The 72,089-nt window shown below is 38.2% G+C and overlaps 1 pseudogene; it reads left to right on the forward strand.

Annotated features, from left to right (window-relative positions):
- On the forward strand, nt 25,670-28,607 carry Gm5609 (predicted gene 5609; annotated as a pseudogene).

Genomic DNA, 72,089 nt, shown 5'->3' on the forward strand with positions numbered 1-72,089 from the left:
GTTGACTCCATGGGAGTAACATATGAGGAACATTAGATGGTAGGTTAGAAGAGGTATGTGTGTGTGTGCATGTGTGTGTGTGTGTGTGTGTGTGTGTGTGTGTGTGTGTGTGTGTGTGTGTATGTGCATGCATGCATGCATGCATATACACACATGCACAGGCACTCACACATGCACATGGGTGCTCATATTGTTTGTGTAGTTCTTAGTGCCAGATTTAGCTTTGTTTGCTAATCACAAAACCTTGACTTTTTGCCTATTAGCCCCATGGAACTTGGATATTCTAAATAGAGCCCAACACTTAGATGATAATAAACACAGAGATGGAGGCTATTATTTCTCAGATGAGTTGAACTCAGAATCTTTGTGAGATGGTCCTCCTGAATGAAACTGCATGATCAACATGAAAGCAGAGCTTTTTGTGAGTGCCAGTGAAGACTAGGGCTGTCTGTTACTCTCTGCATTCCTGTTGGTGTCACAGGTCTTCACAAACATGACCAGTTTCTCATTCTGAGACAGTGGTTCTTGTCCTAGTCAATGGTAATTTTCTTATAACTCTGTATTTTCTGATGTCTGTTCTTTCCAACTCATTAGGATATAGTAATGTACTGTTGAATAGCATCCATTTCTAAGCCCCACAGAGCCAAAGAAAACAAAAATATGTCTCACTGTCCCTCCTTTGAAAATGCATCAACATAAACTTTAAGGCTCATAAAATCCACTCAGTTTATCTCATTTTATCTGTTTTTAGTTTGCGTTGTTTTTATGTAGAGGATTTTTCTGGCATCCCATTTTATGAACTTATTTTAACAGGTTTTTTTTTTTTTTTTTTTTTTTTTTTTTTTTTTTTTTTAGGCTGGCATGGCCTCATTGTTGTTTGAAAATCTCCGTGTGATCCCACAATCTCCACCCTTATGACTTTAAACCGCATTTGCATTTCCGATGGTGGTGTCTTACATTTGGTCAGCATTGCTCTTATGGTCCTATATTGCTGTGTCTTGGATTCAATGAAGGTTTCCAACATGGGGATTTAATTATGTGGTGATAAAATATTGCACGGTATAGCTTGGGATTATTTTTGTCACTTTAATTTGATACGTTGATATCAGTTTTAAAAGTAGAAACGTTGCAATAATGCATGAAACTTTATTTGTACATTTGTAATTTGCCCTGCCAGCTTTGTGTTTCTCACTCTGGCATCTATTCATCTACCAATCACCTGTCATCAGTTATCTATCATCTATCTATCTATCTATCTATCTATCTATCTATCTATCTATCTATCTATCTATCTATCATTTATCATCTATCTCTCATCTATATACATATCTATTTTCATCTATATATCAACTATCTAATCTATCATCTATATAATCTATCATCTATTTACCTATAATCTATCTACTATCTATTTTTCTATTTATCTATCATCTATCTTTCTATCATCTATCACCTGTCATCTATGTATTATCTATCATTTATCACATATCAATCTATCAACCTATCATATATCAATCTAATCCATCATCCATCTATCTATCTATAATATAACTTTTAATGTATCATCTAGTTTTCTATTATCTACCAATCCCTAACCTTCTTCTGAGATGAGAAGGATCAATCAGAGATGTTGAATGTTGTGCTCTTTTACGGTGAAATGATTCTTCCTCTCTGTGCCTCTCTAAATGTCACTGTATATCCTAGGACAGTCTTGCTTTCAGAATCCTCTTGTCTCAGCCTGCAGAAATGCTGAGATTACAGGCACAAAAAGATTTGTGTATTTCTTAATGAAAAAGAATTTCTCTAACTACAATGTACTTTTCAAAACAAGAAAATGGAGCAATATATTCTATTTTATGGACTGTAATCAAACAGCTATCCATCGTCTCGTCCTCGTCTTTCATAGCAATTTTCTCCCACAAAGAATCCAATTTAATATCCAGTATTACATACACTTGCTGTATTGCTTTAATTTTCTTTAGTTCTAAGCCTTTATTTTTCTTGACCTTGACATTTTTGAAGAGCACAGGCTGATTTCTTTATAGAATGTTCCTCAATTTTGTCGGTTCCTTCTCCTGTGATGAGATTCGTTTTGAGCAGAAATTTGACAGGGTTATGTGCCCTTCCCAGTGCACCAATTCATACAAATATTTGAGGTTGTTCCAACTATGATTTTCAATGCTTTCTTCCTATTTGTGCATTGAATGGTAAATGAATAACCCTCACTATGTGTCATGATGACTACATCCAAATGTCTTCAGTTAGGTTTGAGTTTGGTGTTAATTTCTAGGTTACATGAATACATTTTATTCCTAATTTTTGCCTATGCTACAGCACTTCGCTCCCTTTTCCACGCCTGTCACTAAACCTCCTCATGCTTCATTCTATTCTGAGACTCTCCCCGTTTTTGTTGGCTTTTCCTGCATTCTCTTCAGTTGCTTATTGGCCCTCTTGAGCCACTATCTGATCTGTTCCATAAACACCTACACACAATCCTTATTAGGATCTTGAGTTCTTACTTTTCTCCTGAATCCTGGATTTATATTTTCACTTACCTCCTGGAAATTCTCCTTTTGACATCTTACAAATCCATCCCTGAATTCTTGTCCTGGTTTTGCTTTCTGCCATCTCTATGCTGGTCAGTGGCATCCGAAAATTTACTAATAAATTTTCAATGCAGATTTCTATATTTTTTCATCTGTTCAACACTCCCAGGTTTCACAGACCTTGGTAACAGTTCTCAGTTGAGCTCTGTCCCAGGAATTTCCATATGCACTTGCTTTCAAGGATATATCCATTTCTTTTTTAAAAGATTTATTTATTATTATATGTAAGTAGCTGTCTTCAGACACTCCAGAAGAGGGCGTCAGATCTCATTATGGGTGGTTGTGAGCCACCATGTGGTTGCTGGGATTTGAACTCAGGACCTTCAGAAGAGCAGTCAGTGCTCTTAACCGCTGAGCCATCTCATCAACCCAATATATCCATTCCATAGAAGCAGCTTAAATTTATGGATTGGTTGTGCAAGCTCATGTTGCTTCTATTCAGATCATTGACAAGAACACTCCTTATGGGTGGGCTTCTACTGCGTTACAAGGTAGTCAGCTTCTCTCCGTACTGAATCCCAGAGTCCTCAATACTCACGGTATTTCTAAGAGCAGTTGCCAAACAACCCCAGAAATGGAAATCTCTCAAAATCTTTTTCCAAGGTAATATGAAAGAAGAGAATATGAGAGAAAGTGAATCTATTTGACCGTGGAAAACAGACTTAAGGACTTGGCAGAATATGAAAGATGCTAGTGTCTCAGAGGTGAGATGATGAGAAACTGCTGAGTAGCATCCCCCATCTAACACTAAAGAGAGTAACTGCCTTCTATACTACCCTGCCCCATCTTACCGAAGCAAGAAGAAACCTCAATGATCCCTAAATAAAGACGTACAAAACAGCTCTTCTGTGACCTGCCCCACGACTGCCAAGCTTACTGCTTCCCTGTGACCGCACTGTGTCACTAGGTGCAGCGGTGCATCCTACATATGCAAGATTAATTTTGAAAACTACACAAACAAAAACATGTATTTGGAAGCACAGCAGTAATCACTTATATAAAAACATTACTGTATTATCTCTTTTTCTAAGCAAGTCCATAAAGCTTATGATATATAGGCATAAGTTGCTTCAAGAAATGAAGTGATTATTAATTACTTTATATATTCTGAAAAGAATTAAACAAACAAACAAACCCAGAGTCAAGAAAATAAATGGCCCAATTAACACGTGATCTATGGATCCAAAAGAGAGTTCTTATAAGAAGATATTAAAAATGGGTAAGAAAGCTTCCCCCCCCCCGGTCCTAGCAATTAGGAAAATGTGAATCAAAACAACTTGGTGTGATTTTATTTTAGTCCAGTATGAATGTCTAAGATAATTAAAACAACTGACAACATATTCTGGAAAGGATGTGGGGGAAGGGGAAATCTCATTCATTGTTGTGTAATTGCAAGTTGGTACAGTGACTATGAAAATCAGTGTGAGGAATTCTCACAATGGTAAAATGCATCTAACATGTGACTCAGTAATACTACCCATCAACAAACGCCTGGAAGACTTAGCATCCTACTCTGGAGACACTTGCTCGTCCATGTTCTTTGCTGCTCTATTTGCAATGCTTAGGAAATGGAAGCCACCTAAATGTGCTTCAGCTGACAAATGGATGACGAAAACACCATGCACACACACAATAGAATGTCATTGTAAAGAAAGTGAATCATGGCAACTGCAGCTAAGTGGATGCAAAGAGCAAATACTATATTGAGTGAGGTAACCCAGACCCAGGAAGACAAGCACAACATGGTTTTGTTTATGTGAGCTTCCTGGCTCCAAATCACCAAATGTGAGTCTTTGATCTAGAGTAATCATGGAAATTAGAAAAGTAAAAAATGGCCAGGCAGTGGTGGTACACACCTTTAATCCCAGCACTTGGTAGGCAGAGGCAGGTGGATTTCTGAGTTTGAGGCCAGTCTGGTCTACAAAGTGAGTTCCAGGACAGCCAGGGCTACACAGAGAAACTCTGTCTCGAAACAACCAAAACCAAAACCAAAACCAAAACCAAAACCAAAACCAAAACCAAAACCAAAACCAAAACCAAAACCAAAACCAAAACCAAAACCAAAACCAAAACCAAAACCAAAACCAAAACCAAAACCAAAACCAAAACCAAAACCAAAACCAAAACCAAAACCAAAAAACAAAAAAGACAAGTAAAAAATGGTCTTACTACTGCCTAGAAACCATGAATTCTGAGACAGGTAGAGATATTTAAGGACAGCAACCTGCCCACAAAACTTTCAACCCAAAATTTGTCCTGTCTACAAGAAATGGAGCAGAGACTGAGGAAATGGCCAACTGATAACTGGCCCAACTTGAAACCCATCCCATGATAATAATGATAATAATAATAATAATAATAATAATAATAATAATAATAATAATATTATTAATAACAATATAATAATGTAATAATAATCCCTGGCATTATTATTATGCTATGGTGGGCTTGCAGACAGGAGTCTAGCATAACTGTCCTCTGAGAGGCTCCACTCAGCAGCTGACTGAAACAGATGCAAATACCCACAGCTAAACATTGGAGAGAGGTCTTGGAGTTTTATGGAATTGCTGGGGAAGGATTGAAGTCTCTGAAGGGGACAGGAACTCCACAGGAAGACCAATGGAATCTACTAACCTGGAACCTTGGTAGTTCTCAGAGACTGAACCACTAATCAAAAAGCAAGCATGGGCTGGACCTAGCTACCACTCCCACTCTCCACACACATATGTAGCAGATGTGCAGCTCAGTCTTCCTGAGGGACCACCAACAACGGAAGCAGTGGCTGTCTCTAAAGCTGTTTCCCATATGTGGACCTTCTGACTCTTACTGGGCTGCCTTGTCTGCCCTCAGAAGGAGAGGATGCACCTAGCCCTGCAGAGAGTTGATGTGTCACCTTGGGGAGATACCCAGGGGTGACCTCCAACCTCTCACTGGAGAAGGGGAAGAGGGTGGGGGCAGGAGCTCTGTGTCTCAGGAGACCTGGGGTGGGGTGAGCATCGATTGGGATGTAAAGTGAGTCAATAAATAAATTAATTAATGGGAAAAAGATATTAAAACAAGCAAACAAATAAGTAAATAAATAAAATAAAAGTGTGTGTGTGTGGGGGGGGAACTTGCGGGATGGCTAAGTGGTTTAAAGAACTGATTGCACTTGGCTCTCAACTATCTGTAACTCTAGTCTCAGGTGATCCAGTGCCCTCTTTCGGCCTCTGTGGGCACTGCATGCAAACAGTGCACAGACATACATTTTCATCAAAAATTCATATACACATTAAAAGCATAAACATATCAAATGACTCCAAAGTTAAGGAAATGATAGTTAAATATGTTAAACACTAACTGTCTTAAGATATATTTCTTTTTTGTCTTTTTCCAATTTTTTATTAAGTATTTTCTTCATTTACATTTCAAATGCTATCCCAAAAGTCCCCTAAAACATTCCCCCCTCCTGCTCCCATACCCACCCATTCCCACTTCTTGGCCCTGGTGTTCCCATGCACTGGGGCATATAAAGTTTGCAAGACTAAGGGGCTTCTCTTCCCAATGATGGCCGACTAGGTCATCTTCTGCTACATATGCAGCTAGAGACATGAGCTCTAGGGGTACTGGTTAGTCCATATTGTTGTTCTACCTATAGGGTTGCAGACTCCTTCAGCTGCTTGGGTACTTTCTCTAGCTCCTCCATTGGGGGCCCTGTGTTCCATCCAATAGCTAACTGTGAGCATCCACTTCTTTGTTTGCCAGGCACTGGCATAGCCTCACAAGAGACAGCTATATCAGGGTCATTTCAGCAAAATCTTGCTGGCTTATGCAATAGTGTCTGCATTTAGTGGCTGATTATGGGATGAATCTCTGGGTGCAGCAGTCTCTGGATAGTCCATCCTTTCATCTCAGCTCCAAACTTTGTCTCTGTAACTCCTTCCATGGGTGTTTTGTTCCCAGTTTTAAGAATGGGCAAAGTGTCCACACTTTGGTCTCCTTCTTGAGTTTCATGTGTTTTGCAAATTGTATCTTGGGTGTTCTAAGTTTCTGGGCTAATATCCATTTATCAGTGAGTACATATGATATGAGTTCTTTTATGATTGGGTTACGACACTCAGGATGATATCCTCCAGATCCATCCATTTGCCTAGGAATTTCGTAAATTCATTGTTTTTTAAAAATATTTTTATTAAGTATTTTCTTCATTTACATTTAAATGCTATCCTGAAAGTCCCCTATACCCGCCCCACTCCCCTTCCCACCGACTCCCACATCTTGGCCCTGGTGTTCCCCTGTACTGAGGCATATAAACTTTACAAGACCAAGGGGCCTCTCTTAAATTCATTGTTTTTTATAGTTGAGTAGTACTCCATTGTGTAAATGTACCACATTTTCTGTATCCATTCCTCTGTTGAGGGGCATCTGGCTTCTTTCCAGCTTCTGGCTATTATAAATAGGGCTGCTATGAACATAGTGAGCACGTGTCCTTATTACCAGTTGGAACTTCTTCTGGGTATATGCCCAGGAGAGGTATTTCTGGATCTTCCAGTAGTACTATGTCTAATTTTCTGAGGAACTGACAGACCGATTTTCAGAGTGGTTGACAACCTTGCAATCCCACCAACAATGGAGGAGTGTTCCTCTTTCTCCACATCCTCACCAGCATCTGCTGTCACCTGAAGTTTTGATCTTAGCCATTCTGACTGGTGTGAGGTAGAATCTCAGGGATGTTTTGATTTGCATTTCCCTGATGATTAAGGATGTTGAACATTTTTTCAGGTGCTTCTCAGCCATTCAAAATGCTTCAGTTGAGAATTTGTTGTTTAGCTCTGTGCCACAATTTTTAATGGGATTATTTAATTTTTTTCTGGAGTCCACCTTCTTGAGTTTTTTATATATATTGGATATTAGTCCCCTTTCTGATTTAGGATTGATAAAGATCCTTTCCCAATTTGTTGGTGGCCTTTTTGTCATATTGAGAGTGTCTTTTGCCTTACAGAAGCTTTGCAATTTTATGAGGACCCATTGGTCAATTCTCAATCTTTTTTTATTAGGTATTTTCTTCATTTACATTTCCAATGCTATCCCAAAAGTCCCCCATATACTACCCCCCCAAATCCCCTACCCACCCACTCCCACTTCTTGGCCCTGGTGTTCCCCTGTACTGAGACATATAAAGTTTGCAAGACCAATGGGCCTTTCTTTCCATTGATAGCAGACTAGGCCATCTTCTGATACATATGCAGCTAGAGACACGAGCTCTTGGGGGCTCTGGTTAGTTCATATTGTTGTTCCACCTATAGGTTTGCAGACCAACAGAAGCCACTGCTGATCTGTTTAGGAATTTTTCCCCAGTGCCCATATCTTCATGGCTTTTGCCCACTTTCTCCTTTATAAGTTTCAGTGTCTCTGGTTTTATGTGGAGTTCTTTGATCCACTTAGACTTGACCGTAATCAAGGAGATAAGAATGGATCAAATCACATTCTTCTACGTAATAAATAACAGTTGTGCCAGCAACATTTGTTGAAAATGCTGTCTTTTTTCCACTGGATGGTTTTAGGTCCCTTGTCAAAGATCAAGTGACCATAGGTGTGTGGATTCATCTCTGGGTCTTCAATTCTATTCCTTTGGTCTACCTGTCAGTCACTATACCAGTACCATGCAGTGTTTATCACAATTGCTCTATAGTACAGCTTTAGGTCAAGCATCGTGATTCCACCAGAGGTTCTTTTATCCTTGAGAAGAGTTTTTGCTATCCTAGGATTTTTGTTATTCCAGAAGAAATTGCAATTTGCCCTTTCTAATTCGTTGAAGAATTGAGTTGGAAATTTGATGGGGATTGCATTGAATCTGTAGATTGCTTTCAGCAAGATAGCCATTTTTACTATATTGATCCTGCCAATCCATGAGCATGGGAGATCTCTCCATCTTCTGAGATCCTTGATTTCTTTCTTCAGAGACTTGAAGTTCTTATCATACAGATCTTTCACTTCCTTAGTTAGAGTCACACCAAGGTATTTTGTATTATTTGTATTGTGAAGGGTGTTGTTTCCCTAATTTATTTCTCAGACTGTTTATCCTTTGTGTAGAGAAAGGCCATGAATTTGTTTGAGTTAATTTTATATCCATCCACTGTGCTGAATCTGTTTATCAGGTTTAGGTGTTCTCTAGTGGAATTTTTAGGGTCATTTATATATACTATCATATCATTTGCAAATAGTGATATTTTGTCTTCTTCCTTTCCAATTTTTATCCCCTTGATCTCCTTTTGTTGTCTAATTGCTCTGGCTAGGACTTCAAGTACAATGTTGAATAGGTAGTGAGTAAGTGGGCAGCCTTGTCTAGTCCCTGATTTTAGTGGGATTACTTCCAGCTTTTCTCTATTTATTTTGATGTTGGCTACTGGTTTGCTATAGATTGCTTTTATTATGTTTAGGAGTGGGCCTTAAATTCCTGATCTTTCCAAAACTGTTTTCATGAATGGGTGTTGGATCTTGTCAAATGCTTTCTCAGCATCTAACAAGATGATCATGTGGTTTTTGTCTTTTAGTTTGTTTATATAGTAGATTATGTTGATGGATTTCCATATTTTAAATCATCCCTGCATCCCTGGAATGAAGACTACTTGGTCATGATGGATGATAGTTTTGATGTATTCTTGAATTAGGTTTGCGAGAATTCAACCCAGCTCCTGTTATCCTTGGATCCTGTTGTCCTAAGATCCTGGGCATATTACAGTGCCTGGAAGTTGTGTCTCCTTTGAGGACCACGGAGCTGTCTAGTCAGTGATCCTAAGATCATGTGGAGAGTCCTCTGCAGACTGTAGGGGTGTCCACTGATTCAGCACCCAAGGTGACCCGGTGCTGGTGCAGACAGGAAGGGCGATATATTTCATTCATATATATATAAATATATATAAATCAATCAATGTAATCAATGTAAGCTATCAAACTTATATATATATATATATACACACATATATATATATATATACACACATATACATATATATTACATTAATATAATTTTGAAGAAATTACACATGGAACAAAAATATTGGATTTATTTTCAATGCTAAATTATACACACCATTCTATTCTACTTAAGCATCATTAATTGTGAGAAAATTGTTTCTTCAGTCTGAATATAGGTATTAGCACTTAAACTGTTCTCTTGAAGGAAATCTCTCATTTTTATTGATAGTACATATAGTTTATAGCAATTGTCTTGGTGAGGTATGCTTTCTTATCATCTCAGTGTCAAGGATAAATATTTTCAACTTTCTTTTTTTCATAAAACTTGTCGTTTATATTAATGCATCTAAAACAGAAAATTTATTTTGTGTATAATACATGTGTCAGATTATATACCAAGGAAAACAATGGAAGTAAAACTACGAGTCTGAAGATGTGACCTATTCATTGGTACAAAGTCACCTTTCTGAATAAAATTGATTTTACTAGAACTCCCAAAATGTTTAAAAGTGAATCTATTTAATAAGGATGGTTCAGGTTTCTTAACATTAGGAACTATTTGTGGCACTATTATAAGTTTTCACTCAACAAACTCCCAAAATTTGTCAAGCCTAGAATAACATCTATTTTTCCCTTTGCTTGAAAAATACATAATTTATGTTTTTATAACGTTTGAGTGTGGGGAGAGTTTATATCAATTTTCCTGAATTTCTTAACTACTAGCATGCATTTCTGTTAAATCAATTTTCCAACAAAGTGTTTCCTTTTTCTTTTTCTTTTTTTCATTTAAAACAAACTTAGAGTGGTGCTAATGCCTTGATATTGTGAGTTTATAGAAGTTTCTACACTTCCTATTTGAGATATTATTAACATCACTTTCCCAAAAATAGAACAGTATCTCAATACCGCAATAAAATGGAGCACAGGAAAGAGCCTGAATTACGTGCTAATCTTTGCTGAATACTCTGCAATCAATGTAAGCTATCAAACAATAAGAATGGAGGGCTTTGCTTAGAACTACTAGCATATAGAACCTCATTAAATAACTCAACCGATCAATTAGAGTGACTGCAAGGAGCATGATAAGACATTGGGGTTATAGCCAGTTTTTCTCATTAACTACTAACAAGCTAGTTCGCATGCTTTCTGAAACCATTACCCTCCCTGCCTCCCCACCCTGCCTATTAACTATAATCCTAACAACCGCACATCTGCTTATCACGGCCCTTCTTTAATTTGTCTAGTGAATCAATTTTGACCATATTTTCCTGATAGTTCCAGATTTTCCTCTTTTGGCAAAAGTATAAGTCCCAAATAATCTTATTTTTTCCTTATTAGCCTTTTCAATCTCATAAACAATATTCAGCAATAAAATGCGTGGCTAAAAATTTTGAGTATAAAATGAGCTGTGTAGGGAAGTGTCATGGCAATCAGGTGCGTTAATGTCAGGATCTGCCCCATGTAGGAGACTGTCTTAATTAGACAGAAAGTCTCCTTTGTCTTGACAGAGGACATTCTGTTTACAGGGAGGGCTGTAATGAAGTCAGTGGTAATGCTAAATGAACCTTCTCTTGGGTCTTAACAAGAGGATGCAAGAATTCCCTTCCAGAGATTATTTTCAGCACTGAGATAGAAATCTACCTCAGCTAATTGGAGCTTATTATTTAGAATGTTTTACCTTAAATGCAGCTGTTTAGGAGTTATGTTTAATAGATAGGTTCTTAATATTCAAGAGTACATCTCACCATGTTAGACCATGGGCTTTTTGTAACATAAATCTGAGTCTTTTCTTCCGTCTCTGTTTCTAGGACAAACCTCTTTCTCTCCACTTAAGGATTTGTGGTAATGGTTTGGAATCAGGAATATTATGGGATGAGAGTGCCCTAATACAAAGTCAAAGCTCCCTGTATAGTTATCGCAGAATCATAGAAAATTGCCTAGCCTCCTTGGTGAACACGAAGTTCAACCTAAAATGAAGTCAGTTTTGTTTGCTTTTATTCTTCTCATTTTAAAAATTTATACAACCTTTCTATTTTAAAGATTCTTTAAATTTAAGATTATAATACAATCATATCGTTCCCTCTTCCCTTTCCTCCCACCAAAGCTTCTCAGAGTCCTTTCTTGCTATCTTTCAAATTCATGTTCTCTTTTTCATTGATCTAACATCCATATGTGCATATATATTCATTATATTGTAACATATAACCTGATAAGTTCATATAATGTTACTTGTATGCATGTTTTAGGCCTTACAGTTTGGTACTGGAAAAATCAACTGGTGTGCTCTTCCCTGGGGAGGCCATTAATTACCCTTGTTCTCGGCACTCTCCAATTGCCTGAGGTTCTTTATGTAGTGTTGGCTTCTTATGGCCTTTTTTTCCATCAGTGGTGCCCTGCCCACTGGTGTTCTTGATCATCTCAGGTTTGAGTAAATTATTCCCATGAAATGATTATAAAAGTAAATATTAGTTGGTTTTCTATATAATATACTTTATCATATGCATATCCATTGGATGGTTATTGGTGAAAGTGGAGTTGTTTTCCTATTGGTTTTGGAGGATACATTAAACTACTCAGACTACTAGCTCAGACAGGCTGAGAGTTTATAACACTGGGAAAGCAGTTACTGGGTTTGAATTATTTAAATAGTGTCCATCACTCTTGAATTTTCTTTGCTAAAGACATCTTCTCTCCATAAACCTGGTAAGTAATGGCTATTCAAACTGAATAATACATGGCTAGTGTCTAGAAAGTAATGTCCCAGGGAGTGCTCTGTGTGTACTTTAAATAACTGGGATAATATCACTTAGCAAAATTTATTATTTATTATGTTTGCAAAGTACATTTGTCACATCCTGTCTTTAGTCAAGCTTTACATTGTGAGAAACAAAACCTCAATCCTATTCAGAATGTAAAACCCTTTACAGTGCAGATTCAAAGTATTTAATGGCAGCAATCTGTAGTAATTAACAAAATTATTTAAATTAACAGTTTAATAGTATAATAATATGAAATGCATCAGTGAATGCATTATAGATTAATAAATTGAGGTCTCCTAAAATGTGGAAGTTGATAATATATAGTACAATTTGAAGCTTCTCATATAAAAAGCTATAAACGTAACAGACTGGACTATAGGAAAACATGACATACTAATAAAAGTAGCATTTGTAAGAATGAGAAATACATGAGTTGTATTTTATTTTTAAGTTAAATTGCTTTATAAATGGGAAGTTGAAAGGCATAAGGAAGTTCTTGTTTTTTATATTGCAAAACAGGCATTTTACTTTGGGGTGTAAACTTCCTTACGAATTTTTCCCATTCATATAATGCTTAGTGAACTATTACAATTTAGGCATGGAAAGGTGGCTGTTATTAGGTGATGGAAATGGAATCCTTACTAATGGAATTAGTACCTATTTGCATTTTCCATCTCTCTCAGTTCTCTGTTGCAAAGAGACAAGAAGAGGATCAACAGCAAATCTGGAAGAGAGCCACACCTGATCAGTTGGTTCTCTGTTCTCAGACTTTCGCCTCCAGAGATGGGAGAGATTTGTATTTACTTTAATTTTTAAATTATTGAATATTTCTCTCCTATAAAGAAATTAAAACCACACTTTATTTTGTGTATAACAAAACAATTTATTAAATATTAAATTATACTAACACTGAAATAAATTTTTGATATACTTTAAACATGAAGAAAGAGGAAAGTTTTTGATTATAAATTCCCTACTTAAAAACAAATTAGCCAACAAACAAAAAAAGCTACATAGCTTTTTCTGAATGGACCGAGGATACAAATGCTTTTAGCTGCATTTTGCTGTAGTCATCCACTATTTCTGTATCTTACAGTCTTTCACCTCCTCTTCCACAGTGATCCTTGAGCAACTAGAGAAGAATATGTTATAGATGCCCTAATCAGCACTGAGCACTCCTTAGGTTTTCTGTGTTCCATAGTATCTCCTGCAAAAAGAAACTTCTCATATGAACGTTGAGAAATGCACTAATCTATGGTTATAACAACTAAGTCTTTTCGAGCTGGTTTAATACTATATACATTTAGGAGAATAAGAGGTAGATTCCCTAAGTCCTAGGACCTATCTGGTCACAGGTTTTTGAACCAGTAATGGTGCCAGGAACAGATTTTATCTTGTGTAGTTAGCCTTAAGTCCAATCAGAAAGTATTTGATTACGCCAATATTGTTTCTGCCACTATAGCACCAGTATGCCTTGCCATATTAGTCATTAATTATAGCTCACTGGGTCCAGAGATGGGTAAGACTTATGATGTCATCAATGTGCATAGTGCCTTTCAGCACTATGAACACTAGCCAGTGTAGGTGAAGTTTCCAGTTACAGAATAGGAAACTCCTCCTGGCCCTGGGATTTTATTTGACTGTGTCTGAGAAGTCCATTGTCTCCCTGATATATGGTAACTTTATCCAGACCTTTTATTCATGTACATTATATATTTTAGGAAGATTCTGCTGTCTCTAAACTCCATTTTGTTTTCCTCTGTGCATTCTGTAACATGGCTGTGGTGCTTGGGACTGTCCTCCTGGGCCAGGAAATCAAGAATGGAGCTCTAGTAGTATGAACTTAACTTGGAATCTAAGCCTCGATGACCACATCAGTACTGCCATTTCAGTTCTAGATTGTCTTGCTTCTGCAAGAAATCAGTTCCTCTCTCCATCTGCTCTTTTGATTTCCCATCATATGTGGTTTCACTTAAATAATAGTGACATGACTTATTTAATTAAAATTCTTAGATAATTTCTTTTGCCTAGATCGACAACATGTTCAAAAGAAGCACTTGAACCTGTAAACTAAACTGATTGGCAACGATCAGACCAGTTTTGATAAAATGAGGCTTATGTCAGATAATTCTGGAAAGTCGAGGTCACTGTGCACAAACGTGCCTGTGGGGTATATCTATCTCTGAAAAGGACTCCAATTCTATCCAGATGAAAAGCCAAGGATGGAAACCACATTTGTGGTAATTTTCCATTTTGGTCTGTAGGTTTTATTTCACACAATTTAAAGCTTTGACTAAAGAAAGTATTTGCTTCAGCAGGGATCACTTCATCAGATAGAAGAATCGCAGATGTGAATTCAGAATTGTCAGCTCAGCAGTCTACAGATATCCCACTGATATTGATTGAAATCCAAGTCATATCCATGTTGTAACACTGAGAAGATGAGGCTTCGTCACTAAATGCTTTCGTTTCCTTAAGACATAGACTTCCAGTCAATTTTATCTATTTATACCTGGAAGTATTAGACAGAATTTCTTCCCTTTAAATTTTACAGTATTGTATCTACTGTCTTACATAGTAGTAAGTATTCCTCTATTACTCTCACATTATTTCTCTCCATCTTTTCTTACTCTTTATCTTAAGTTCTTCCCTATGTACTAGACTGTAAACTCTTGAGTGTGCATGGACAAACTTTGCTCTCCCAATGTTAAAAATCTTAAGAAATCATTGTTTAATTGAATTAGCTTTCTAAGTTGTTTGTCTAGGGATGAAAAGTCAAGTTTCTTCATTTTAATTATTTATTCTTCTTCAGAAACCAAGTCAATTGCCGACTTTAATCATATGAAATGGTGAAAATTGTAATGGTTGTATTTACTGTTAATTACCATTTTTGACTCTGAACAATGAAGTGAAAAGTAATTTGTATGTAATTTGTGGCTTCCTTATCTTAAGCAGAATGGCCACTGCATGTGTGATAACTTTGTCAAATGTAAACGATGCAGTTACACCTTGCTTCTTGTCTTAATTCAATCAAATGTAAATATAGGTCTGTGATTGCTTTTGGTTAGGCGTCTCTGTATTTAGGGTGTGGAATATATGCACATATTTCAAGAATTGATTTATTGTGACCATACTTTGGTTTTGGTTGTGGCGAAACATCTTTTAGTGATTAAGGATTTAGTAGTACACTTTTGTACAAAGAACAATCTTCCATTTAGTCTATTCCCATCACCTATTCATTTATGTCCAAAGGACATTGAAAGTAAAATGTCTAGAACATCATGGGGAGTCAGTATAATGATGAGTCTGTGTGACCTTGCTATGACAATCATTTCACACATTTATGAAACTGAAACAGTATTCTTAAAGAAAATGTACTTTGATGCATGTTAAACCACTAACATTTTTATTCGATATTTTCATTTACATTTCAAATGTTATCTCCTTTCCTGGTTTCACTTCCAAAAACCCCCTATCCCCTCCTGCCTCCCCCTGATCACCAACCCACCCACTACTGCTTCCTGGCCCTGGCATAGAGCCTTCACAGGACCAAGGGCTTCTCCTACCATTGATGACCGACTAGGCCATCCTCTGCTACGTATGCAGCTAGAGCCATGAGTCTCACCATGTGTACTCTTTGGTTGGTGATTTAGTCCCTGGGAGCTCTGGGGGTACTGGTTAATTCATATTGTTGTTCGTCCTATGAGGCTGCAAACCCCTTCAGCTCCTTGGGTCCTTTCTCTAGCTACTCATTGGAGACCCTGTGCTCAGTCCAATGGATGACTGTAAGAATCCACTTTTGTATTTGTCAGGCACTGGTAAAGCTTCTCAGGAGACAGCTATATCAGGCTCCTCTGAACAAGCATTTCTTTGCATCCACAATAGTGTCTAGGATTGGTGGTTGTTTATGGGATGGATCCCCAGGTGGGGAAGTCTTTGGATGGTCATTCCTTCAGTCTCTGCTTCACATTTAGTCTCTGTAACTCCTTCCATGAGCATTTTGCTCCCCCTTCTAAGAAGGATAGATGTATCCACATTTTGATCTTCATTCTTCTTGAGTTTCATATGGTTTGTGAATTGTATCTTGGGTATTCCGAACTTCTGATATAATATCCACTTTTCAGTGGGTGCATATCATGTGTGTTCTTTTGTGATTGGGTTTTCTTACTCAAGATGATATCCTCCAGATCTATCCATTTGCCTAAGAATTTCATAAATTCATTGTTTTTAATAGCTGAGTAGTACTCCATTGTGTAAATGTACCACATTTTCTGTATCCATTCCTCTCTTGAGGGACATCTGGGTTCTTTTCAGCTTCTGGCTATTATAAATAAGGCTGCTATGAACATCGTGGAGCATGTGTCCTTACTACATATTGAAACATATTATGGGTATATGCCCAGGAGTGATATTGCTGGGTCCTCAAGTAGTAATATGTCTAATTTTCTGAGGAATAGCCAAATTGATTTCCAGAGTGGTTGTACCAGCTTGCAATCCCACCAGCAATGGAGGAGTGTTCCTCTTTCTCCACAACCTAGCCAGCATCTGCTGTCACCTGAGTTTTTGATCTTAGACATTCTGACTGGTGTGAGGTGGAATCTTATGGTTGCTTTGATTTGCATTCCCCTGATGACTAAGAATGTTGAACATTTCTTTAGGCGCTTCTTAGCTATTCGGTATTCCTCTGTTGAGAATTCTTTGTTTGGCTTTGTACCCCATTTTAATAGGATTATTTGTTTCTAACTCCTTGAGTCTTATTTAGACTTATTTGAATCTAACTTCTTGAGTTTTTTGTATATATTGGATATTATCCCTCTATCAGATGTAGGATTGGTAAAGATCTTTTCCCAATATATGTTGGTTGCTGTTTTGTCCTATTGACAGTGTCCTTTGCCTTACAGAACTTTTGCAATTTTATGAGGTCCCATTTGTCAATTCTTGATCTTAGAGCAAAAGCTATTGATGTTCTGTTCAGGAAAATTTCCCCTGTGCCCACATGCTTGAGGCTCTTCCCCACTTTCTTTCTATTAGTTTCAGTGTATCTGGTTTTATGTAGAGGATCTTGACGCACTTGGACTTGAGCTTTGTACAAGGAGCTAAGAATGGATTGATTTGCATTCTTCTACATGCTAACCACCATTTGATCCGGCACCATTTGTTGAAAATGCTGTCTTTTTTCCACTGGATGGTTTTAGCTCCATTCTCAAAGATCAATTGACCATAGGTGTGTGTGTTCATTTCTGGCTCTTCAATTCTATTCCATTGATCTACCTGCCTTTCACTGTACCAATTCCATGCAGTTTTTTATCACAACTGCTCTGTAGTACAGCTTGAGGTCAGGGATGGTGATTCCACCAGAAGTTATTTTATTGTTGAGAATAGTTTTGCTACCCTAGGTTTTTGTTATTCCAGATGAATTTACAAATTGCTCTTTCTAATTCTGTGAAGAATTGAGTTGGAATTTTGATGGGGATTACATTGAATCTGTAGATTGCTTTCAGCATGATGGCCATGTTTTCTATATTAATCCTGCCAATCCATGAGCATGGGATATGTTTCCATTCCTCTGAGGTCTTTTGAAAAGATCCGCTATGCTCACAGAAAGAAATTGAAACCACTAGCGTTTTTAGTATTCTCAATCTATTAGCGTCTTTTAGGTCTTTAACATGAATGATATGTGTGGCACTGCACTTTGTATTTAAACAAAATCCTGACTGAATGCTTTTATTTAGAGATTTAGTAGGTTATGGTTTATTTTTGACTATAGAATACTTTGGAATCTCAAAGTCTAACTTATCTCAAATAGCATATATATATACATATATATTCCTTCATCTTCTGGCTATTTCATGACTATGAACTACTATCTACAACCTCTCACTTGTGATCACAAAACACATTCAAGTTAAGATTTTCCTGACAAAAGACTTAAAGACTAGGGAATAACATATTGAAATTTTAATGTAAATCTTCCTGCTTTTTATGCCTTATCTAATAAGAGTTGATTCCTTCAGAATGATGGCTTGGCACGCTATTCTGATTTATAGACAAGCACATTAGTATTCTGTAAGGAATCATGGAGGAACTCATATGGAAATTGTTTCTTTATAAAGTATGTTTCCAGTTCCTATATTTTAATGCTTAAAGAGTTTTGTTTCCTGAGAAGGTTATATTTGTTTTACCTAAAGGGATCATCCAAAATGAATGGATTCACAGCAGGCACAAGTAAAGGATGAAGAAGAAGGGAGTCTTTCCAATGTCTTATATTGAAAAATGTGTATGATTGTGGTAAAAAATATTTTTTTGTTTGCTATGGAATTGATGAGATGTGAGGATATATACCAATATTTTATGCTGAGATTTCATCTTCATTATAATGTATTAAAAGGCTGAAAATTTACTCTAACTATGGTGTTCAGAGGACGGATCTTGGAATGTGATTAGGATCAAGTAATCCCGGGAGCTTCCATGATTGCATCCAAATAGATTTATAGTAGAAGGGGAGGGACTAAGTGGTGACACACCCATGTGCTCCATGTTTATCTCTGTGACTCAGTCATATAGAAAGTCATCCTTGTGTGTCAACTTACAGAGCTCTGAGCTAAAATAAGCTTCTTTTGAAAATACAGGCTATGTTCTTTCATGTTTCTGTGGCCAAAATACTTGATTAAATGTTACTTAAGGGATGATTTGCTCTGGCTCATGGTCCTGGCATGTTTCAGTCTATCATAGTAGAAAGGATGATGGGATGGTCCATGGCTGCAGAAGCATATGACAGAGGCTGTCATATGGCAGTAGATTAGGAAGTAGAGAGACTAGTTGCAGCAATGAGCCTTGTATGATCTTTAAAGACTGGTGTTTGTAATGTATGTCTATCACCTCAGCCTCAACCCTCTAAAGCTTTTCCAGGATAGCATCCACAATTGCAGGACAAGCATTTAAAACAGGAGCCTTTGGGAAATTTCAGCTTATCTTAGTTTTGTTTTCATTACAGCAACAAAGACAGACTAATTCATGACCTAAATCTTAAAATACTTAAGAATCTTAGTTAGCAAGGTCATTCCACTCTAATAGAAAGTAAGAGAGAAAAAAAAGCCATTTTGTGTCTCACTGCAGTTGAGCTTGTACCTGGTGAACCCTTCAGAACAAAACTCTACTGCAATGTTGGGTTTACATTCATATTCCAATTCATCAGCTCAATGTAATATTGCCTCTGATGGTCATCAATTTATTCCTTTTAAATGTGGATGCAGTTGAGATAACCCGAGGACAAATAGACATTTTCAACATCTACTTCGATGATAGTATTCTAAAATAGCACATGTAATTCGTGCCAGAATTAGAAAGATTCATGACTAATCTCCATTGCATAGCACTTGGGGCAAGATTAATACTGTAAAGTGTTTTAATCTTTTGATATATAAATATTCCCAGAAAGAAATCACTTGTAGCTTTCTGTACATATGTTTCTGGCTTCTGATTTATAGGCAATAAAACCCATTATGCTGATATAGCGATTCTCCACTATGGTGCCACCTTAATGTTGATAATTATACCTTTCAGAATTATTATTTATCTGCATTTACATTGAGTTATAGGTGATAATTTGTTGTTGCTCTAATTTCATAGATAGATATTCTTTGAGAAGTCCTCTTGAAGGTAGGACCTGAATTATTTAATTACATTTATTTATTTAATTATGTATTTATTTATATCAGATATGTTGTGCACCTTGTGTGAATGTCAGATAACAACTAGTGTCAGTTGGGTTTGTCCTATGACCATGTGGGGCTGAGGACTGAAACTTATATCTTTGGACTTAGTAGCAGGTGCCTTTACTCTAAGAGCCATCTCAGTGACCCAGGGACCTCCACTGTTTTCATGGCTAACTTTTGCAGTATTTAAATTATGCTAACTTGTTAATACTCAGTCACTGAGGGAATGATCAACTATTCACAGTTTTGAATTGTAAAGAATAAATGAAAACTTCATAAAAAGAATCAGCCCCTTAAGAGTTTGGAGATCTAGAAAAGTCATTAGCTTTTGAACTGTTAACAAGGAAGTATGCAATATATGTAATAATATAATAACAGCTAGGGAATTCCTGTTATACAGGATATTGTTTTAAGCACTGTGGTGCTTTACCATAATCATCTTTAGGACACTATCATACACTATTCTCATTATCACTTCATAGAGGAGGAAACTGCAATTCAAAGTAGGCAAAAAACACTTGAATAATTTCTCCTGTAGCAGTTGGGAATGAATACAGAGACACTCAGCCAGACAATATTCAGAGATGGAGAGACCTTAGAGCACTCAGTCTTAAATGGGGCAGACTATTCAAATTCCCCTGCCCTCAGAGATCAGGGAGCTTCTTAGAAGAGGTGGCAGGGAGAGGAAGATGAACTAGGGGGCACAGAGGACACCAAGAAAACAAGGCTTTCTAAATCAACAAGATCAACATACATATGAATTCATAGAGCCTGAAGCAAGGTACACAGAGACTTCATGGTTCTGCACTAGATGGAGCTACAGCTGAGAGATGAAATAGATATACACTCCCATCCCTAATCCAGAAGCTATCTCCATTAGATAACCACTTGCAAATGAATATTTAGTCTTCTACAAGGGAGTCTCAAGGTAGGCTGCATTCTCAGCAGTAGATGACCAGCAGAAAATAAACTCCACAGGAAAACAAATAATTAACAAAACAACCTTGATTAAGGACTTAAGAACAGAACTAGTTATTGGCAAGACTGGGATCCAGATTCAAAGCCTTGGGTTCAAGAGCCCATGTTTTTATAATACTGTATTTTCTTCTCTAAAAAAAAATCTTCCTTTGCAAATGGGTGTGATAGAATTTTCTTATTGAGCATGTGGAAGCTATGTGTCCAATCTCCAGGCCCATCAAAAATGCAAATAACAGAAATAGCTTGTATATGAATAGTATACTTTACTGTTCACAAAGCTATGTTAAATTAGACATTTATTATTAATAAAATTTTAATCACTGCATCCAGAAAGTTGTAGAATCATTTATTTAGTGATGTTTTTTAACTTGGCTAAAAGGTTATATTTTGGAAAATGTAGCTTTTATTAAGAAGATTTACATTTTTCAGCTTGTAGCAATTTATTTCTTATTATTTCTGTCATACAAATGTATGGGTATATACAAACATTTGTCAGCACATAGTTGGAACTTTATTCCAGAGAAATGACAATTGTGTTCATATGAAAATTTTAGTCACAGAAATTTACTGAGGCTTTATTTATCATACCCACAAAGTGAAAATACTTCGTATACTTTGATGTGAATGTGTATCGACCCATACCCTGTTGAAAAAAAAAAGAACTATGAAGTAGCAGGAAGGAGCAAACCATGAATATGTAATAACCTGGATGATATCTAGTACATTAGGCTTTTTAAAAAAACTCAATTCTAAATAGTTATATAGCACATAATTCTACTTACATCCTATGCAAGGATTGGAGTGTCTAGAATGGCACAACATGTCAGGAGCTTCCAGGTCTTAAAAGGAGACTAGAAAACACAGCTGTGAAAGTTCAGCATGTGAGCATTTTGGTGATGAAGGATCTCTATCTTGAAAACATTAATATCAATATCTTGGCTGTGATATTCTACTACTGCACAGAAAGATAGATTCCCTATAGCAACTAAGTAAATAATATATGCAATCTGTCCTTATTCTTTTTATAAATGTGTGAGTCTGTGCCAAACTCAGAAAAAAACTTTATTTTAAAAGGCAAAAATAAATTCTCAAAATTTTCAGTAATGCTATACTCAAGCATATTAATTTTAGGAAACTTGTGGCCTATTGTTTTAAATGGTTTGGCTTTTACAGGAGGAGAAGATATCATGAAGACTATGTAGAAGGCTACAGAATAAAAATTCTGAGTGCAATAGGTCAGAACTCTCAGCAGAAGATGTTGCCATATTTCTCTGATGTTTATAAAATTAATGCATTTTATCAAACATTTCAGAGGTATATTAGATTTGATGTCATTTATATATTTTATGTGATCTCTGTCCTGGTTGTGTTTGGTTATGAGCTCACCAACTGTGTCATCTCCTAATACAGTAAAGAAGAACACAGAGGAAATCTGCTATGCATATGGCCATGAAAGTGATCCTGCCTCCTTGGACATAGATGATCCACCATCTTGAGAGACCTGATGGACAAAAATCTGTCACCATTTTAATTTCTTTCATGTATTTATGGATTAGAACTATGAGCCAGGTTAACGGGACATTGTTGGTTTAATCAAAATTATCCTTGGATACTCATGGTTTAAATCACCCTCAGCTGGTAGTGCTGTTTTGTAAGGTTATGAAACTTTCAGGAAGTGGGGTCAGGCTATGGCAATAGGCCACTGGGAAAGATCTTTAGTGGTCCACTTTCCCTACCTACATCCTTTCTTGAACTCTGCTTCTGGGTCTATCATGATTATTTCTGAGAAGGAGGCTTACCTCTGTTCTCATTTGGGTTCATGTTGAGGAGTAGCTGTGTGGACCTACTATTGCTTCTGTGAATCATCTTAGTGTGTCTCTTCTTTGGATATGATATTTTTTGTTTGAGGAAGTAGTTTCAATTGAATATAGTTTGTATGGAAAACTAGCAATTTGGATATATCTAAATGTAATTTATGTAGTAAATTTTCTTTCTTTGCTCATTATACATAGCTGTATGCATATGATTTATATTATTTTAGGGGCCTTTTCCTCCACATACTGCTTGAACGATAATGTGTTCAGTCATTGTGGCATCATTACTGTCATCTATGAGGAATAGTAGAGATTAAAATGCAAATCCCATCGCCTTATTTAAAGTATCCCTTCCTCCCTACAGGGCATATTCAGAAGGAAATGGGCTAGGTAGCCATCAGATTGGGTTCTTTCCCTTCCATTACTATTTCTCACCTGCTTGGAATGGTTCCTATTCAAATTTCCTTTATAAAAGAATGTTTCTGAACACTAAAATTAAACTATAGATTTTTTTCTCATAGAAGTCATTTTAAAAGGAAATTCTTTCCCCAACTATCAGGACATGATCAAGCTGCACGTTATCAGTGTCTGATCCATACCTGCTAGTGTTCTCACCTTGGCAGGTCTCCTGTGGCTTATAGCAGTCACACATCACTGTATTATCAGATATCACAGCAAACGTTTTACAAGTCATGCATAGATAGGCTACTGTATTTTAGAGATCACCAAAATATTTTTCTTCCAGATTTCAGGTTGATTTAAGAGATAAAGAGATGCTTTTGATAGAGAAGTCCCAAAGATGGTCAACATATTATCAGATCTCAAGGTAAATGGGAGGACACTCTCAGCAAGGAGTCACGTACACTTTTTTTAAATTCAAAGCTTTAGTTTGGGTATTATTTTTTAAAAATCAATTTCTCTGAGATCTAAATATAAATACCTATAAAAATGTTAAATTTCCCACAATGTCATATTTTCTAGAACTAAAAATGCCCATATTATTTTTTATGTATTATGTCTTATTATGAAGGAAATAAAATCTACAGTGGCGTATATAAAAGTTTAAAGGGGTAGAAGAAATTTCTGTTACACAAGAAATAAGCATGAGTATTTTGAAGTTTGATGTCCAGTTTTTTCTCTCTGATTTTCTTAACATTGTTGAAATTAGAGTGGTGGTAAAGATTTACTGTAATATTTACAGTAAATATAAAGTTAGCATTGGATCTTGTGTAAAACCTTATAGACATTCTAATGGATAGAAAAGCTATACATTGTAAATGAGCTTGAAATTATCCTTATTTATCCATTTCAGATTATATGTGTTATTTTTAGAATTTTCAATGCAACAGGTATGAATGAACTTTGGCAAAAATTTCTCTTTTAAAGAGTACTGAAGAAGGAGTAGATCTAGGGAAAAGGGAGGGGAGGGGAGGGACTAGGAGGAGTGGAGGGAGGGAAAACTATGGTTGGATGGAATATAAGAGAAAGATTTGCATTTCCCTGATGATTAAGGATGTTGAACATTTTTCAGGTGCTTCTCAGCCATTCAATATTCCTCAGTTGAGAATTCTTTGTTTAGCTCTGTGCCCCATTTTTTAATGGGGTTATTTGGTTTTCTGGAGTCCATCTTCTTGAGTTCTTTATATATATTTTATATTAGTACCCTATCTGATTTAGGATTGGTAAAGATCCTTTCCCAATCTGTTGGTGGCTTGAGACTACCCCATCTGGGTGTCCATCCGATAATCAGCCACCAAACCCAGACACTATTGCATAGGCCAGCAAGATTTTGCTGAAAGGACCCTGATATAGCTGTCTCTTGTGAGGCTATGCCAGTACCTGGAAAACACAGAAGTGGATGCTCACAGTCAGCTATTGGATGGAACAGAGGGCCCCCAGTGGAGGAGCTAAAGAAAGTACCCAAGGACCTGAAGGGGTCTGCAACCCTATAGGTGGAACAACAATATGAACTAACCAGTACCCCCAGAGCTCTTGTCTCTAGCTGCATGTGTAGCAGAAGACAGGCTAGTAGGCCATCATTGGGAAGAGAGGCCCCTTGGTCTTGCAAACTTTATATGCTCCAGTACAGGGGAACACCAGGGCCAAGAACTGGGAGTGTGTGGGTAGGAGAGCAGAGGGGCGCGGTATAGGGGACTTTTGGGATAGCATTTGAAATGTAAATGAAGTAAATACCTAATAAAAAAATTGGAAAAAAGAGAAAAGAATAACTATTTTTAAGAAGAGTACTTCTTTGACATGTTTGCAAGTACATAGTTGTTTTGACGACTTTGAATATTATTTGTTTTAATCTGTGTGTATCTGTGTGGGGTGGAAGAGGGGAGTGTCAGGGTAAGTACGGGTGTGTACAATGTGAGAGTGTGTGTTGACATCAATGTGTGAGTGCTGGTACACATAAAACTCATGAAGAGGTTGGTGGACAACTTCAGATGTCTGTTTTTGTTTCCTCTTTGTTTGAGACAAAGTGTGTTGTCCATTGCTGCGTATTTCAGGCTATTTGGCCCAATAGCTTCTTGGAGTCTTTCGTCTTGCCTCAAATCTCCATATAGGAGGCCTGGGATTAGATTTCTATTTCTTTGCCCTGATTTATGTGAGGTCTGGGGATTTGAGTTCAGGTTCTCATGCTCAGCATTGTTTTCAATACTGTTAGAGTAGCCAAAATACAGATAGTTAATTTCAGTTTAGTAGGGGCTCTATATCATAGGATAGTTTGAAAGTCATTTTAGAGTCACTAGGAAGAATTTCTTAGTCCTTCCATATCATCCAGTTCAATTTGATTTCTAACATTCCTGAAAAACATGCGGATTAAATATTAAAATATGGCCTCCACTCTCACTCCTTCCCGTCGGTGCGGAGCTCGGATCCGAGCAGCTCTCAGCCCGCCACAGCTTGGATGTGTGCTCAGGACAAGTGCTCAGCTCCTCCACTTGAGATCGATAGCCACTACACCAGCGCCACGGGCATCGGGGACTTGAACTAGCTGAGTGCAGCCATCCCTGCCACACGAGTGGAGGTGTCAGTGTCCTGCAGTTTGGAAGAACTGACATGATCGATAATACTTTGAATCCTGGTTTTGTAAGAAAATTTATTCTGGATTATTTCTTTGAAAAAAGAGAGAATGTTCGTTTTGACTTATATGATGTTGATTCAAAGAGTCCCTACTTGTCCAAACATGACTTTCTGGGACAAGTGCTTTGTACTTTGGGGGAGATTGTTGGTTCACAGGGAAGTTGCCTGGAAAAGCCAATAGTAGGAATTCTAGGCAGGAAATGTGGAACAATCATACTGACGGCAGAGGAGCTAAACTGCTGCAGGGATGCTGTGTTGATGCAGTTCTGTGCAAACACATTGGATAAGAAGGATTTCTTTGGGAAGTCAGATCCTTTCCTTGTATTTTATCAAAGCAATGAGGATGGTAGCTTTACAATTTGTCACAAGACAGAAGTGGTCAAAAACACTCTAAATCCTGTGTGGCAAGCGTTCAAGATCTCAGTGCGAGCATTGTGCAACGGGGACTATGACAGAACAATCAAGGTAGAAGTGTATGACTGGGACCGAGATGAGAGTCAGGATTTCATTGGAGAATTCACGGTGGCCTATGGAATGGCACTGAAGGCTGTAGGAGAAATCGTTCAAGATTATGACAGCGATAAGATGATCCCAGCCCTGGGTTTTGATGCAAAGCTGCCTCCAGATGGAAGGATATATCACGAGTTTGCCTTGAATGGCAACCCTCAGAATCCTTACTGTGACAGCATTGAAGGTGTCATTGAAGCTTACTATAGAAGTCTGAAGTCTGTCCAGTTGTATGGGCCAACCAACTTTGCTCCCATAATAAACCACGTAGCAAGATTCACATCCTCTGTAAAAGATGGCTCCCAGTACTTTGTGCTCCTCATTGTGACGGACGGTGTCATCTCAGATATGGTGCAAACTAAAGAATCCATAGTTGATGCCTCAAAGCTTCCCATGCCAATAAAACAGTAGGTGTGGGACCTGCAGAATTTGATGCAATGGTTGAATTGGGTGGAGATGATGTAAGAGTTTCCTCCAAAGGGAAATATGCTGAAAGAGACATTGTACAGTTTGTGCCATTCAGGGATTATATTGACAGAACTGGAAACCACATACTCAGCATGGCGAGACTGGCCAAAGATGTCTTAGCTGAGATTCCCGAGCAGTTCCTCTCCTACATGAGAGCCAGAGGAATCAAGCCATCACCGGCATCCCCGCCGTACACCCCTCCTACACACGTGCTGCAGACGCAAATATGACCACACCCAGATGCTGATGTCCCTCACTCGTCAGTCAGAACTGCGAAGCCTGTGCTTTGATCCTGGTGCTCTGCTTTGAACCAGGGAATGAGACACTTTCTCAGTTTGGTTTCAGCAGTCCTGGAAAATGTGCTTTCTTGGATCCAAAACTAATTCTCTTCCTAAACCAAAACTGTAAATAGGGTTGTTGCATGAGCAACGGGGAAATTGTTTAAGATGCTTGACGCAAAGTAGAGATGTCTTCTCTAATTTTTGAATTTTTTTTTGTCGTTGTTCTCGACAGAATAGTAAATTTCCAATGTATTATTGGGAAAAAGCACAAGCTACATTTTTAACACAAATGTTGTCCTTGACTGCTACATATATAGGCCGGCAGTCTCTATGTCGATGTTTACTTGTTACTACTTTTTAAATTTCAATACCTTTATAGCTGTTCTTAAGAGTAAGTTTTAAATAATGAATCCTTTTTTTTTTCTAAATTGCAATATCTATAATCACAGGAGCAATATCTCTTTGAATGACTGTCTGGACATTCATGGTATGAGTAAGGAAGGGAAGAGAAGGAATTAGAGTCTACTTAGTGATTAATATCTGTTTGGGCCAACAGTGGGAGTTTCAACTTATAAACAGATGTGGCCCTGTAATATGCATTTTTTTTCATGGACTTCGGGTTTAAATTTAGACTGCAGTCAATTTATCTTTCAAATGCCAACTAGAAGCAATGAACAGGCAAACATCGTGAACTGTTAATGCACAGAATATACTTTGTATAAAAACCACCATCCTTATAACACTATGATTTAGTGTGTAAAAACAAGAGTATATAACTCCAAACCATGTAGCAGGTGTATTGAACTTTGTATCCAGTTATATCCTGTCTAGATATTTTGATTCAAAGGGATACTGGCTCTCTTGCTTGGGATTTATGTTCTCACCCTTCCATCTTGCCTTCACCGGTTGCACAGGCTGGAGTCTCTTGTGAATTCTCAGTTCAATGTATACAACCCTGTGACTTAGCACACAACACGTTTGTGAAATAAACTCATCCCTCTGCCCCAACCTGCCTGTTTGTGAAATAACCCATCTCACTACCTTGACCTGCCTGCTCACAACCAATTCTAAATAGTTTTCAATGTACAGTTTTTATACGAACTACAGTTTTGTGAAGTTACGTCTACATTTCTTTAGAACAAATGGCCTTAAATTCTTACAGAATTGCCTTCAAAATACAGAAATGTGGACTTATTTGTTGTTCTTTTTTGTGTCAACAGTGTGACTGCTTTCTAACCTCTCTGCTTCCCCCTCTTTGCTACTTGGATTGTTCCTATTGTGTGTGCTCTTGCCACAACTTGGCCTATGGTGACTTTTATAAGCATAAAACTGTTTTACTGGAGAATATGCATAATCCTCATAGCTAACAGTCACAGTTACATAACTGTGATGTGAATTGTCCATTTTTAAGTACCTATTAAAACATTTAAAAGGAAAAAATATTAAAATATTATAGACAAAGCACCTATGCAAATGTTAATGTAGTCTTCATTAATGCCACATTATTCAGAAAGCATTTTTATAGGATTAGTTCCTGTGTCAAATGACTATTCTAGTTTACCCAATCTGTGATCTAGGACAGTTACTGTACCAAGTTTATACAGTTATTACAGGAATACTTGTTCCTATATAAATGCAGGGAGAAACAGAAGTCTATCCTGTCACTACAGCAACATGAGTGTTTTTAGTGTTAATTGAGGCTAGCAACAGCTGATTAATCGTATGAGTAATGACTCATCATGGTAATGCTGAAACTATGATGTATTCACCACACACACCTGCACAATGAGCCTGCTGACTGATGCCATGTATTATCTGATGATAACCTAAGAGCCAATAATAAAAACTCTCCAAAAGCCATAATTGGCACAGATTCTTTACTATGCAACTGCTTGAAGAACTCATGAGGCACAGTGGTTTGTTTCGTTTATGAAAGTAAATCATATTCCCTGTCTACTCACGATGTGTTAAAATGGAAATCACATTTGGTTTGATCTGCAGATTTAACTCCTTACTATTGGTGCATGTTACCTACAAAAGATTTCTAGTGGATCGACCATGTTTTTAATATTTATAAATGTTACTTTTGGACAAAAAGATTTTTCTACTATTATCTTTTCTCCGTGTTACTACTACTTAATTTTCATTTCAGAAAAAGATATCCATGGAGATCTTAAATTCTGTACAAGGTTACTCACAGAATAAGGAGATCCAAGCTAACTAATGATCTCCTTCTTCATTGTCATTGGGTACTTAAAAATTTAACAAGCTACAATCCATATAGCCATAGAGAGTATGTATGAATGGATGGAGCAGGGCTGAATAGGGAGGGTAGAATGAGGAGGGGAAGTGGAAGAGAAGAGGTAGGCGAGGGAGGGAATGAATACAGGGATAGACAGTTAATATAAGTCCATTTGAAGGGCTCAATGGAAACTCAATACAATAAATACCTCTTCAAATATAGACAATAGGTACTTCTTAAAATATATACATATATGATGTGGACCTAAATGAAGTTGCCAAATAATGGGAGACAGAGCCCCAAATGGGTATCTCCCATCGTTGAATACCAGGAATGGGTTGTATCTAATTGAGTCATCCAAGAAAACCCACGGAAATACAAAAGCAATGTAGGCTATGGCCAAGGCTATTGAGTGCTCTCTTCTTACTGACAGTAAAGTCCTATTGCTGAAGACAATACCTACACAACTCATTAGACATGGAAAAGTTGTGCTGGTGCCTACCTAGAGCCTATATGCACACAGACTAGTGTTCATAGTGCTGGAAGGTATAGTACTACTAAAGGAGAAGGGTAAACATCAGTCATGCTACAAACCCTTCAACCTATCATGTTGGCCTGCGTGTAGGACACATTGGTACAATAGTTGTATAAAGCTTGTGGAACCAACCAGCAAAGATTGGATTTAAGGTCTACTTCACTAAGTTGGAACCCTTTACCTGATATGCTCAAAAACCCAAGGCAAAACTAAATTCTACTACTCTTCTAAATGAATTTAGCAATAAAGTTGCTCTTAATGATATTCTACTATACTTATAGATCAGTGTCTTGTTCAACCATCATTAGCAAAACCTCGGGTAGCAATGAGAAAAAATACAGACCTACAGCCAGAAATACATAGAGTAGGAAAATTGAAATATTATGTCCTAAATGGGATGTCTCCATCAAATACAGAATTCAGGAAGGACTCTACAGAAGAGGGGGCAGAAAGAGTATATGATCCAGAAATGATAGAGGACAGCAAGGAAAACTTTCTATCAAACACAGCATGACTGACATACATATGAACTTATGGAGACCCAGTCAGTGTGTACAAAGCCTACACAGTTCTGCACCAGATGAGGTCCTAGAACTGAAAGAAATGGATGAATGGCCTACCTCTATCCCAGAAACTTTCTCCAATTCCTAACCACTTGCAAATGAAAATTTCCAAGTTCCTTGGAAAAGAACTCACTGGGGAAACAAACTATTCTTTTTTTTTAAATTTTTTAATTTTTTTATTATTGGGTATTTATTTCATTTACATTTCCAATGCTATCCCAAAAGTCCCCCACACCCTCCCATACCCACACCCACCTCTTGGCCCTGGCGTTTCCCTGTACTGAGGTGTATAAAGTCGGCACGACCAATGGGCCTCTCTTTCCACTGATGGCCGACTAGGCCATCTTCTGCTACATATGCAGCTAGAGACACCAGCTCTGGGGGGGGTACTGGTTAGTTCATATTGTGGTTCCACCTATCGGGTTGCAGATTCCCCCAGTTCCCTGGGTAATTCCTCAAGCTCCTCCATTGGGGGCCCTGTGATCGATCCATCCAATAGCTGACTGTGAGCATCCACTTCTGTGTTTGCTAAGCCCTGGCATAGCCTCACAAGAGACAGCTGTATCAGGGTCCTTTCAGCAAAATCTTACTAGTATATGCAATGGTGTCAGCATTTGGAAGCTGATTATGGATTGGATCCTCGGGTATGGGAGTCTCTAGATGCTCCATCCTTTCATCTCAGCTCCAAACTCTGTCTCTGTAGCTCCTTCCATGGGTGCCTTGCTCCCAAAACAAGAAGGGGAAAAGTATCCACACCTTGTTCTTCGTTCTTCCGGAGCTTCATGAGTTTCGCAAATTGTATCTTATATCTTGGGTATTCTAAGTTTCTGGGCTAATATCCACTAATCAGTGAGTACACATTGTGCAAGTTCTTTTGTGATTGAGTTACCTCACTCAGGATGATGCCCTCCAGGTACAACCATTTGCTTAGGAATTTTATAAATTCATTCTTTTTAATACCTGAGTAGTACTCCATTGTGTAAATGTACCACATTTTCTGTATCCATTCCTCTGTTGAGGGGCATCTGGGTTCTTTCCAGCTACTGGCTATTATAAATAAGGCTGCTATGAACATAGTGGAGCATGTGTCCTTCTTACCAGTTGAGACATCTTCTGGATATATGCTCAGGAGAGGTATTGCAGGATCCTCCAGTAGTACTATGTCCAAATTTTTGAGGAACTGACAGACTGATTTCTAGAGTGGTTGTACAAGCTAGCAATCCCACCAACAATGGAGGAGTGTTCCTCTTTCTCCACATCCTCGCCAACATCTGCTGTCACCTGAATTTTTCATCTTAGCCATTCTGACTGGTGTGAGGTGGAATCTCAGGTTTGTTTTGGTTTGCATTTCCCTGATGATTAAGGATGCTGAACATTTTTTCAGGTGCTTCTCAGCCATTCAGTATTCCTCTGGCGAGAATTCTTTATTTAGCTCTGAGCCCCATTTTTTAATGGGGTTATTTGATTTTCTGGAGTCCACCTTCTTGAGTTCTTTGTATATATTGGATATTAGTACCCTATCTGATTTAGGATAGGTAAAGATCCTTTCCAAATCTGTTGGTGGCCTTTCTGTCTTATTGACAGTGTCTTTTGCCTTACAGAAGCTTTGCAATTTAAGGAGGTCCCATTTGTTGATTCTTGATCTTACAGCACAAGCCATTGCTATTCTATTCAGGAATTTTTTCCCCTGTGCCCATATCTTTGAGGCTTTTCCCCACTTTCTCCTCTATAAGATTCACTGTCTCTGGTTTTATGTGGAGTTCCTTGATCCACTTAGATTTGACCTTAGTACAAGGAGATAGGAATGGATCAATTTGCATTCTTCTACATGATAACCGCCAGTTGTGCCAGCACCATTTGTTGAAAATGCTGTCTTTTTTCCATTGGATGGTTTTAGCTCCCTTGTCAAAGATCAAGTGACCAGAGGAGTGTGGGTTCATTTCTGGGTCTTCAATTCTATTCCAATGATCTACTTGTCTGTCGCTATAACAGTACCATGCAGTTGTTATCACAATTGCTCTGTAGTACAGCTTTAGGTCAGGCATGGTGATTCCACCAGAGGTTCTTTTATCCTTGAGAAGAGTTTTTGCTATCCTAGATTTTTTGTTATTCCAGATGAATTTGGAGATTGCCCTTTCCAATTCCTTGAAGAACTGAGTTGGAATTTTGATGGGGATTGCATTGAATCTGTAGATTGCTTTTTGCAAGATAGCCATTTTTACTATATTGATCCTGCCAATCCATAAGCATGGGAGATCTTTCCATCTTCTTTGATCTTCTTTAATTTCTTTCTTTAGAGACTTGAAGTTCTTATCATACAGATCTTGCACTTCCTTAGTTAGAGTCATGCCAAGGTATTTTATATTATTTGTGACTATTGAAAAGGGTGTTGTTTCCCTAATTTCTTTCTCATCCTGTTTATCCTTTGTGTAGAGAACGGCCAGCCTCATTCATTAAAGAAACTTTATTCATGCTCAAAGCACACATTGCACTTCACACAATAATAGTGGAATACTTCAACACACCATTTTCATCAATGGGAAGATAATGGAAACAGAAACTAAACAGGGACACAGTAGGTGACAGCAGATGCTGGCGAGGATGTGGAGAAAGAGGAACACTCCTCCATTGTTGGTGGGAGTGCAGGCTTGTACAACCACTCTGGAAATCAGTCTGGCGGTTCCTCAGAAAACTGGACATAGTACTACCGGAGGATCCAGCAATACCTCTCCTGGGCATATATCCAGAAGATGCCCCAACAGGTAAGAAGGACACATGCTCCACTATGTTCATAGCAGCCTTATTTATAATAGCCAGAAGCTGGAAAGAACCTAGATGCCCCTCAACAGAGGAATGGATACAGAAAATGTGGTACATCTACACAATGGAGTACTACTCAGCTATTAAAAAGAATGAATTTATGAAATTCCTAGCCAAATGGATGGACCTGGAGGGCATCATCCTGAGTGAGGTAACACATTCACAAAGAAACTCACACAATATGTATTCACTGATAAGTGGATATTAGCCCCAAACCTAGGATACCCAAGATATAAGATATAATTTGCTAAACACATGAAACTCAAGAAGAATGAAGACTGAAGTGTGGACACTATGCCCCTCCTTAGATTTGGGAACAAAACACCCATGGAAGGAGTTACAGAGACGGAGTTTGGAGCTGAGATGAAAGGATGGACCATGTAGAGACTGCCATATCCAGGGATCCACCCCATAATCAGCATCCAAACGCTGACACCATTGCATATACTAGCAAGATTTTATTGAAAGGACGCAGATGTAGCTGTCTCTTGTGAGACTATGCCGGGGCCCAGCAAACACAGAAGTGGATGCTCACAGTCAGCTAATGGATGGATCATAGGGCTCCCAATGGAGGAGCTAGAGAAAGTAGCCAAGGAGCTAAAGGGATCTGCAACCCTATAGGTGGAACAACATTATGAGCTAACCAGTACCCCGGAGCTCTTGACTCTAGCTGCATATATATCAAAAGATGGCCTAGTTGGCCATCACTGGAAAGAGAGGCCCATTGGACTTGCAAACTTTATATGCCCCAGTACAGGGGAACACCAGGGCCAAAAAGGGGGAGTGGGTGGGCAGGGGAGTGGGGGTGGGTGGATATGGGGGACTTTTGGTATAGCATTGGAAATGTAAATGAGTTAAATACCTAATAAAAAATGGAAAAAAAAGAAACTAACAGAAGTTATGAAACAAATGGACTTAACAGATATCTACAGAACATTTTATCCTAAAACAAAAGGATATACCTTCTTCTCAGCACCTCACGGTACCTTCTCCAAAATTGACTACACAATTGATCACAAAACAGGCCTCAACAGATACAAAAATATTGAAATTGTCCCATGCATCTTATCAGATCACCATGCACTAAGGCTGATCTTCAATAACAACATAAATAATAGAAAGCCAACATTCACATGGAAACTGAACAACACTCTTTTTAATGATACTTTGGTCAAGGAAGGAATAAAGAAAGAAATTAAGGACTTTTTAGAGTTTAATGAAAATGAAGCCACAACATACCCAAACTTATGGGACACAATGAAAGCATTTCTAAGAGGAAAACTCATAGCTCTGAGTGCCCCCAAAAAGAAACTAGAGAGAGCACACACTAGCAGCTTGACAACACACCTAAAAGCTCTAGAACAAAAGGAAGCAAATTCACCCAAGAGGAGTAGACTACAGGAAATAATCAAACTCAGGGATGAAATCAACCCAGTGGAAACAAGAAGAACTTTTCAAAGAATCAACCAAATGAGGAGCTGGTTTTTGAGAAAATCAACAAGATAGACAAACCCTTAGCCAGACTCACTAAAGGGCACAGGGACAACATCCTAATTAACAAAATCAGAAATGAAAAGGGATACATAACAACCGATCCTGAAGAAATCCAAAACACCATCAGATCCTTCTACAAAAGGCTATACTCAACAAAACTGGAGAACCTAGATGAAATGGACAAATTTTTAGACAGATACCAGGTACCAAAGTTAAATCAGGAGCAGGTTAATGATCTAAACAGTTCTATATGCCCTAAAGAAACAAACTATTCTTAAGGGTAGGTTGCATGCCCAGCAGTAGATGTCCAACACAAAATGAACTCAGATTTGAATTCCCAAGAAGCCACTGTCTTTAGAGCTGCCAGTCTATGACCTTCCATGAACACTAAGGAATATTCAATTAAAGAAAATACCTGATGAAGGAGAGATGAGGGGTTGAAAAGTTCACCCAAGCATCTCCTCAGTTTATTAAAAAACAAAACAAAACATAGGCTTAGTTTTCATATAAACACATTCACATGAAATCCCGAGGGCAGAGAAAGCACAGTTTATTTAGGTAATGGGTTTATCAATGGAACAGCATTATTTTCACAAACAAAACTGTAATGCTTAGATTGATGTCAATGCTACTTAGCTTTCCTTTACAGTTTGATAAAAGAATAAAAACATTATGGAGGCTAAAATCATTTTTTTTTCAGAGCAGTGACTCAGTCATGTTAATTATTCAAGAACAGGATTCTGGTGTGTGTGTGTGTGTGTGTGTGTGTGTGTTTAAATGAGTTAAAGCAATGTAATGAAGACTCTAATAGTATCTCTGGATCTGTTTAGTTGTTCTCATTTGTCCAGTGATATGATAATCATTATTATAAAGTTGTACTGACACTTCTGTATACTAAAAGATCATTATAAAGACTACTTTATGAGACCTCTTGATTTTATTTCATATCAATATTATGTTGACTGTCCAAAAGTTACCAGGGAGATTCAATTTTGGACTCATTTAAAATTTTGTATGGCGTTTTCCTGACTACCTGCTCCTAGAGTCTCTTGAAGATCAGTACAGTAATTATCTCAATGTTCTTTAAACATTCATTGTGAAAGAGAGATGTATTCAAGGGAAAATAAAACAGCTATTTAAATAAGTAGAAATTTTTTTAGATCACCTGGAAAAATCTCCTTGAGTTGATAAAGGACAAAGCTATCTATAACAAAGGCTATGCTATGCCTTACCAAAGTCCTAGTAGCAAATCTGTCATCTGAGCATAATATTCTTATTTTTCCCTTTTAAATTGTGTGCAGTGACTGATCTCTAGGATCCCAGAATTTGGGATGCAGAACTAAGAGAATAAGCCTAGGCTATATAATGAAACTCTGTCTCAAAACAATAGCAGCAGTAACAAGAAAGACTATAAAAACCAAGCCAAGCAACAGCATAAAAAAATGAACATTTAAAAAGATTTTCTGTTTTCTAAAGAGCATTTATGAATATTTTATAAATTATTTTCATCAAATGTACTTTGATTGTTATTTCTGGAATACAAATAATATTAACTTCTTTTCTTGCAATTTCAGGAATTTCTTCAGACTTCTGCTTTTTTGTTTTTGTTTTTATTTTTGTTTTTGTTTTGTTTGTTTTTGTTTTGTTTCATTTCATTTGTTTTTTGCTTGGTTTTGTCAGGTATTTGGTAATGATATTTCCTTAGATATTTAAAATTTTATTGAAAACTCAAAGCTGGCATATTTTTGAATATTTTCTTTTTTTCATTTTATTGGTTATTTTATTTATTTACATTTCAAATGCTATTCCCCTTCCCAGTTTCCCCTCCACAAGCCCTTTATCCCCTTATCACCTCCCTTCCTTTATGACGGTATTCCCCCATCTGCCCATCTACTCCTGCCTCAGCGGCCTTCAACAGTAAATTAAAGTGACAATATCCCTGCCATTCTGTACTCACAGACAGTCATATCCAAGAACAGGTTACTGCCATCTCCGAAGGCCCTGATTGCTGTGTCAGAATCTGTAAGGGGCAAGAGCAGAGGGAAGGGAATGAGGACCAGATGAATGGTCATGCTGAAAGGGATAAACCTATATTTTAAAAACTCCACAATAATGGCATGAATTGAAGCATGGGCAAGAGTACTTATAGCAAGTCAAGTTTCTTAAAACTGTCCAGTGTCATTAAATCTCAACACAAACCATGTGTACCCTCACAAGGCTCGGGTTCTTCTTCCTCCTGCCTCTGGCCCTCATCATTAGGTCTCTATCTATCCACATTCTGGGAACAATAGAAATAGAAAACCTGCAGGCCCTGTGTTGCTAGACCTTGGCTGCTCTGCAATCCTTAGATCCTTCTTTTGGCATCCCCATTCTTGCTTTGATTGCTGCTTCTGTCAAACTCAGGGAAATTTGATTTGGAAGATAGCTATGCTTATTTCTTTTATATTCACTTCAGTAAAGAAAATAACTTTATTCATTAGGATTTTTGATAAGTGCTCCCAAATTACCTTTACCTAAACTTCAACATTTTCTCTTTTTGTGTGTGCATGAGTGTGTGTGTGTATGTGTGTGTCACTGCATTTGTGTATATAGGGACTATACACATGAAAAGGTGATATTATGCATTCTTAACTGCTTAGCTATCTCTCCAACCTCACACTTAGTATTCTAAAGAGGAGTATGAGTCAATCAATAATACCAGTGTTTCTGCATTAAAGCCATCTTTGTCAAGGCATATTGGTATATGTATAATTGCTACTCTATACTTCAGAGAAAAGAAAAGAAGAAAAGAACCACTATTAGAAAGCAAACGTCAGCCCAAGCCCCACAGCCCTGCCAGCTGAGTTGTGTGTGAGCCCAATGGCCTTGAGGTTTGCCTTGACCCGTCTGAGTCCCATCTTCCATTCCACACCTCTAGCCACAATCCCAGATGTCTGCAGCCATTAGCAACCACCAAGTGACACCCCTACCCTAATTCCCTGCCTGTCAGTCCCTTTGGCCAAACCCACCAGAGTCAAGATTGGTCCCAACCCGTCTGCACTCCATTTCCCAAGTCACAACTCAGCCTGCATCTCTAGAGGCTTGGCACCACCAAGGGCAATCCACAGCCTGAAGCCATCAGTGATTCCCAGCTCTGACTGTACCACTGGAAGCCTGCTGCCACCAGAAACAACCAGCTCTACCTAAAATCTCAGAGGCCTGTTCCATCAGGAGTTACCAGGTCTGCCTGCCAACACCTGGGACTGTCAGATGGATAAATGTCAGTGTAAGAACATAATCAAAAGCCAGGGCAATGTGGCACCACTAGAACCCAGCTATCATACAACAGCAAGCCCTGAATATCATCACACACCTGAATCATAAGAAAATGACCTTACATCTAATCTTATGAAGATAATAGAGGCCTTTAAAAAGGAAATCAATAAATTCCTTACAGAGATACAGGAAAATAAAAACAGGTAGAAGAAATGAACAAAGCTGTTCAAGACCTGAAAATGGAAATAGAAGCAATAAAAAAAAATAACAAAACAACAACAACACTAATAGAGGCAATCCTATGAAAAACCTAGGAAGGGGAACAGGAAATATAGATACAAACATCACTAACAGAACACAAGAGATAGAAGAGAGATTCTCAGGCATAGAATATACAATAGAAGAAATTGATATACCACTCAAAAAAAAATGCTCAAGCTAAAATTTTCTAACACTAAACATCCAGGAAATTAGGGTCATTATGAAAAGACCAAACCTAAAAATAGTAGGAACAGAAGGAGAATACTCCCAAATCAATGGCCCAGAAAATATCATCAACAAAGTCATAGAAGAAAAATTTCACTAACATAAAGAAAGAGATTCCTGTAAATGTAAATTAAGCTTTTAGAACACCAAGTTAAATGGACCAAAAAGGAAAGTCCTCCTACCATGTAGTAATCAAAACACTAAATGTACAGAACAAAGACAGAATTTTAAAAGCCACAAGGGATAATGGCCAAAGACAGATCTATTTGCATTACACAAGAGACTTCTCAATAGAGACTTTAAAAGACAGAAGGGCCTGGGTAGATAGATATCTTACAGTCTCTAAGAGATCACAGTTGCTGGACAGACTACTATACCTGGCAAAATTTTAAATCACCATAGATGGATAAAACAAGATATTCCATGACAAAACCAAATTTATACAGTATCTTTCAACTAATCTAGTCATACAGAGGATACTGAAAGGAAAAGTCCAACACAAGGAAGGTAACTCCACATCAGCAAAACCAAAAGAAGAAAAACACACACACGCACACACACAAACACACACACACACACACACACACACACACACATATTACCACCACCAAAATAAAGACAACAGGAATAAGCAATCATTGGTCATTAATGTCTCTGAACATCAGTGGTCTCAATCCCCTAATAAAGAGACACTGGCTAACAGAGTGGATGCATAAACAGGATCCACTCCTTTGCTGTACAAGAAACCTCAGCAACAAAGATAGATGCTACCTCAGAGTAAAGGGCTGGAAAAAAGGTTTTCTAAGCAGATGGATCTAAGCTGAAACAGTCATTCTAATATTTCATGAAACAGACCTTCAACCAAAAGTTATCTAAAAATATTTTTAAAAAATTAAAAAAAATGATTCAGAAATACATATATTCACTAAAGGAAAAACACACCAAGATGAAGTCTCAATTTTTTTTCATTTCTTTTTTTTTGTTGTTGGATATTTTCTTTTTTTCTCCATTTTTCTTTATTGGATATTTTCTTTATTTACATTACAAATGTTATCCCCTTCCCCAGTTCTCCTCAAAACTCACTATCCCTTCCTTCCTCCCCCTGCTTCTATGAGGGCCTTCTCCCACACTCCTGCCCACTCCTACCTCCCCACCCTTGAATTCCCCTACATTAGGGCATCGAACATACACAAGACCAATGGCCTCTCATCTCACTGATGCCTGACAAGGCCATCTTCTGTTACATATGTGGCTGGAGCCTCAAAGGAAAAAAAATCCACATGATCATTTTATTACATGCTGAAGAGTCATTTGACAAAATCCAACACCTCTTCATGGTAAAAGTCTTGGAAAGATAAGGAATTCAAGACCCATACCTAAACACAGTAAAAGCAATATACAACAAACAAGTAGCTAGTATCAAACTAAATGGAGAGAAACTTGAAGCAATCCCACTAAAATCAGGGACTAGACAAGGCTGCCCACTCTCTTCTTATCTATTCAATATAGTACTTGAAGTTCTAGCTAGAGCAATTAGAAAACAAAAGGAGGTTAAAGGGATACAAGTTGGAAAGGAAGAAGTCAAAATTATTTGCAGATGACATGATAGTATACTTAAGCGACTCCCAAAATTCCACCAGAGAACACCGAAACCTGATAAACAACTTCAGTAAAGTGGGTGGATATAAAAGTAACTCAAACAAATCAGTGACCTTCCTCTAATCAAAAGATAAACAGGCTGATGCTGGTGATGGTGTGGAGAAAGAGGAACACTCCTCCATTTCTAGTGGGACTGTAAGCTGGTCCAATCACTCTGGAAATCAGTCTGTTGATTTCTCAGAAAATTGGACATAGTACTACCTGAGGACCAAGTTATACCACTCCTGGGCATATACCCAGAAGATATTCCAACCTGTAATACGGACACATGCTCCACTATGTTCATAACAGCCTTATTTATAATACCCAGACACTGAAAAGAACTCAGATGTCCCTCAACAGAGGAGTGGATACAGAAAATGTGGTATATTTACAAAATTGAGTTCTACTCAGCTATTAAAAACAATGAATTTATGAAACTCTTAGGCAAATGGATGTACCTGGAGGATATCAATCTGAGTGAGGTAACCCAATAACAAAAGAATACACAGGGTATGCACTCACTGATAAGTGGATATTAGCCCAGAAGTTTGGAATACCCAAGATACAATTCACAGGCCACATGAAGCTCAAGAAGAAGGAAGACCAAAGTGTGGACAGTTCAGTCCTTCTTAGAAGGGGGAGCAAAATACCCATGGAGGAGCTACAGAGACAAACTGTGGAGCAGAAACTGAACGAAAGGCCATCCAGTGACTATTCCACCTAGGGATCCATCCCATATACAGCCACTAAACCCAGACACTACTATGGATGCCAACAAGTGCTTGCTGATAGGAGCTTGAAATAGCTGTCTCCTGAGAGGTTCAGCCAGTGCCTGACAAATACAGAAGTGGATGCTCACAGCCATCCGTTGGATTGAGTACAGAATCCCCAATGGAGGAGCTAGTGAAAGGACCCAAGGAGCTGAATGGGTTTGCAGCCTCATAGGAGGAACAACAATATGAGTTAACCAGTACCTCCAGAGATCTCAGGGACTAAGTCACCAAAGAGTACACTTGGAGGGACTCATGGCTTCACCTGCATATGTAGCAGAGGATAGCCTTGTGGAACATCAATGAGAGGAGAGGCCCTTAGTTCTGTGAAGGCTCAATGTCCCAGTGTAGGGGAATGCCGGGACAGGGAAGTGGGAGTGGGTGTGTTAATGAGCATGGGGAGGGGGATGGGATAGGGGGGTTTCAGAGGGGAAATGAGGAAAGGGGATAACATTTGAAATATAAATATAGAAAATATCTAATAAAAATAAAGAAATAAATAAAGAACTTAGGAAAATTACCCCCTTCACAATAGTCATAAATAGTATAAAATACCTTGGTGTGACTGTAACCAAGGAAGTGAAAGATCTGTTTGACAAGAACTTCAAGACTCTGAAGAAAGAAATCAAAGAAGACCTCAGAAGGTGAAAAGATCTCCCATGCTCATGGATTGGCAGGATTAATATAGGAAAAGTGGCCATCTTGTAGAAAGCCATCTACAGATTCAATGCAGTCCCCATAAAAATTCCAACTCAATTCTTCATAGAGTTAGAAAGAGCAAATTGCAAATTCATTTGGAATAACAAAAAACCCAGGAGAGAGAAAACAAACAGTGGATGCATAAACAGGATCCACTCCTTTGCTGTACAAGAAACCTCAGCAACAAAGATAGATGCTACCTCAGAGTAAAAGAGAAAACTATTCTCAAAAAAAAAAAAAGCCCAAAAAACAAAAACAAAATTAAAAACTTCTGGTAAATCTCCATCCCTGATTATTATTATTATTACAAAGCAATAGTGATTAAAAACTGTAGAGTATGGGTAAGGTATAGAGACAGGTAGGTAGATCAGTGGAATAGAATTAGAGACCAAGAAATGAACACACACGCCTATGATCACTTGATCTTTGACAAAGGAGTGGAATCCAGTGGAAAAAAAGATGGAATTCTCAACAAATGGTGCTGGCTCAACTGGAAGTCAGCATGTAGAGGAACCAACCCATTCTTATCTCCTTGTACAAGCTCAATTCCAAATATATCAAGGACCACCACATAAAACCAGATACACTGAAACTAATAGAGGAGAAAGTAGGGAAGAGCATCAAACACATGGGCATAAAAGAAAATTTCCTGAACAAGTCGCAATATTAAATGTCTATAGTATGAATTCAAGGGCACCCACATTTGTAAGAGAAACACTACCAACCTTCACCCAAACACAAAAGATTAGGCATTTTTCTTAGCACTTCATGGAACCTTTTCCAAAGTTGACCATATAGTAAGTAATGAAGCAAGTCTAAACGAATACCAGAAAATTAAAATGACTCCTTGTATCCTATCAGACCACTATAGATTAAAGCTGGACTTCAACAATAAGATGCCATGAATATGTCCATAATATCCATAGCAGTGTTATAAATATCCTGGATACTTCCTTGCACACAACCCCCACAGGACCCCATATGCAACCTTACCAAAGCAGCATTGTTCATAACTGCATTCTAAATATATTCTTTATACAAATGTAGTTCTCACTTCTCACCAAAGAAGCTTCTCTTTGCAACAGATAGGGAATACTGCAGAAAACCACAACTGGTCAAAATTCAGAGAACAACTGACCCTGGGGAGCCGAGCTCCAATTAAATGGTCTATCTACAACGCAACTGCAATACCTAAGTCTCAAAGGACATGATAGACGAGGGTCCAGAAAGATTTTAATAGTCACAGGACCAAGAAACATGCTAATTGTGTTTTCTAAAAATGACTGGAAAACTTTACTCCAGGTACGTCAGTAATATAGCCACCTAGAGACCTGAAAAAGAAAAATATTAGCCCAGAAACATAGAACACCCAAGATACAATTTGCAAAATATAAGACAATCAAGAAGAGGGAAGACCAACAGGGGGTGGATACTTCATTCCTTCTTAGAATAGGGAACAAAATACCCATGAAAGGAGTTACAGAGAAAAAAAATTGGAGCTAAGACAAAAGGATGGACTATTCAGAGACTATCCCACCTGGGGATCCATCTCATAATCAGCTACCAAACCCTGACACTATTGAATATGCCAGAAAGATTTTGTTGGCAAATACAGAAGTGGATGCTCACAGTCATCTATAGGATGGAACACAGGGACCCCAATGGGGAAGCTAGAGAAAGCACCCAAGGAGCTGAAGTGGTCTGCAACCCTGTAGGTGGAACAACAATATGAACTAACCAGTAACCCCCCCCCCCAGAGCTTATGTCTCTAGCTGCATATGTAGCAGAAGATGGCCTAGTCGGCCATCAATGGGAGGAGAGTCCCCTTGGTCTTGCAAACTTTATAGGCCCCAGTACAGGGGAACATCAGGGCCAAGAAGTGGGAGTGAGTGGATGGGAAGCAGGGTGAGGGGTAGGGTATAGGGAACTTTCGGGATAGCATTTGAAATGTATATAAAGAAAATATCTAATAAAATATTATAAAATATTTAAAAAACAGTTATATAAATATGTTTGGGTTTAAACTCATGTGTAGGCTATTGAGATGCTTCAGATTGTACACAACAGCTAACTATGATTTCTCTCATGCTTCAGCAAGGGAGTGATTCTGTCAGCTGTTGATATTTTATGTTTGGAATTCTAGGGACTCTTGAGAGACTTAACAAATGCCAGAGCCTATAGAAGCTGTTGCTTCCCCTGCTGCTGTCCTGTATTGCTGTTCGTTCCTGCTGCCGCTTTTGCTGTTAGCTGAATTTCTGCTTTGCTCTTTGTTGGTGTCTTAGTTAGGGTTTTACTGCTGAACAGACAGCATGACCAAGGCAAGTCTTATAAAAAGCAACGTTTAATTGGGGCTGGCTTACAGGTTCAGAGGTTCAGTCCATTATCATCAAGATGGGAGCATGGCAGTATCCAGGCAGGCATGGCGCAGGAGGAGCTGAGAGTTCTATGTCTTCATGCAAAGTCGGCTAGTGGAAGACTGACTTCCAGGCAACTAGGGTGAGGATCTGATACCCACACCCACAGTAACACACCCATTCCAACCAGGTCACACCTATTCCAACAAGGCCACCCCTTCAGATGGTGCCACTCCCTGGTCCAAGGATATACAAACCATCACAGTTGGATTGTTTGTTGGAGCTATCTTGATGTCTTCATTGAAGATTAGATTTTCCCCTAATCATCAGGAAGTAGTCTAAAGAGATCTACACCTCCTTTCCCCTCTATCTTTTCTTGACTACCTAGTTTTGAGGGGGTTGGAAGGGATTGGAATGGAGAAAGGTGGTGGATATAAGAACCCAATAAAGTAGCCAAAGTTACCATTACAGAAAGTTTATCTTGGGGTTCATGAAATTGTTCTCCTTGTCCATCTTCAACTTCAGGCTTTTTATTCTTGGGTTTCAGAGTTCTTAGTATTCCTTTCCTATACTTTCCTTTAAAATTGCTAACCAACTCATCCTTGTATCTGCATTTGTTAGGAATCATTTGCTGATGCTAATTAATTTCTTCCCACTAATCATAACTGTTTCCCCCTGTTTTGATAAAAGTGCCCAGGAACATGGATGTGCGTAGCTCTGAAAAACGTGGTGAAATATGGAAGAAGTTATATGATCTTATACAGTTACAGGAGAAAAGAAAATAATAACAGTGCATTTACCAAATATGCTAGTGCAGACATCAGATGGATTTGTTATAATAAAGGGGGATCTCTGGTGTTGCTGATGATCTATAATGAGATTATTTGCTTTTATATTTGTCCTTTAGGTTCCACAAGTTTTGCCTAGTATATAATAATGTTAGGTGAGATCTATAGGTTGTTAATACATGGCTACTAAAGAGACTAAAGATTGACTGAGGTAATTTTATATGCTAACCTTCAGAATTCTATCTTTCTATAGTCAGTTTGCAGAACATTGCAAATAAATGTGGTTCTCTTAGAAACTTTAATTCAAAATGGAAATGAAATTTGTGTTGTCCATTGTTTGATATCATTTCACAGAATGGACCTGCATGTGGCTGTAACTGAGGAGCTGCAGGACCAAGAGGGAGCTAGTAGCATTAAACCATAGGCTATGCCATTCATTTTCACAGATGATGTTTGAGCTTTAATGATTTCCTAAGAGTAAGGGCTTTTTCTTCCTGCTGACAATAAGAATGATTACTGTGTCTTGAAAACTGCTTAAATATTAAATTTAGCTTGCTTACTCTGAAAATAAAAGTGCTTATTCTTGTAGTATACAGATATTCAACATTAATGTTCTGCTGTTCTTGGTAGTAATAAGGCTTATACCTTTACATGCAACAAGGGCTAGGACTAATACAATTGTGGAAAAGCATATAATGCTATTACTTGTTATATTCTTTTCTGCTTCTTTACATTCAATTATTCAATTATGTAAAATTGTGATACAAATATAGAAGGCAATATTGCTACCCCAGTCTTGTATTATAGTAGACAAATGATTTAAATGCAGTTATAGAAAAAGCTACTCTTTGAATACTATATTTCAACTAGTGGTAGTTTTTAATCAAATAAAAGCTATATAGGAAAAACATGTAAAATTATCAAATAATCATGAGATTACTTCAAGTTGCTCATAAAAACAAACATCAAATAAATGAACTAATTGAGTCCAACAATAGTGGCTTTTTGAAGAATGAGAATCAATTAAGTATAATGGTAGACACACAAAAAGACAGAAAGACATTCTCATGCTCATAGATTTGAAAGACTAATGTTATTGAAGTGCTCATACCACCCAAAGCAATAAAAGATTTAATGCTATCTCCACCCAGATCTCATGGTTAATCTGCACAGAATTAGAATATAATACTAAAATTCATATGAAAGCAAATGCAACTTCATGCAGCCAAAGTAGTCTGAAGCAAAATGAATAAGGCTGACAGCTTCACAGTTCTGAATATAAAGATAAACTGCAGAAGCATAGTCATAAAAAGAGACACATGGGCAAATGAAACAGAGTGACATTCCCTGAACTAATCCATCTTTCTACAGCCAACTAGTCCTCTGCCCTGGTGCCACAATCAGCAGGAGAAAGGATAGCTTCTTCACTTAAGAGTGTTGGGAAAAGCAAATTGGAAAATGTGACCATCTTTCCAAACATAAACCAAGTCAAGATGAATCAAAGACCTAAACGTAAGATTTAACACTCTGGTCAGACATGCGGGGCATAGCTACCTATAACACAAGTACCTGGAAGCATGAGACAGGTGAATCACAAGTCAAAGACAGCTTGGGTGATATAGTGAGGCCTTTAATCAAACCAACCAACCAACCAACCAACCAACCAACCAACCAAATAACCTACCAACCTACCTACCAACCAACCAACCAACCAACCAACCAACCAACCAACCAACCTACCAAACAAACAAATATATACAAAACACTCTGAGCTTCGAATCTTCCACAGAGAGCAAGACATTGGTATAGGTAATCATGGGAAACAGGAAAATCTTAAGTGAGATTACTTCAAACTGAATTTAGATTTTACAATGTTGTGATTTTCACTGTCTTGTTCAGTACTGGAGAATTTTCTATATCCTTCATGATTTCTCCAATGACTCATTCCAGAGCTTCTATATTTCATATAATTTTTTCCTCATTGTTGAATTATGGTTTTGCTCCATCGAGACTGGATACTCTTCAGAGAATAAGAGCAAAATCCTCTAGAGAATGAGAGAAATTGCATGTGCATGTGCCCACTATTGTGGTATTGACTTAGCCTCCTCCTTACATCAAGCTTGGTGGAATTTAAAACTCATCAGGATCTTTTTCTGAATGTGGAGGTTTCTAGAGTTTTCATAAACATTGCCTTCTCCACCACACATCTCCTTTTATTATTTGCTTTTTCGTTCCTGTGGAAAAAATGCCATGACCAAGGAAACTTATAGAAGAGTTTACTTGCCAATACATATAATTCTAGAGGGTTAGACTCAATGAGCAATGAGAAAAGGCATGGCAGCAGGAGAAAGAATCTGAAGTCACACCTGAGGGTTATGAAGGAACCAGAAAGAGCAGTGTAGAAATGGCAGGAGTCTTTCTTTAAACTCTTAAGGCACATCTCCAGTGACATACTTCATCCACTAATGCCATACCATTTAAACCTCCCAAAGAGCACCAATGACAGGGACCAAATATTAAAATGCCCAAAATTAGGGTGGATCTCTTATTCAAACTATGATACTCTGTTCATAAATGTTGACATATTTCTTAACTTACTACTAATGAGAACACATGCAAAGGAAGATCAAAGTGCCCAGCAGTGCCCAGCAATGCCCAGAGAATCAATGTTTCATGGAGGAACCTATTCAATATGGCTCTCTGCCATTATCTGTTTGTTTACCCTGTAATATTGGAACAATTTTTTGATTTCTCACAGTATCCCATCCCAACAATTCCACTGTTAAGTTGAGAATACTAGTTTGATAATGCATTTGCTATGTTTGGTTTGAATGGGCACCTTGATTTAGCAGCACCAAGCTGAGTGGAACACCATTCATTGACCCTTCTGGTCCTGGGTTGACTGGGAGAGAAATATTTCCCACTACCCAGCAGGGAAAGGAAATGTAGTATTATGAGTTATTAGCCTAGAACAAGATCAAATATAAAAACCAGTTTCTATTGAATGTTCAGAAGATTCATATTGACATAATGTAAGCAAATAAGTAAAATAATAAAATATTAAATATCTCCATAATACAAATACCTTAAAAAAAACCAGCATACTCAAAGAACCCTCAGGAGTCCACAGAGCCCTGTGCTAGAAGCACAAGGAAGTCAATACAGTCTCCTTTTCTTCATTTATTTTTCATATTTTTGCTATAAATGTAACAAGTTTTGGGTTTTTCATTATGTTACTCAAGGGGGGGGGAGTAATTTACGTCCTTAAACCCTTTATTACCTACCTCCTTCTTCTTGCACTCTGAACTGTTAACACTCCTGAGAAATATTTGCTATGAATAAACAAATGTATAACTTAGAGAACGTGACAAATAAACGGACATGCTAGGGGCAATGTTAAAGAAGATCCAGCCAGGCTGTGAGCAGTACCAACTGATCTTCATCAAGCAAGCCTATTTAGGAAATAAATCTGTTTCTGCCTGCATTCCATATTTCACTTACATATAATAGCACAGAGTGCTCTTGTATTGATGGTTACAGATAAATATGAATATTTGCACGAGGACTAATTAATATGGTTCCAAATATATTTGGTAAATGTTCCACGTGGATTTTCTTGTCTCCCATCCTCACTCCCTTCAGACTACTACGGTTCAGGTGTGGGGAGGGAGGGAGAAAAGGAGGGAGGAGGGAGGAAGGAGGGAAGGAAAGGAAAGGAAAGGAAAGGAAAGGAAATAGATCAGATACAGGGGGAGGGCAGGACTGAAGCCCTGAGGGCCAACAGAAAGAATGGAAACAGTCAACCTCAGGAATAGAAGGTGAGGGATCCTCTATACTGCACCAGAGACCTGGGAAGTGAGGGACTCATAGGAATCAAAGGGAGGGACCTTAAATGAAATGCCCTACAGTTGTGAGAGGGGAATTGTAGAGTCCACCTCCAGTAGAAAGATAGGGCATCAAGTAGAGAGATGGGGCTGCCATCTCACAGTCAAATACTCTGACCCATAATTTTTTCTGTCTGATAGAACTGCAGGTAAACTGATAGAGCCTGAGGTAAAAGAGGTCTAGTGACAGGCCCAAAGTGGGATACAGCTAAATCTGTTTTCAATTAAAAAAACTGTAAGCCATTTCTCTTTATGTCACAGGATGGCTTGAGACTGCCTCAATCTGTAAGGATCTGATTTTCTACACTAAAGAGAATGCACTTCTGATATGAGTGAATCAGACACAAGAAAAAGTTCAGCATGAAGAAAATGCTCTTGAAAGTTTGACAAAAGTTCTTTGGCATACAATGGGATATTTTTGCTTTATGAATAAGAAGAGTGAATCTAAGTCCATTCATTTTTCATAGCAACTACTCTCTGGAAATGCTTTCCCATGTGCTGCATTGGAGGGTGTTCTTTCATATTTTAAAGCTGAATTTTCAAATACTTTATTCATCTTATGGAGCCTACATCCCATTTCAGAAAAAAATGATTTTATATATGAAGTTATTTGGGCATTGTTAAATGTGATAAGCAATCATTAAAGTGGGGTGGCTTGGTGAGCAGAGGGAGCTGGGAGAGGTAGGGGATTTTAGGAGGGGAAATCAGGAAAGGGGATAACATTTGAAATGTAAATAAAAAAGAATTCCTGGGAAGACTGTGTCTGCTCTCCTGAAAAGCCATTCTGTGCTTCTTGCTGTATATGAACTAATATCATGTGACTTATAGATTAAAACCTTCATGAGTACATATGTTCATTACATATATTACATATTACATAGTATATATATCATAGTATATATTACATATTATATATTACATACTATATATTACATACTATATATTATATATTTATTATATATTAACTGGACAGGCCACCAGCTTTCACCAGCCTAAAGCTAAGAACAGCATCTGTCAGCATCTGAGGCCTGTAGGAGGCTTCTCCAATCTTGCTGACATCTCCACTCTTATGTTTGCACTACTCATTCGAAAGGTATCTCGATTCCTGGCTTTGTTGCTATGTATGAAACTGCTTCCACATTGCTACATGATAACCTACCTCATCACTCATTTTTTTTCATTCCTTGTGAGGTGAGAACTGTGTTTGTTTGTTTGTTTGTTTTAGATTAGTTACACTCAGGCTAGTTCAATGTTTGTAAATAACACACTTAAAACACACAGATATAAATATATTTAAAGGATAAAAAGAGAGATTATTTGCATTAACCTTAATTTACTGTTTTTTTCCCTCAGTGTTCTGTTCTAGGAGATGGCCCTTCTCTCAAAATGAAATGCATTTGGGTTGATACAACATATTTTCATATACCTGTTTCGTAATCATAAAGCAAGATATTACCAGATCTAAATATATACATTTTTAAAATTCTAAATGACTATTGCTTTGCATATAACTCTACGGAAACTGACACTGCACAGATGTTTGTAAGCGTGCTTCTTCATCCTGTGTAGACTGAGAGTTTACCTGGAGGCAAGGGTGTACATTTGCAGTGACCAACTCCAACAATCAAAGCTGCTTGTTCTGACAGAAGTCCTTTCAGAAGCATTCTTTCTTGCCTTCCCACTGTGAGCTCAGTCATTACTGTTAAGTTGATGTCACAAGGTGACATCATTTTGCTTTAATTCCATTTTGTTCAAATAGCAGAAATATTTTTCAGCCATCAATTGACTGTTTATCTTGCAGTCAGAATGGCTGGTTCGCTTTGTTAAGAGGTATGTTATTTGGGTTTCAATGATAAGGCTAAAGGTTGCTTGGATAGAGTATTCTAGGCCTTATTTGAAATATCTTCTTTAAATGTTTTCGTGTCACATACAACATGCAGTCAGGCTCACTTTAATTGCCCACTTTCCTCCCTCCCTCCCTCCCTCCCTCCCTCCCTCCCTCCCTCCCTCCCTCCCTCCCTCCCTCCCTCCCTCCCTCCCTCCCTCCCTCCCTCCCTTCCTTCCTTCCTTCCTTCCTTCCTTCCTTCCTTCCTTCCTTCCTTTATCCACTGATAAAACCCTGAATTTGACCAGTTATCATAAGAGTCTGAGAGGAATACTTAGCTAGTGTTGGAATTTCTCATTCTATGATCCTTACTATCTTAGACCTTCTTTATTTTATTTTATTAGAAATTTTCTTTATTTACATTTTAAATGCTATCTCGAAAGTTCCCTATACCCTCCCCCTGCCCTGCTTCCCTACCCACCCACTCCCACTTCTTGGCCCTGGGGCATATAAAGTTTGCAAGACCTAGGGGCCTGTACATAAACTCCATATAAAACCAGAGACACTGAAATTTATGGAGGAGAAAGTGGGGGAAAGCCTCAAAGATATGGGCACAGGGGAAAAATTTCTAAACAGAACAGCAATAGCTTGTGTTGTAAGATCAAGAATTGACAAATGGGACCTGATAAAATTGCAAAGCCTCTGTAAGGCAAAAGACACTGTCAATAAGACAAAAAGGTCACCAACAGATTGGGAAAGGATTTTTACCAATCCTAAATCTGATAGGGGACTAATATCTAATATATACAAAGACCTCAAGAAGCTGGACTCCAGAAATTCAAATAACCCCGTTAAAAATGGGGCACAGAGCTAAACAAAGAATTCTCAACTGAGGAATATCGAATGGCTGAGAAGCACCTGAAAAAAAATGTTCAACATCCTTAATCATCAGGGAAATGCAAATCAAAACAACCCTGAGATTCTACCTCACACCAGTCAGAATGGCTAAGATCAAAAATTCAGGTGACAACAACAGATGCTGGCGAGGATGTGGAGAAAGAGGAACACTCCTCCATTGCTAGTGGGATTGCAAGCTTGTACAACCTCTCTGGAAGTCAGTCTGGCGGTTCCTCAGAAAATTGGATATCTTAGAGCTTTTATTGCTATGAAAACCATGCTAACTAAAAGCAGCTTGTCTGAGGGAAGTCAGGGAAGGGACTCAATGCTGAAGGCAGAAACTAATGCAGAGTGTGGATGACGGCTACTTACTGGCTTGTTCCCTTGGCTTTCCCAGGCTGCTTTTCTTTAGCACTCAAGGCCACATGTCCAGTTGTGCCACCCACCACACCAGACAATTTCAGTGGGTTAGCCAGACTCACATAAGTCATTAATCAAGAAAATGCTTTATAGATTTGCCTACAGACAATCTGGAAGTTTTTGTTTTGTTTTGTTTTGTTTTGTTTTGTTTTGTTTTGTTTTGTTTTGTTTTTTTCTCAAACCGAGAACCTCTTCCCAGATAGCTCTGCCTTGTCTTTGGTTGACAACTGGTCAGTATGCTTGCTTATGATCATTTGAGGTGAGAAAAGAAACTCATTTGAGGCCAAAAAATACTCTTTTGGAAATGTTTTGGAATACTTTTTAGCTCTTGATAGATTGATACTAAACGTTTTGTTGTTGCTGTTGTTAATGTTGTTGTTGTTCATATTAAATAAATTAAGGAACCAAGCTAAGTCTAACATGGAGAGCTTTTATAGATATTTGTCTAAAATTAAAGGGAAATAATTAAAAAATAAATATGACAACTTAGAGACAACAGTTTTGTAAAGCAAAGGAAAGCTCTAATCTGATTTCTTGATGACATTGACCCCAATGACTCTAAATCCACACAATAGCACCTGTTGGAAAACTTTTGTTAGGGAAACTACATACATATTTCTTTGTATTTAGACTAAATTTGAGCAATTGAAATCAATAACAAATGATATATGTAAAGACAGTTTACCCACTTGTCATAATAGATAGAATTTTAAAGTTTGGTGGAAAGGTCAGTTGTACGCACAAATTAGAAACATGCTTATATCATATTAGAAACATGCTTATATCATACATGTATACAAATATTATATGATACATAAATGAATACATGTATTTATTTATATCTAGATTTTTTTCTTTCTCTTTGAAATGGCTGAGAAGTCCTGTAGTAGAAGCTATGTACGGAGAAAAGCCAATGGTTTGATTTGGCCTGAGAACTAGGGAGTAATTCAGTCTGAGAATTAGGAAATCCGATGGAATGAGTTACACATCTTTTCATTCTATCTCCGTTTCATTCCAGCTTATTTGAGGTGACAGAATTAGCCACTATGATGCTATATCATCCTGGTGACCTTGCTTTTCTGCTAATCACTGCTGCTATTGTCATGTGACAGAATTCCTGTTCACAACTCCACTCCAGAGTTCTGGTCTAGGTTCGAGTCTGATATCAAATTTGTGTGAGATCTCTCTGCAGCAGACCTGATATAAGTCTGGCATTATGGTTAATTTCTTAGAGTAAATTCCCTATGGAAACAGGTAGGTGTGTGTGTGTGTGTGTGAGAGAGAGAGAGAGAGAGAGAGAGAGAGAGAGAGAGAGAGAGAGAGAGAGAGAGAGAGAGAGAGAGAGGAGAGAGAGAGAGAGAGAGAGAGAGAGAGAGGGAGAGAGAGAGAGAGAGAAGAGTGAGAAAGATTGAGAGATACAAAAGTCAATGTATATAACTTGCAGAGGACAATGCAGGTTTGATTCCATCAAAACATCAGATGAGTGCAGAGTGTCTTCCTGAATATCTCTCTAGAAATTCAATCAGCTAAGCCAACAGCCCCATAGCATGTCTGTCCTGTTCTTATGGATTTCTCCTTGGGCCATGAACTGACCTTAGATGAAATCAGAAGTTGGGTATTGGTAGTGGGGAGACTGAGAAGATATCAATGGACTGTTCACAACCAGCAAAGAATGGAAAGAGATTTTCAAATACCAGAGAGGCTGTCCTCACTCTGACAATGCTCCTATGAGATATTTGGATTCCAGAAAGGCTCATGTGCCTAGCAGCCAGTGAATCTTGAGGTCTGAGTTCTCAAGTCATGGCCAAAAGTAGCCTATGCTAAAAGAGAGGCCAGTGAGAAAAGCTATCAGGATTGCTGATGCGGTCCAGTGGATCATCCAGATCTAAACAAGAATGCCACCACCCACAACCAGAACCTGTCCTGTCCTCACATAAGGTTTTAAAATATAATTAGAGATCCCTAGGTTGTTATAAGTCAGGAGGAAGGGGAGTATGGCCTCTTCTACATTGAAAATTCTATCAAGTTTGGTATTCAGAGACTTCAGCCATTTTTTTCAAAGGTGACAGTATCTGGAATCCATGCTGTGGAGCAATCTATTCCTGTCATATGGTAGCTTTAAAGCAGATTAACTCAAACAGAAAAGTCTTAGTGCTCTAGAGGAATACGGCTGAATGTATTCACTTCCATTCTATTTTAATAAAACAAAGCAGGTCAAATAAATAGCTTTCCCATCAATGTTAAGCCCCTCTTTCTTTGAAATGTTAGAAAACCAATATTTCCCTGCAGAATCCAGTACATTGACTCATATGCTTTCCAGCTAAGAAATGCTTAATAATGTGGATTGTGGCATTTGCAGTGAATAAATTAAGGTTTCATTCATATAGATATCCTAATTGCATAAAACCAAAGAAAACAAGTCTTTTCTGTCAGTTTCCTATTCGAACTGGGGTACAGAAGAAAGCGTAGTATTCTTTCTTTTTATTATTCTTTTTTTTTTTTTTTTTTTTTTTACAGTTTAGTCTTTATCCCCTTCCCAGTCTTCCCTCCGATGGTTCCAGATCCCAGAGATCCTTCTTTTTCCATCTTAAGATAATTGTTTCTTCCTCCTTCATTGTGTACTCACTTCCCTTCTACCCATTACACAAAAATTGCTCAAAAGAATCATCTATTATCTGGTATCATTTTAAAGACCACATCCCCTAAATTCCTCTCATCTAGGCGTATGCGTCCTCCTTTGCTGAACAAATGGTCAGGTAGTTCACTGTTCCTGCTCACCCCTCCACCCCCCCCACCCCCCAGCATATTTAACTCACCCGACTATATGCTGCTGTCCTTCCTTCTCTGGCACCATGATCTTACCTTTTTAAAAATCTGTTCGAAGTCTTTGCTCAGTTTCAGCTGCTTCTGTGTCAATACCCACCTACCCACCTCTATTCATTGTAATGTCCAGGTTTCAGTTTTAGAGGTTTTTTTTTTCTTTTTTTTCTTTTTTTGGTTTGTTTGTTTGTTTGTTTGTTTTTCTCTATCCACACTTGTCTCTTTGGTAATCACTTCTGATAATACATTCACCATAACTATAAAATTGCTAATGACTTACTATGCTGTTCTCAATCTGGGTTTCTCAATTGATTGTGAGGGTACAAGTGCTACATTTCCCAAAGTGTTCCTCCTAGATGCATGGAAATTTAAAACAAATGGGTTAAATACATTCAAGTTATAGTTATATGGGGTATCACATCACAGTTCTCTGGGTGTGTACTGCATGATTTCTTATAACTTTAATTTCTCCATTCTCTTTCCCTGTCTCTGACTTCTGAGCACATAGTGTTGTGGTAGTAGACTATGGGATTTTTTTTAAATAAAGAAACAATCCACTGTTTAGTTTATAAAATAGTGCAAGGAAGCAAAACTGATTAGCAAGAGTTAAGGAATATTGAAGAATGTATCCTTATATTCATTAAATGTGGGTTAGAGTCTATTCTAGAAACTCACACAGTAAGAGAGGCTAAAAATGAGCTCTCCATCCTCATCCAGACAGTATTGCAGGGTGTGAGAGTAATAGATAGTTAGGATTGATAGATAGTAAATAAGGAAAGTAATATAAGTTAATAAGTACAAGATAGTAAGTAATAAATAAAAGTAAATAAATAAGAAAATAAATTAGAAAATAATTAAAAATGTGTAGCTAAATAGTGGTACAGTTTCAGAGAAGAACAATGGAAGGATAGAGGAGGGTGCAGAGAGGCAGTTTTAGATTATATGAATAGGAACACCTAGCAGAACAAAGGCTTACAAAGAAGGAAGGAGCCTCCATTTCTAGGCAGTGAGCACAGAGAGTGTGAAGCTTTTGTGTTTGCAAGGCACAGTCTCTATCTACAGAGTCCTCTCAGGTTCTGTCAGGCTGGCTTTGCTTCTTCACTCATTAGTGCATGCTAAAATAGGAGGTCTTTGCAAAAAGTACCGAGCACATTTAAGATATGTTATGATCATAGGGCCAGGAAAATTATATAATTTACACTCTATATTCTGTGCTCTTTCTGTATCAAAAGAAATCAATTATTTGTCTAGGTAAGAATGGAGCTACGAAATGATAATCCGAAGCACATCAATCAAACTCAGTGTGATATTGTTTGTAGATATACAATGCTGCAGTTGGGTATGGACACAAATATGCAGGCTCATTTCTATCACTGAGAAAAACACAGCACAAGATGTTTTCTTGAAGGTAGAACATTTGTCATGCTGTGTTTATGACCACAGAAATAGTATCCAGCTGTGGGTTTGGACAGGTTCCTGTTTCCTTGCTCCTTTCAAGAACAATTTAAATTAACCTAAATCAGAATATTTCAGTACATTCTTTTTTCTCTTGTTACACAAAGCATCCTATTTTCATCCTATTTAGTGTGACTTGTGTTCCTTGATAAGAATTCTATAAATGTTTAGGTCTCATTGCACTCAATGTAATAGAGTATGTGCTGGCTACTTTGGACCAGTTGGAGATTGTAGTTAAAACAAAAACCAAAACCAATCATCTACATTCCTTTGCCAGAACAAGCAGGTTTTAATTGTCTTTCTTTAAAATTCATTTTCTTAGGTAAATCAAGCACCTTAGAAAACACTGCAAAAGCTTCTTGCCAGGTGTTATGGTTGGACAAATATGTAATGTAGTAGATGAACTGAAACACAGGCCAGTCAAATAAACTAAGGTCTTATATCAGTGGGCAATTAGAGATTTTCTATCCTATGGAAAACAGGTTAAAGCAAATAAAAAAGTTACATATATTGTGTGTGTGTGTGTGATGCCTTTTTTTCCTTAAATTTCTAACCTGACTGTTGCAAATGACTATGGATAGATCTTTAGTTCATTATCCTGTACCTAAATAAGAATAATTGAAGTGGAAGTTTATGGTTCTGTCACATGATGCAGACTAACATGATATTTTGTTGAGGCAAGACACATGAGGACATGTGATAGTGGGAGGAAGTATAAATAGGACTCAACATACAGTGATGGATTACTTGCATAGATAGACTTGCAACACTTTGTTAGTCTCACTGATGTTCAATTCTTTGAGAGAAGCACAACTGAGAACTCTTAGCATTCTGGTTGGTCCTGGTTGTTCCAGCTGATTAGGCGGAGGTCTGGTGGTTTCTGCTGGATCATGGCACTGCTGATGCTTTTGAACTAGACTGATGGTTGGTATCCTGACACTAGTGAACTGGACTCCAGGTATCCTGACTACAGAGATTGGAATCACCCCAGAGAGCTATTTTTAAACATGTCAACATCTCATTGTCCTATTTACCATATTTTCTTTCCTATCCTTGGACAATGAGTGGGAAGTAGGGTTGAAACATTTGAAAACCCTTATTAAAATAGGTTTTGAAAAGGATCTAAGCCTACAATTAATGTATATTATTTCTTAAAGAATATCATAAATACATTTCTATTTAAGTTTTTTTTTCAGTTTTTTTAAAAACAACTCTCATGACCTTATATTGATCATTATTGAAATACTTTTGATTCTAGAATTAAGAAGTAATAATTAAGATAGCCTCGTGACTCATAGATGAGGAGTTATATACTATAAATGAATGGCAAGTGAATAGTTAGGGAATTAACACTGAAATTTGAGAGTCAACATAGCTCCTCTAGACCATACTTTATAGGAAATGAACACTTGTACTGGCTGGTTTTATGTGTCTACTTGACACAGGCTGGGGTTATCACAGAGAAAGGAACTTCAGTTGGGGAAGACCTCCATGAGATCCAGCTGTGGGGTATTTTCTCAATTAGTGATCAAGGGGGAAAGGCCCCTTGTGGGTGGGACCATCTCTGGGCTGGCAGTCTTGGGTTCTATAAGAGAGCAGGCTGAGCAAGCCAGGTGAAGCAAGCCAGTAAAGAATATCCCTCTATATCCTCTGCATCAGCTCCTGCTTCCTGACCTGCTTAAGTTCCAGTCCTGACTTCTTTCAGTGATGAACAGCAGTATGGAAGTGTAAGCTGAATAAATCCTTTCTTCCCCAACTTGCTTCTTGGTCATGATGTTTGTGCAGGAATAGAAACCCTGAATACAAACACAGAAGTGGATGCTCACAGTCAACTATTGGATAGATCACAGGGCCCCCAATGGAGGAGCTAGAGAAAGTATCCAAGGAGCTAAAGAGATCTGCAACCCTATCGGTGGAACAACATTATGAACTAACCAGTGCCCCAGAGCTCTTGACTCTAGCTGCATATGTATCAAAAGATGGCCTAGTCAGACATCACTGGAAAGAGAGGCCCATTGGTCAGGCAAACTTTATACGCCCCAGTACAGGGGAACGCCAGGGCCAAAAAATGGGAATGGGTGGGTAGGGGAGTTGGGGGGAGGGCTTTTGGGATAGCATTGGAAATGTCATTGAGGAAAATACTTAATAAAAAAAAATAAAAAATAAATAAAAAAAGAAACCCTGAATAAGACAACACTCAAATGTAAAGTTTTCCCTACATGGTTGTGTTTATTGTTAGATGTTAATTTCTTTTGTAGTTCCTTCTGCTTAATTATCATACTTGCATTTCATTCTACTTTGTGGTTTCTGGAATCCTAAGATGGGAGAGTCTGAAAAAAGGGGAAAATGGGGACAGACCACTGGATTTGTTGGTGAATGTCTGTAATTCTAACAGGCCAAGAGGCTAAGGCAGGCACATTGCCAGATTTAGGACATCGTGGGCTACATTGCAGGTTTCAGGACAGTAAGAACTATCTATTCAAAGTTATTTCAAAAAAAGGAACACACACACACACACACACTCACAAACACACACACACACACACACACACACACTGTGGCAGGGAAGGGGATCATAGGCAGAGGACAACTCAATATGATTATTCTCTCTTTATTTATAGACACAGGCCTTGGACTTTGGTGAAGACTGAATTAAAAGATGAGTAAGGCTTTAGGTTTGCCAGCAATACAATGCAAAGGATAGATAAATCAAGGAACATTGGGTCGTGATAAATTTTGACAATTTGGGAACTAAAGTAGCCTCCCTTCTGCCCTCAGGAATGTTTTCATTTTACTGACCTCCATTACCCATATGTGCACATATTCTATTTCATAAGAGTTTAAAACATTGGCATAAATATGTCATGGAGGGTAGCAACTAGTAAGAAACTGCATCAATGTAGAACTCAACGGATTCACGATGCCAAACTAGTGTTTTAACACTAAGCTATGCACCCAGGGTCCAGAACACTTTTGAGTAGTCAGAACATGGACTAACTGTCTAGCGGCATATTTCTACCTTGTATATTGGGGTATCTGACTTGCCCTTTCTTATTATTAAGACTGTGGTTTATGAATGCATTATATCTAATTGCAGTGAAAGTAGACTCTAAAAAGTTAACTAACTCAATAAGAGCATAACCAAACATGGTAGAAAATGTAAGTCCTTACTAGATATATGGTAAGATACTGTACAGTGTTTTGAAATGAACAGCGAAGTTAGCATATTGAATTTGAATTTGAAGTAACTTTAGTATTTATCTCTATGTGTCCATTTTATATATAACAGAGACTATGAATACATTTCTTCCTACATATTTTGATTCTGTACTGTAAGACCCCCTTTCAGGGACCCCTACTCTAGTCTCGGGAGTTAGAGAGCACCCAAAGAAACACGAGAATCCATTGCTGTAATCACATGAGGCAGTTTAATGATGGAGCTCCCCACACAGGAGATAACAGATGTTGGCCACAAGGCTCGAAAGCTAGGGGTTTTTATGGGGTAAGGTGCTTAGGAGTGTGGAATTCAGCATAGCGACACACTATTGGCTTATTCAAACATCAGCAGAAAAATTACATATACGTACAGGGTGTCAGAGTTCTGTGAGTTGTTGACTCAGTTCAGATAGCCCTGTTATATCCTCACATTCCTCTTTATCTTTAAGGTTAAGCTGTTCCCTGGAGTGTTTTAACTAAGGGGCATACCCGGGTTTGTTTTTCTTTTTTCTCAGCCCCAGGCAGCCTCTAGGCTCACAAAAACCCAGCAATTTCTAAGTACTTTATATGACTTACAGGTCTTGAAATTTCATCTTTCTTTCATTCCCCTCTTCTTCTACTAAGTAATTCTAATCTTAGAATTTTAGAAGGCTATATCTCTATGTGGGGAATACAGCACTTACTCTATCTTTAACAAGGGAACAAAAACAGAATAAGAAAGAATAGTAAACCGAACTAGGCAGGGACCCTTCTAGCGAGGCTTGAGGGTCTGGGCATGATGTAAGTGTACGTAGATCAGATCTCTGGCTAGAACTGGTGAGATGTCTTTGGAGTACCTGGCTCGTTCACTATAGCCAGTTGTGACCAGACTTCTTTCTGCACCACTTGCAAACCTTTTAACTAAGCATACAGATCATTATTATAACAACATAGGTTTAAATACATCATTTAAGACAGTGATGGGCATGGGAGCCCCATAAAGGATCTCAAAAAGAGTAAGACTGAATCAAGAGGTCATATTTCTAGTTCCAAATAGGGCAACGGGAAGGAGCACCAAGTCTGTGCCAGTCTCCATGGTTAATTTTGTCAAGGCCTCTTTTAGAGTTCTATTCATTTTTTTCTATCTCTCCTGAGCTCTAAGGTCTGTACACACAATGTAATTTTTATTTGACCTCTAAATACTTGGCCACACCCTGACTTACCTGGGCAACAAAGGCAGGACCATTATCTGACACTATTGTTTTTGGAACTCTGAACTTTGGAAAATTTTTCTTTAATAATCTTCTTGATGACTATCTGAACAGTCTCATTTTTACAGGGAAAAGCTTCTATCCATCTTGAGAACATTCACAAAAACCAGAGGTATTCATCCACATAATTTTCGCAGTAAAGTCTATTTTCCAGTAGATGTCAGGTCTGTCTTCCCATGGGAGGACTAGTTTTCTTTCTTCAGTTTCTACTATTCTATACAGGGTTTCTTTTACCTGTCTTAATTTGTCTAGAACTTGATAGTCTTCATACTGTCAGGATCATTGCTCTTTGGGATGCCTGTTTGGCGGTTAGACCTGCCATCTGATTTCATTTAGCCACAGCATCTTAGGTCTTTCTCTGCAGATGTCAACAGCTCTCTTTGTCTGTATATTGCTCCGTACAGTGGCAAAAGCATACCTGCTGTCAGTGTAGACTTCTCTTTTGCCATTTATAGAGCTTGTATCAAAGCCACAAGTTCAGCTTTCTGTCTACCACTGCACTGCTGTCTCCACCTTCTGCTTACCTTCAACTTCGAGGCTACTGCCATCCGTGTACCAGCTGGAACTCTCAGGCCAAGGCTGATCTGATCCTTCAGATCATTTCGAGTATCAGTTTCTTCTGTCAGAATGTCAGCACAGTGATGAGTAGGCGAAGCCTCAGGCAGTAGGTTATCAGGGGGAGCGAAGGTCACTCGTTCAGTCAACAAAAAGCTCTGATAATGTGTCCATCGGTCAGGGGAACAGTTGGATAATGTTTTCAAGAGCGTTAGTCAGCCATCAGTCAGGGGGGCTGAACCACACTTTCTAGGGCATGTGCCAAGTTTTGTTTCATAGTCAATTTACCTGCATCCTTGACCAGAAGCCACTATGTGCAGAAAAGCAGGCCATCCTACAGCCACCAGGTCTAATTTCTTACAAGTATGCCAACATGTCTTTTCTAGGGTCCCAATCTCTGAGTAAGAACCTCTTTGGCAATACCTTTGTTCTCAGTCACATCTAGGAGTCCCAAAGCTGGGAAGGACATTAGGGCAGTCTGAATGGCATCCAACGCCATCCAAGGTTGTTCTTTATTTCTCTATAAGAAGGGCTGTTTATCTCTTTAATTCAGCAAAATCTGGAATCCACAATCTGCAAAAGCCTGCAGTGCCCAGGAACTTTTTAAACTTGTTTTGCAATGGTCAGTGGAGGAATATGAAACACAGTCTCTTTTCTAGCTGCTTTGACAAGTAGGCCACAGGCCTCTTCTAAGGACTTGGCTTCCTTGTTAGCACCCCTTTTGCTATCTCTTTACTTTTAGGTGAAGGGTTTGGTCATGAGGGTGGCTCCTCTTCTTTTTGTTGGGGCAGTCTCTCACCCAGTACCCTTTTTCTTTACAGTAAACACATTGATCTTTAGCCAAAAGCTTTCTTTTGTTGCCAGGTACTGTCTAAGTTTTCTAGTTTTCCTGACTTTTGTGGCCAGCATTTCATTTAAGTTTTTCTCTTGTCTCTTATCCCTTTTTAATTCCCTGGCTTCCTGTTTCTTACAGATCATTCCCAAGTGCTAGCATTATTAGCATGTGCCACTTTGTTAGGTTCTAGTCTTTGTCATTTACCTCTCTTTGCTGCTGTTTCTTAACTGTAATGGAGATCTCATATAATGTTCTCTCTCTTTATATATTATCTTTTGTTCCTCCTCCTTATCTTTGCTTCCTTTGGATGCTATTTAATTATCACATCTATATTCTGTCACTTATCTTCTCTCATAGTTTGCCTCTACCCTGGTTTATCTTTCTTTCTCACTGCACATCTCTGATTCTGACTCTGGTCTCTGTCTTTGTCAGCCTCATGTTTCCTCAACTCGTTTTCTTGTCTGTCTCTTACTTACTGGTTCCTACTCTAAATATTTCTCATTCAGGGTATCTCTCCCATCTCAGACCTCTCTAATCTCCTTCATCTCTATTTTTACTTCTCCTCACTGTTAACCTCTCTATTTGCCACTGTCATCTATCTCTCCTGAGTCTGCTGAAGATTTGCTCTTAGCTCACTTTTTTGCAGACCTCTCTCCTTCCTTGTTTCTTCTCCTCTGCACTTTCTTATCGACCTACGCTAACTTTCTTACAGACATACCCTGTCCTTTTCTTAACTTCTGTAACTTTCTGTTACCTCAGTCAGATTGTTGGGGCACTTTCTAGTTCCACAGAGACGAGACCCCCATCAGAGCCTGGCAGTTAGACTCGAAGGTGCTCCTTACCTTGGACAGAAGCCCCAAGTGGGTGGATGCCTCCCTCACTGGAGCTTGGAACAAACTCACTGCCTGCAGCTCAGGGCATGGTCACCTTAGAAGAGAAAACATGTAGGGCAGGGAATGGAGTGCAGCTCTCACAACTGGCTGCACTGGGCCACTGATATCTCAAAGTGAAAGCACTTTTTCTGTTAACAAGAGACGGGATGCAGGGGATAGGGGAATGAGAAGCAACCAGGGAAACCGCGGCGCTATTGGCCGGCCACTCCCACAGCTTCCTCTATCTCCCCTTAAGCAGCCACAACATCTAGGGCCACTGACTTCTCAGGGACCACCCCTCTCTTGCTCCGGGTTTCCCAAGCTCATTTCTCCCTAGGCTCCAGGTCCATGGGCGGGACCACTGTGACCTGCTGGCTGCTCTCTGGAGTTGGAGTGGGAGGTAGGGCAGAAGAGGATCTGAAAGGAAGTGGTCAGCATAGGGATCTGTCAGGATTCTTAGGCTTATTCCAGAGGGCATAACTCAAAAACAGTTGTCAGTTTTTAGTCCAAGTCTGAACACAAAGAGACACACAAAACACACACAGAAACCGTTTTCAGGCAACCACCATAGAATCACAGTACCACAGAAATGACAAACACAAGCAAGACCAATACAGGGCATCTTACACGAGATTTCCAGAGAAGCCTGACACTATCTGTTCCAGGCATATACAGAACCCTAGCTGCTGCTGGGTTGAGAAGGACTGTTTCAGATCCAACTTCCCAGCTTGACACCGGAGCATCCTCCAGAGTTGTGACCTGCAACAATTTGGCACATCTCACTGTCACTGCAACCAACCCAAATGGACCTCTCTCCATGGGAAGGACCCCAGAACCTGAGATTGGCCTAAAACCAAACCAAGATAATCAGTCAACCCCTTGGGATCAAAACTAGACCTGAAACCAGACAAACCAAAAGCAAAATAGAATCAGAAGGTCATCTAATGGAGGACACACAAGTGAACAAGACAGTCAGACACACAGACATACAGACATACAGGCAGGGAGGGATTCCACTTTACCTCTGATGTACAGTGTCTGTATCCCAAGACGAAAACCACAAATAAAACAAGACAGCAACAGAGAAAAAAACACACCAGTATATCTAAGCATACTCACGGGCCACAGGGGCAGCTGCCAGAATACAGAATACCAGAACTGAAAAACCAAGAAACAAATTCAGCGATGCCACACTTAGACACTTAGACAACAGACAACAGACAAGACTCACACAAACAAACGTACCTCCAAGGGGTATTCTCGGGTTTCTGGGAGCTCCCAAATCCAGGACGAGCCCCCCAAAATGTAAGACCCCCTTTTGGTGGCCCCCCCATTATAGTCTTGGGAGTAAGAGAGCACCCAAAGAAACATGAGAATCCATTACTCTAATCACATGAGGCAGTTTAATGACAGAGCTCCGTACCGACATGCATCCCACACAGGAGATAATGGATGTCGGCCACGAGGCTTGAAAGCTAGGGGGTTTTATGGGGTAAGGGGCTTAGGGGTGTGGAATTCAGCATAGCGACACACTATTGGCTTATTCAAACATCAGCAGAAAAATTACATATACGTACAGGGTGTCAGAGTTCTGTGAGTTGGACTCAGTTCAGATAGCCCTGTTATGTCCTCACATTCCTCTTTATCTTTAAGGTTAAGCTGTTCCCAGGAATGTTTTAACTACAGGGCATACCCAGGTTTGTTTTTCTTTTTTCTCAGCCCAGGCAGCCTCTGGGCTCACAAAATCCCAGCAATTTCTGAGTACTTTATATGACTTACAGGTCTTGAAATTTCATCTTTCTTTCAGTACCATGGTTATCTAAACCTTAAAAGTACAAACATAAAAATACAAACTTTATGCATTCCTCTCTCTCTCTCTCTCTCTCTGTGTGTGTGTGTGTGTAATATCAATTAATGAAAGAAAAAAAATGTGCATGTACTTCAGATCAAACCAAAGCAAATTCTTTCCTGCTAAACTACATCCATGACCTTCTGAAATAAACAAAAACAAGTGTTTGCATGCACCTAAAAGATTCCAAGTTTTAGTAGAGTTATAACAAACTTTCTTTACAGTTTGGTTTCCCAATGTTATTGAGACTTACGTTTCCTTTAAGGGAAGGGGGCTTATCAGTGCATGGCATTCTTACTGTCATAATAGAATTTTAGTGATTAGAATGTATTTGGCTTTTTAAAAAAAACCTATTAATATACTTAAAATCTCTACTTGTACTGTATATTGTGGTGGGATGGTCTGTACACATACATGTATTCAAATATGTAAATGGATTTTGTGTACATACATGGCATCATCATTAATGTTTACCAAAATAAAGCCCACAGTTGAAAATATGAAATTTCACAAAATAGTGTTAGTTATATATTTATGAAGTTTTCCACTGCTATAAGCAACTGATGGAAAACATGAAACCTATTATTTTGAAAACCAAGATGTAGAAATGCTTAGATATTCATTTGAAACCTTTCTTTATGGTGTTATAGTTCTGATGGATCATTTAGCTTTCCACGTGAAGTTGGCAAGCAATGAGCTATATTGGTTTACTTCAGCAAATTAAATGAACACATTTATTATATATTACCTCTGTTGACAATGCTCAAACAAAAAAAGCTAGTTTTCTTTTTCAAGAATTTATATGTCTATGTTCAGGCAAATAGTTCTGTTGCTTTGAAAGTAAGTCTGAGTCTTTCTCAGTCTTGTTAGTTTGAATCTTCTTTTGGGAAAATTTGTCAGGTAGGGCACTGACATCCATAGATTTACAGGCACTGGAAGTTCAGTCTCAAGTATACAGGTTTTCTAACATAGATACCTCTTTTATTCTTATGAAGTAAATTGACAATAGATGCATTGTGTGTTTTCACTATTGTATAAAGTAGAACTTGATGATTATATTTTAATGAGGGCTGCAGTTTCAATGTGTGAACAAGTAATTGCTCATAAACCCTTCTGCAGTCTTATTCAAATCAGGATATCTGAACACCATAACAGTAAAATAAGAACACAATTTTCTACCATTCTTAGTCACTGAATAAATAGAAAGGAAAATGAAATTGCTCATGTTACACCTTATAATTATGCCTCTCCTGCTGAGGTATCCCAAAAGGTGCAATTAAAAGATAACTATACAGGAAATAATGGCTTAATTTAATATTAAAATAGACATACAATGATTCTAAGTATTTATAAAGCAGATTTGTTTCTCAGTTCTCCTTTGTACTCACCTACCTGTGCAGTGAATACATAAACCCTTTGTTGAGCTAAATTATCATTACCAGGAGACACTTCACATAGAATCACATAGTTTCTGATCAAATCCAGCATTTAGAGAACTTCAAACTTTATGTAGAAATGTGAAAGAATGTGTGTTTTTTGTCTCCTTAGAACGAGTATATTCTAGCTTCAGAATATTAAGATGAGATCAAAATAATAAAATACACTTAGTTATGCTCAGACTTTTCTATTGTCATTACAATGGATTAATACAAATTTGTAGTTTAAAACAACATAGTTTCTATTTTGCATGGCAGAAGTTTCAAGTGGGCTAAAAGTATTGACAGAGCCATGTTCTTATTTGAGGCCCCAGCATCCAGAAGCTTGCTCTCACTCACCCCTTGCCTTCAAATTCAGGAATATCATATTGAATCCTTTATCACAGGGCATATAGTCACAATTTGATATTTACATTTTAAAGTCTCTAATTAATGCATATAGTTTTAACATTTTCAGAAACTCTGACATTGTTCGGTTATCTACAAATTATTTAAAAATTATGTTTTTAGCTAAGAAAATTTTCACTATTTTTTTCATGGTTAATGAAACAGAATGAAGACTCATTTTATTTTTATTTTTGTTTGTTTGTTTTTTTTAATTGAATATTCTTTTAGGATTTATTTTTATTTATTTTATGTATATGAGTTCACTGTTTCTATCTTCAGACACACTAGAAGAGGGGATTTGATCCCATTACAAATGATTATAAGTTACCATGTGGTTGCTGGGAATTGAACTCAGGATCTCTGGAAGAGCAATCAGTGCTCTTAACCACTGAGCCATCTCTCCAGCCCAGATATTTGTTTTATTTACATTTCAAATGTAATCCCCTCTCCAGGTCTCCCCTCCAGAAATCCCCTACTCCCTCTCCTTCCCCCTGCAACTATGAGGGTGCTACCAACCTACCCACTCCTGCCTTCCTGCCCTAGCATTCCCCTACACTGGGGTATCAAACCTCCACAGGACCAAGGACCACTCCTCCCCTTGATATCCAACAAGGCTATTCTCTGCCATATATGTGGGCAGAACCATGGGTACCTTCATGTGTACTTTTGGGTGGGTGGTCCAGTCTGGCGAGCTGAGGGAGGGAGGACATTTGGCCTGTTGACACTGTTACTCCCCCCGCCCCCCCCCCCACACACAAGGAGCTGCAAACCCCTTTAGTCCCTTCTCCAAATCCTCTATCAAGGACCCTGCACTCAGTCCAATGGTTGGCTGTGAGCATTTGCCTCTGTATTTGTCAGGCTCTGGCAGAGCCTCTCAAGAGACAGCCATACCAGGCTTCTGTCAGCAAGCACTTCTTGGCGTCTGCAATAACATCCAGGTTTTGGGACTGTATATGAGATGGATCCCCAGGTGGGGCAGTCTCTGGATGGCTTTTCTGTCAGTCTCTGATCCACACTTTGTCTCCATATTTCTTAACTTATTTTCACTATCATCTGTTAATTATACAAATACTTGGTTTCATTCTGATATTTTCACACATGTATGTATTTTTGACATATCCAACTGCTATTATCTTCTTTAGTCTCATCCTGTTTTTACTCAATCCCCTTCCTCTGTCTGCCTACTTATCCAACAGTTTCCTAGGTAAGGATTATTTACAGTGGCATGGCTTCCTTACCATGAGAGTGCTCATACCTCTGGAGAAAACATCTCCCCTACTTCCTGACTTCTTCAGAAAGGAGTATGGCCTCCATTCTAGCTACCATGGTCTACCTGTAGGTTCTTGATGGGTAAGGGTGAGGACTCATGGTGTCATCCCTTTGTTTCTGTTTCTCTCCTTGCCAAGATAGGATGTTGACAAGCTCAATCTTGAGCAACTATTGTGCTGCCAATCACCATTGTCCCATTTATGGGTGAGCATTCAGTAGTTCCTCATTCTTAGCAATTTGACCTGTTATGCGGCTCTGCAATTACTGTTGCCCAATGCAAAAAGGGTTTCCATAACCAAACCTAATGGCAGCACTCTTGTACAGGTATAAATATAATTTAGATAACTACTGGATGGATATTTCATATCCACTTCATAAAAACAACATCACTAACTTTGCTCACAAGGGCCTATTTCTTTTCTAGTCATATTTTTTGACCATATTTACATTACCAGCTATAGATTTCATCTTGTGGAGAAGACCTCAAATTCAAAGATAACTAGCTGTCTGAATACTGACTGACCATAAATGTGCCAGTGTGCACTTCTTGAATGAATGTTCACGAACTTAGCTGCCAAGATTGGCAACTAAGTAATATTGTTGACAAAAATTCTCCCCCAGAAGCTTGCCTACCATCCTCTAGCACTCTTAGAATAAGCCATCAGGTTAGGGGCTCTCTCCACCTTGGTTCCAGATGGAGTTCTCAATGTCTTAAGACCAAAGCCCATGAATAGTGTCTCCCTATACTTGGTAAATAATTCACAGTTATGATAAATGTTTATATTATTTTGGGAGCCTTAGAAGTGCCCTGCTCAACCTTGATAGGATGATAGCTCAGGCCTGGTAATTTTGTTTTAACTTTATGGTTTCTAGGAGTAGCTTTATTTACCCATATATTGTACTTTCATTTAAACTCTTAAATTTGACTGTGTCCATTAACAATTTAATACATATTTATAATACTTTCTTTTGCAGTTACCCAAAACATCTACTACCAATACTAACATTACCAACCACAAATAGAACAAGCCATAATTTGCTGGCCTTTCCTTTTTTCCCTAAGGTTAGTTTCTCCACCTACCACAGACTTGTTTGCCACCAAACATTTTAGGATAAACCCAAGGTGGTCCAAGATCCCAGATATCCTAGGCTTGGCACTTACATCATTAGCTCTAGAAGAATTTTAATCCAGCAACACTGCTGCTCTTATTGGAATACAGACATGACCTTAGTACACACCTTTAAGGCCAAACTATGTAGAAGACGTTTCCATAGAAAGGGGAGAGATGTGTGAGAGGTATTGGATAAAAGAAATGAAATGGAGAAAAAGATCTATTTTAAAAAGATCATCACAAGCCTCTATGGGAACTAGATGAAGAAAGAAACATATACTTACTGCCAGGGCTGACTCACCACTAAGTATGATTACCTTATACATAGATGGTAATCATAACATTCAAATATCAAAGCCCAGATAAAACTTAGTGGAGGCAAGTACACAGCTTGATGGGAAGGAATAAGACAGTTGGCCAGAATTTACTTCCTTCTTTTTGGCCATACAATGAAAAGAGATGTGCAATCTTCTGTAGGAATATACCACAAAAAAAATCAAGGAAGCATTAGTCAGTGACATGATCTTAAATATTAAGCTGAAATTGAATCTTCAACACAATGGTGTTAGAAGATGTTGTCCTTGGGAGATGACTGATGCACAGATGCAGAGTCTTCCTGAATGAAATTAGATTGTCATCTCTCTAAAAGAAGCTTGAGGTGGCTGGTTGGTTCCTTCTCTTTAGCCTCTTAAAGTCACATAAAGAACTTTCCATAAAACAATTACCTTCCTAGACGCTGAAACTACAGGCACCCCTCAGCCTTTAAAACTGTAAGGTATAAACTGTTATTATTTGTGAATTATTCAGTCTAAGTTGCAATTATCACCTGCTTTGGCAAATGGCCCCTTTGGAAAAACTCTATCTCAAAAAATATTTGCATTAGGATTCATAACAGTAGTGAAATTACAGTTATGAAGTAACAAAGAAAATGATTTTATGGTTGGAGATCATCCCAGTTTGAAGAACTGATGGAAGGAGTTACAGAGACAAAGTTTGGAGCTGAGATGAAAGGATGGACCATCTAGAGACTGCCACACCCGGGGATCCATCCCATAATCAGCCTCCAAACGCTGACACCATTGCATACACTAGCAAGATTTTGCTGAAAGAACCCAGATATAGCTGTCCCTTGTAAGGCTATGCCAGGGCCTAGCAAACACAGAAGTGGATGCTCACAGTCAGCTATTGGATGGATCACAGAGCCCTCAATGGAGGAGCTAGGGAAAGTACCCAAGGAGCTAAAGGGGTATGCAACCCCATAAGTGGAACAACATTATGAACTAACCAGTACCCCCAGAGCTCATGTCTCTAGCTGCATATGTATCAGAAGATGGCCTAGTCGGCCATCATTGGAAAGAGAGGCCCGTTGGTCTTGCAAACTTTATATGCCTCAGGACAGGGGAACACCAGAGCCAAGAAGTGGGAGTGGTGGGTAGGGGAGTGGGCAGAAGGGTATGGGGGACTTTTGGGATAGCATTGGAAATGTAAATGAAGAAAATACCTAATAAAAAATGAAATTATTAAAAAAAAAGAAATGGGGGTTAAGAGAAAGAAAGTGATACAAGAAAAACATGGAAAACATAAAAAAAAAAAAAAAAAAAGAACCACAGCATTAGGAAGGCTGAAAACCACCAGGAGGTGCTGTGTTTTAGGAGACAGAATGGACCAAGGCAGTTACTGCTGCCTCTTAGATGCTGAAGAAAGGTGTCTGCTTCAGAATACTTTACCTGTTAGTAAATACAGGTCATTTTTTTTTAATTTTAAGTATGATGAAGGAATAGGAAAGATAATAAAAAAAGAGACTGGAAAATACTATAACTTATGAAAAGACCAACATTTTAATGCAGCATGAAATATTAAGCCTCAATTGGCAGCTAATAAATACATTAGGATTTGAATCATACTTAACATTATGGGAAAATGCAAATAAATACACTTCTTTAGCTGCCTGGAAGAAAAATTCCCCAATTATAAATCTATACCCACGGAAATCATTATGTAAACTGTCAGAGCAGATGGGATTAGCAGATAATAAGCTTGCTGAATGTTATGTTGGTCTGTGAGGCATAGAAGTGTTCTTTCATTTATGTTAGCAGGTCACATTTTTTTCATTTGCAATATTATATATATATATATATATACATATATATATATATATTCACACACACACATATGAGAACATAAACATGAAGTATAGATTTCTTAAGACTACATAGGGAAAAAGGTTCCACATGAGTAAATACTATGTTTAGTTGCTAGGTTAATATAAGTCTATAAAATAAAAACCAATTCACCCTTCTTTAATGCATTCAGAAGCAATAACTCCAGATTCATAAGTCTACAACAGTTGTCCTAGTTTCTATGTTATGAATATACTTTAAGGCTGTCTGAGTCGAGACTTAAAATAAGCAAAGCCTATTAGGGCGTTGTCTAGGAAACCCTCCAGCAATGGTTTCACTGTGCATGTACTTACATTTTTAATTGATGTTTTATTCGTAGGCTGTTCAATAATGTAAAGTAGAAATTAGTTTGTATAGAATAGTGTGTAATTAATACCTGACTGTAGAGATGTACAAGAATTTCGCTACTTTTGCTAATGGTGTCATTTCTGCTATGTAGAAAAGAGATTTCAAGCATTTCATCATATTGCTCCAAGGATATTAACCTATTTAATATGAAATAACACTTGTTTATATAAATATATATACGTGTGTGTATGTGTATATTTGTATACATGCCCTTAAATTTTCTTTTGAATAAGTCTACATTTTAGTGCTTCTAATAGGTGATTCATAGTGAATACATAATTGTTTTTGGATATTGCTTCTACTAATACCACAAGAACATTTTTTCCTTATCTCTATAAGAAAGTGTGACCATGTTTTAGCACCATCTTCAGTTTCAATGGGCAGTGTGTCCATATGACCCGGGGGAGTCATTCATCTGTACTTTGCTAGGACTAAATCCCAGGACATATACCATCTGACAGTTCTAGTAGAATAACAACATTACTTGAACATTTATTGTGTTCCAATTATTGTTGTTAAAGCAACACACATTCTTCCACTCAGTTATCCAGTTTTTGTTTGAGTCAGAAGAGAGTGAGTACCATTTTGATAGTATATATTGACAGGAACAAGATGACATGAGTTGTATAATTGGTCAATGTGTGCAAGAACAGTATACAG

Source organism: Mus musculus, chromosome 8, assembly GCF_000001635.26.
Source record: "Mus musculus strain C57BL/6J chromosome 8, GRCm38.p6 C57BL/6J".
NCBI classification, from domain to species: Eukaryota; Metazoa; Chordata; class Mammalia; order Rodentia; family Muridae; genus Mus; species Mus musculus.